The sequence below is a fragment of the Pinus tabuliformis genome, chromosome 1_2 (assembly GCF_031772625.1).
Source record: "Pinus tabuliformis cultivar Carrire ecotype Pingquan chromosome 1_2, CPIR1, whole genome shotgun sequence".
NCBI lineage: Eukaryota > Viridiplantae > Streptophyta > Pinopsida > Pinales > Pinaceae > Pinus > Pinus tabuliformis.
In genome coordinates, this window is record NC_142298.1 from 395,771,952 (window position 1) to 395,844,040 (window position 72,089).

The following is a 72,089-nucleotide window of genomic DNA, read 5'->3' on the forward strand; positions in this document are numbered from 1 at the left end:
CCACAAGCTAAAGAAGAAAGGAAATTGATTTTGTTACATATGTATTTTCATGGTATGATAGCTAAGAGTTCCATGGGTATTGCACTCGAGTTTTTGGGACTACTTTACTTGATGTTGACATGATATGCCATTAAACTTTAAGTTTGTGATTTGTTGTTAATTGATTGTTGAATATTCATGGCCATGTTATTTTTCATGTGGTTTTCCTTGATGATTGTGATTATGGATTTTATTTCCTTTTGCGATGTTGTCTTTTATTTTTCCTCTTACATTTCCTATGTATCTTATAATTTCCCTTTGATTTACATGCTTGGGGGCCTTGGAGTAAATTGGTTGGGTGGCAGGGACATGATAACAGGCATATGGAAAAGAAAAAGGTAAAGAGGAATTCTGGAAAAAAGAATTTCATTATCTACTGCATAATTAGGGGGTTATCTAGACCCTAGATTTATTTGATATAATTCAATATCTATTATGACCATGATTAACTGGAATGTGATATGATAGCCAAGTAGGTTAGTTGAGTCCATGGAAATGATGGATAGTAAAATGGTAAAAAGGATTTATCTTAACCCTCACTATATTTGTACATGTACTTATGTATTTTATACATCATTATGCCAAATATATATGTGTAGGAAAAATGTCATTATGTACGACAAGGTTATCATGGGTCATTTGAATGGAAGGATGACTGCTTATGGATGGGATGAAAAGAGGAATATATTGACACAAAGGAATTCCTACTAAACATGACTTTTACATTATGAACATAGAAAAACAGAAGAGGTAGTATGACCTCATTCACATGAATAAAGACGATGTGGTATTTGGACTCTATGTGAATGTATAATTTGTTGAGTCATGTGTAAATGTGTATACGTTGCACTGTGTCATATATACATGGTATTGTGCTATGTGTATGTGGCATTGTGTTATGTGTACATTGTATGGTGCCATGTGTATATGTGTAAGTGTTGTGTAATGTGTTAGGATGGGCAAGTATGGGATTGTCCAAGCATGTGTAAATGTATAGGATGGACAAGTATGGGACAATCTAGGCCTGTTTTTAGGACAAAAATATATGGGAATTTTTGGGCCTATGAGGTGTGGAATACACCTATTTCCTATCAACATAAGGCTACCTAGTTTGGTAGTGCACGTATTCGCGAGGTGTGAATGGGCTTATATATATCCCATGTGTCCACCACTTGTGGATGGTTGAAGATAAGAGAAGAGAAGGCATTGGGTTCTTGCTAAGTTAGGAAATTGACCCCATGTGTGTACAAGGTCGAAGAGAAGAGAAGGTACTAGGTGCTTTCCCATATAAGAAATTGACCCCATGTGTGTACGAGAAAAAGGAGAAAGCCATCAAAATCAAGATGATTACTAGTACTTCATTAATTTTTAAATTTTAATTATGAACAAGATTTAGTACTATGATTTATGATAGTTTGGGTTTTGAGCTAACCTACTGTGTTATTTTAAATTATGATGATTTTGTTTATGAACTAATTCAGTTTTGTTGTGATAGGAATTATGGTAAAATTGAAAGATTCACTGCAAGAATAAATTTCTAATAAGGTATGATTTAAAATTATTTCATTTTTTATGACGAGTCCCATAAAAGTTGTGTGTCTATGATCCAAGATTAGACATGAGACTACTCAGTTCAAATGAGAAAAGCTAACCACAAGGTAGAATAACAACAACGTACAAAAGAAAAATATTTTAGGAGCAAGATGGTTGTGGGACACTAGCACCAATGGTGCCAAAATATTTCCATAAAGAAAGTTGTGACTAGTATGATCATGTTTAGGTAGGGATATGCCTTGGTTTTGAGACCTTTTTTATGTGAGGAAACGTGCCAAGGAGTGGATCACTGAGGGATTAAGAAGCAGAGAAGGGGATGCCTCAACTTGGAACGTGAGTGACTGCATGAAAGGGGATGCCTAGATTTCCTGAGGCACTGGGAAGAAAAGAAGGAAGGCTGGAAAATAAATTGGTTTTAAAGGGTCATGAGCATGGTTGATTGGAATCAAAAACACATTGGGGGTGTTCTCGGAACCAATGAGTCGAGATATGCTCACTAAAGGAATAAGGAGCACAAGGATCACAATGTTGGACAATGGAGGCAGGAAACACGTAGAGGAAAAGGAATGAATACAAGTTGGATTGAGCACATTAAAGTGCCAAATACTGCAAAAAGGATCATTGGGAGATTGTTGAATTAATGATTAATGTTTACCGAGTGGGTGGATAAGCCTCTGTGCATATAAGATGTGTTGTAAACGTTTAAACGAGTTGCATATATTAAGATCCATATCAACTATGTTTTGTCTGTTAAGCATTGATTTTTATATTGTATATGGTCATTGAACATTGAGGATTGTGTTCCCCCAAGGGGGAGGGGTTACTTTTCCCATTTATTGTAAATTAAATTAATTAAACATGGGTTGAGTCTAGGGACACGAAATATAGAGCTCAGGAGGAGGAAAACTATTTGGTTGTTGACTTGTTTGGTGGCATCCAATGGAAAATGATAGGTTTGCAAGAAAGGGACATAGGGTTAGTTGGAACTATGGTGAATTCTATGCAAGATTCTGACAAGTAGACAAAAAAAAAATCAAGGATGACAAGAAAAATAAATAAAAAAACAGGGGACAAATTAGAGACATTTGGACCAACTCTTATGTGCCCATAAGATTCGAGCTAGACTATAAACAACCACCAGGGGAAGTGGAATTGAATTGCAGAAGAGAAGACTAATTTTCTAGACAAGGAATGAAAACACAACAAGGAGAAGGAAGATTGCAGGAAAAGAACAAAAGAGAAGGAAGAAGAATGAAAACATGGTGTGGAGCTCTCCAACATTACAATGGCACAAAAATTTAACTTCCATGAATTTCAAAAGGGTTTTAATTGGGGACAAAAATAACGAAGAAGAGGAATAGGCCTTGCATGAATTTAACAAAACCGAAGAAAAAAACCCAAGGAAAAGTTAAAGGGAAGTTGGAGGAAGCCCCGAGAGAAATATGTGAAGTCTTAGAAAAAAATGGTGAAGATGACAAGGAAGAAGCTTTAACTAAATTAAGCATTCAGATTTATTAAGGACTGATATAGATGGTATTGAATAAACATGTTCCCCAAGCTTGGCCCTAAGATTTTTTTCAATGGGCCAAATTACAACCAAGATACATGCATAACACTTTAACATATAACAAGTTGACCAATATTCTTGGTCACTCTAAGGAATTTGAACCCTACAAAACAGTTTGATAGAGACGTTACCTGCTCATCGCAATTATTCTGTGAAAATATTTTCCTTTACCACAACTTGGCATGATGATTCAGACATGCTGAATAATGTTAATTGAATGACTGATAAGCTAGAGTTTTCTCCCAAAAGATACACTTATGAAATTCTTATTGCATCTATTTGTGAAGAGAATCATGTCAATGCATATTTATTCATATTGGAAAAAAAAGGTAAGTGCTAATTGTGGCTTGAGAGTGGCCACCTCTAGTCCACTTATAATAGTGTTTTTTTTGTTTTTGTTTTTTTTTTCTTTTTCTTTTGTTGAATGACTAGATGGGTAAGGTACATGTTCTATTTGAGATGATGAAGACCATAGGTTGTCCTCTTGATTGAATGACCTATAGCTTTTTTTTTATTAAGCTTTGTCATAGAAAACGATTCGTAGAGGCACCCAAAGTACTTGAGAGCATGGTTGATAGTGGCTACTAGCCAAAAACGTTTACATAATATGATATAACTATTTTATCTTGCAAGATAAGGAAGCTTGGAGGCGCACTTCAGTTCTTGGATAGAATGAAAGAAGAAGGGATTAAGCCTCTGTATGGTACTTATGCCCATCTTCATAAGGGAGTGCTCTTAGCCAGGGGTTTTGAAGAAGCATATTAATTCTTGATTCATCACAGTGGAATGAATCCCAATTTGGAATCAATAAACTATGATTATTTGATTAGGGTTGTCACAAATCAGGCCTAGAGGAAAATAATGCCATCTTTGAAATAGATGAAAGCGAAGGGTTGGAACTTCAGGATGAAAAATTGTACATAGAGATTTCACATGAGAAAAATGAGTAAAAAACTAATATGAGAATAATTTAGTACAACCATTGATTTTCCATTCAATAAGGATATCCATAATTTCTATACCAAAATATTCAACTGAGTTTACTGTAGGAATTTCATATCATTTTAGGTATGCCCCAAAGCGCTGAAAGGGCTGGGAACATATGAGCCATCAACTTCATTGGTAGTTGTTAGTGGAATTGGTAAATTCTTAAAGGCCTCTGTGTAGAGTTGAGTGTTGTTTTTATCTAGTGGGTGAGGGTGAGTGAGACCCTATAGGCCCTATTTTAGTTAAGTAGCATCATTTTAATCCTTTAAGAACTTTCCCTCCACGCTCTGGAATCTGGCTTGGGATTGATTGAGCTGCAAGACAAACCAAATTTCTACCTAATATAAGGTTGGGTTGAAAATCAGAGTCCCAGATTAAGTTTCTAGTTCATACTTCCATATAAATATCTAGTCCATTTAGTATATGACATGAAAATTCAAGTCAGAAAGTGAAATGTTCTGATTACTGAGTGCTTGAGTGTGGTTTCCTCATGTTCATGTTAATTAAATTGATGTTCTATTAATGATATGCTTAGAACATGGTTTCTTTTATGTAGTTGACTTGATGCTAGGTTGACCAATCTCATGTTATTGATGAGATTATAATGGTTTCATTTGTAATGTTGAGTTACCTACCTACCTTGAAGGTCATAATATACAACCCTCTCTGAAGCATGAACTTGGTAGTGTAGAAATATAATATTTTAGCCGATATAATTCTATGAAATGCAATAAATATAAATGTTATATGGTTGCTTTAATATTGTAGTGTTGTATATTCTGTGTGTAATGAGGTTCAAGTCACATAATTGGTCTTAAAATAGAAACTCAACTTGTAAGTGTATCATTATCATAATTTGTCGAACCCCAACCTAAAATGCTAGGATGAAAATTTATGGTAATAAGTTCTCTGCCATGTTATCAATATGACCCTGCTCCCTTAGAAGAAAAATACATAAACCTAAGAGAAGAGACCCTCAACCTTGTGTCGGGCTATTGAGTTTGGATTTATTCCAGCAAAAGAAAAAAAACTATAGTCTTGGCACTTAGGATAATTTTTTGGGCCTACGTTACATAAATATGCATTGTGTAAGTTATACATACCATATTTCACCTACCAAATTTATGGTGTTCACAATCACATATTAGTTGTAGCTATGTGGGAACCTTAGGGATGTATTACAGTCCATGAGTGCCTAGCAGTTTTATGACTTGTTCTTCAATGTATGTGTGAAATTTAAACAAGGAAAGTGAATACTATATGAGAAACAATAATCCATCATGTATGTAGACCTGGAAGGTAATATTTACCGGGAAGAATGCCAGGTATTAAAGTAATCTCTAAAGCCCCTATAGACTTAAACATCTACTATGATAATGCACATAAATGCAAATGTACTCTAAGTTTCTTGCACATGTACAGTGGGTCAAGTAAGCCAATTGTGAGATAATTAAAATCAATTGAATGATCTAACCACTACAAGAAGCAAAGCTGGGCACATTCATCTTAAATTACCACGTAGGAAATCTTGCAGGAACATAGAGAGTTTATAGGCTTAAATGACAAGTTGTCAATAATTTCCTCTACACCACCAATTTTCCTAGCACGACCATGAAGGTCAATCATGTAGGCATAGTGGTCTGATTTCGATTGTATATAATGATCATGAATCATGGACCCAAAACATTGGTTCACTGCATCAATGAGGCCAACATGGCTGCATGTAGAGAGAACGCCAATAAATGTAATATAGTCCTTATTCATGGAAGCCTGCAACATTTGTTTAAAGAGCTAAATGGAATTCCAGTTTTGACTATTTGGCCATGGAACTGCTTACCATGTTCTAGAGTTATAATGTTACCACAAGCAATTAAAACATTTGAAAAGGTGAATAGAGTCACTTTGGTGCTTAGCTGTTACATTTGGTAAAATATATTTAGAGCTTTCTCACAATTATATTATCTACTTGTACAAGAGATGCATTAGGAACACCCTCATCTTAATTTTCACTTGTACCTTGTCTACAATTCTATTACCTATTTTTTGTTGCTCAAGTATATCCATAATTATTTCATTTCATCTAACTTGCTTTTGTAGTTATGGACAAGCTCACATTGCCTATGTTTTGAAGTGGCAAGATGTAAAAGTGTCTAATGAGGGTTTTGAGATATGCAACAAAAATGAGGTAGGGACAATCATTTATAATTTAGATGTGCTACCTGTGGCCATCCAATAGGGCTAATGTCTTAATGGGGAATGCTCATGCCATTGGACAACTTCTTGAAGAAAGAAGCAGGCCTATGATAAGAAGGTCTTAGTGCAGGAAAATCCCAAAGGAGAAAAAGGGGATGGGACTTTTCAAGCTTGGAAATGTGTGCGTAGGAGCTATGGTTTTTCCACTTCCATGTTAATTTCTATTTACTATTGACATTTATTACACACTTTTTGACTTATTGTCAATTTTAAACTCTTGTCATTCTACCCTTAGGACCATTTGGCCTTGTACATGTTAATGAAAGTTATTCTTTAGACATTTGAACTTGTGCATGCTAATGGAATTTATTCTTAAGTCATTTAGCTTTATGCATGTTAATTAAAATTCCATGTTCCAGTTTTGGTTAAATGACTCACAATAAAAGATAGCTATGTCCTTTCACAGGAGATAGCAGATCCAATGTTGATCTGTAGGAACTATGAACTTTAGTGATACTAACTGTAATACATGGTTTCAAGATTCAAACTCTTATTTTGACTAGCCAAATTTGATATATAGGTTTGGGGACTGATATTAAGCCCAATATCTAGAAAGCCCCTCAGTGAATACATTTACCTCATGGTTCATGGTTAATGAATAAAACTAGGAACCGATTAGAACATCGTAATACACAATCAAAACATAATCCATCTTAAATCAGAAAGCTTCTTCTAGAAAATAAAATATCCAATCACTAGATTATGTTATTAAAATATGATATATGATTTTAGAGATAAATACAATAGTAGATTTACTTCTAGATGAGATGCCATAATATTTGGGTGTAAGTTTAAATTTTTTTTTTATAGGAACGCTGCCTTATGTTGGAGTCTATTAAAATAATACTAAGTAAATTTTGTTTGTGAGCATGGCTTAAGGAAATAATATTATAAGAAAACTATACATCCCATTCCCAAGATGGTACATTAGGAACAGTTATTCACAGTAACCACCTCTCCTTATTAGGGTGATAGGGGGATGTGTTACAATTTGTTATTGAGAGATCATAGGCTTAATTCTCTCGGCATCTTTAGGGTTAAGTAAATGTTCAATTCACTTAACATTTAGCAACCAGTGGGAATTATGCTTTAATTAATTGACCCCACATAAAAGGCGTTGTGAAAGGGGCCAACATTGAAATTTTTTTAGTTCGTGCTTGTATGCACAGAAATTTGACATGGTTGTAGTAGATGCATGATTTGACAACGTGGGAGGGTTCCAAGACTCGAATATGACTCAACAAATAATTTGAAAAAATTACATGGGAGCTTCACTGGGGGAGATATACCATACCACGTGCATTCATATTTGAGGATATATATTGAGGAAAAAATGGCATAATATATTGAGCATATAATAGGGGGTAAAGAGTTTTGATATTCGCAGGTAAAAAATATGGAGCTCAAGGTTAATGAAAAAATATAAAGGGGTATAAAAAATGTTAATGAAAAAATGAATACCTACAATATCTAGTGAAAGTAGGGGTTTTTTAAATTGGGAAGGTTTATTGGGTTCATATTGGTAAGGGGTTAAATAACGTGATTTTTAGAGGTATTTTCCAATATATAGTCCAATTAAGGGCATTGCTTAGTATGCCACGAACTCACGTGATATGTCATAGGTTCATTGAGTGAAGCCCCCGTGCAAAATTATAACATAAATGTGAAGGAGATGAAATTATTTATTAATTTTTACTGTCCATATCATGGTATGTATTTATCCTCATCAAGGGTTAGCTTAATTGGTCAAGTACCCATGGTCGAAGCACCTTAATTTACTATTGATAGGTCACAGGTTCAATCCTCTCAATGTTCTCGGGGTTAGGTAAATGTTCAATTCACTTAACATTTAGAAATCAGGGAAAATTATTCTTTAATTAATTCACCCCAAACAAAGGGGGTTAGGAATGGGCCAATGTAGAATTCTTTTTCAGTTTGTGTTTGTATGCATTGAAATTTGACATGGTTATAGTAGATGCATATGTTGTGTTGGACATTAGATAAAACCTCGCTCCCTGTGTGTTTCGTGGCATGTGCTTAACCACCTCTCATGGATAAATTTGATGATGCGTCCATTATCTAACACCTGCAAGTTTTGGTGTAATGGAAATCATGACTCCAACAAGTGGTATCAAATCCAAAGGTCTTGAGTTCGAATCACACCCAGCTCGCGCTGGGGGGAGATTGTTGGACATTGGATAAACCAACGCTCCCCATGTGTTTCATGACATGTGCTTATCTGCCTCTTGTGGATTCGTTAACTTTGGTGATGTGTCCGTTTACTAACACCGACGAGTTTTGGTGTAGTGGTGACTCCAACACGTTGACGGTATGGGAGGGTTCCTAAACTCAAATATGACTTACATAAATAATTCAATAAAATTATAACATAAATATCAAGGAAATGAAATTATTATTATTTTTTATTGTCCTTATCATGGTATGTATTTATCTATGAGGATTAACTCAATTGCTCAAGTATCCAACTTCAGAGCACCTTAATTTTCTATTGAGAAGTCAATGGTTCAATTTTCTCGACGCTTTTGGGTTAGGAAAATGTTCAATTCACTTAACATTTAGCAATCAATGAAAAAACAACAATAAATGTGGCCATAGAAGTGTTTGAAGTTAAAAACTAAAACTGATCTCTAGTGTGAAAAAATATCCTCTAGTTACCCCTAGCCATGAGGGGGTAACAAGGTATACATAAAGGTATAACCCCACAATTTATAACCATAGCACCTAAGTAACTAAACTTACATCATGACTTAGAAAGTTGACTAACTTACATTATGACTTACAAAGTTGACTAATTTTGATTGTTTGGTTTAGTCGAAAAAGTCGACAAGCCCTTCCAAAATATGTTCAAATGTTTGTGGCAGAATGTTTAGTTTGCCAATAGAACAAAGTAGAAATAATTAAGATGCCAAGGCTTTTAGAACCATTGATCACACCAAGTTACAATTAGGAAGGGGTCCCAGTGGAATTTATCATAGGTTTTCCAAAGTTTGAAGGGAAAAATTCCAACATGGTGGTGGTGAATAAACATACACGGTATGTTCATTTATGTGCACTTTCTTACCATTTTAAAGAAATCATATAGCAACAACATTCATAGAAATAATTTAGAAGCTACATGGAACCTGAGAGATTATAGTGAGTGATAGATATGTGATTTTCACTTTGACAAGATTGTTCTCTTATGTGTGTACTCAACTGGTTCACAACTTCATTCATAATCACCATACGATGGGAAAATTGAGATTGTGAATAAATTTCTAAAAGGTAATCTCCATTTCTTTGCATTTGATAAATAGCCACAATGTGTCAAATGGTTGCATTTGGTAGTATGGTGGTATAACATTTCATTTCGTGTGTTATCTAGAATATCACTCTGGTTATCATCTTCCATTCATCACAACACCCTTCAAAGGGAAGCCTAAGGTTCAAGAAATGGAAGTTCACATCAAGCACCAAAAAGAGTTTCTCCAACTATTGAAGGAAAAATTGCATACAACACAAGACATGATGAAACAAAACAGAGATCAACATCACAATGAAAGACTCTTTGAATTTGGGGGTTGGGTTCTTTTGAGGTTGTAACCATTTAAATATATGTCCGTTAAGTAACAAAAAAAGGAAAATCAAGATGCAATTACTATAGCCTTTATATGGTGTTGCAAAGAATTGGCAGTATGGGCTATATATTCAAGTTACCTCAATATTCACATGTACATCTAGTCTTCCATGTTTCTTGTTTAAACAAGGTCATCTATGACAAAATCCCATTTCAAACTACTTCATTAAAGTTTGACTTACAAGAGACTAAAACAATCTTTGAAACATAGATTAGGAAATGACAAAGTAAGAAATTATTGAGTATCTCATCAGATGGAAGAACATACCAGTAGAATATGCCACTTGGGAAGATGATTTTTTCATATAAAAACATCCTCATATAGTCAGTAGTTAAGAAAACACTTATTTGAAGGCGAAATTCATGTTAAACTACTAAATTTTGGACCATTTCATTGTTATTGTTATATTATTATTGACATTATGGGTTGAATACGCTAGTCATTATTAGTCGTTGGCAAGGAAAAACTCTAGCAATCCTTTTTCTTGCTGGCCACTATTAGTTTAGCATTGACCAATGCAAATTACAATGTTGTTGAAAGCAATATTTTCCACACCTTTGATTGGGCTATAACTTAGCCTTTGCACAATAAAATGTCGTGTGGATAACTTCGTGAGATTTTTTTGCCATAATGTTTAGATGTAGTTGCAATATACATGCTATGATTTTTATATATTTGTGTAATTATTTTTCATTTTCAAGCTTCATAGAAAAACCACCTAAAATAAAAATCCTTGAAAATAGCTCATAGTCACGTAAATAATACATTTACCATGAATTATTTTCCATCATAATTTAGGCAAGTATTTGCATAAAAAATGGATAGGAACACAATGTAAATAAATATACTCCACATTTATTTATGTGTTCAAACTTTAACAAATAGGAGTAAAAATGTAAATCTATAGATTTAGATTTACTGGTGGTTACTATTCACCAAAATTTGCAGAAGTCCTTGCCCCTTAATAGGTAATTAATTTTCCCACTTCATATATCAATTTGCAATGAAAGCATAATTTCCAATTGCGTGGCAGGGACTATGTTGTCATGCAACACTTATTATACCTATTGCAAGCATGGTATTAAGTATTCGATTTTTCCTTTGAGATGAAAAACATTTGCAGCTTCTCCATAATTTAACATTATGCATTGAAATTTTTTATTTTTTATTAATACTTAAAATTATTTATCTGCAATATGATTGGTTTAGGTATTATTATGTAAGGATTGTTATTGTAACCTTTCCAAAACACAATGCCTTCATATTTTTCAGTTTCATACAATACCGAAATGAAATCTTATTAACCATTAATTAATTAAAATGTAACATAATTATTTATAATATTTTAAATTATTTTTATTATCAATATTATTAATTAACAAGTTCAAAATTAATAAATATAGTTAGTTAACTTTAAAAAAAGATCCCAAAAGAAAAATGGTAAATTTCATTAATAAAAATAAAAGTTGACATGTTGTGAACATTCAGATACATATCCATAAATATAAAATATATCAAAAGCATTTGTTGTGTCAAAAAATAAGTTGATAGAGACACTATCCGACGAGAAGCATATCAAAACTAATCACTAAATAACATATCTGACAACAACAAAAAATTGACTATTTAGATTACCCAAACTACTACCGAAAGGGGAATGCGCATTTAACCAATCTTTAAAATGTGTGTGGCTAGATATGAAACACCAATGCCATCAGTGGGGACAAAGCTTAGGATTTTGATTGTTGAGTGATTGTCAGGAGTTGGGAGGGTGGGGCGACTGGAACCCTAGCCGCCCTGACCCTTCGGTTCGTTTGTGTCTTCTATCGCTGCTAGAGGTTATTTGCTGGTGCACATTTGCTTTCTCTGGCAGGTGATTTTTCGGAGGGAGTTTCACAACTCTTGCCCGTTCTTCTGAAGGGAGTTTCACTGTGTGTTTTGGCATCTATTGACGAGTTCGTGCTTGGAGGGTGTTTCATTGTGTAATGGTGTTTGACGACAGGTTCATGCTAGTTTCTGCTTGTCGATTCCCAAATTCTTGTTGCTGCCAGCTTGGCGGCCTATTCTTCGTTGTTGTGCTCGCCATCTCTGGCTTCTAGGACTATTGCAGTCTCCTTCATGGTTCTCGTCCTAGTGTCAGTTGGGGGTTTTGTTTTCCATCGATTGGTTCGCTAGAGGTGGGCCGGGGTCCCGTGAATCCTCGGTTTCGCGGCTTGTTGCCTATCGCCCTTCCAGGCCTGTTTTATTTTTTCGCATACTTGGGTTTATCCCCTACCTCTAGGACGTCTGTGCCCCTTGAGGGATTTATTTTCTGTGGGCCTGGAGCCCTTTCCCCTATCCGTTAGGGTCAATGTTGACATGGTTGTATGCCCGTTCTTGGGCTTTATTCTGATATTCCTATTGGGGTTTTTGAGGGCCTATGTGCCTGGTTTATTTTGGTTTTTTTCCTACTAGTTTGGGTTTACATTCTGAAAGCTTGAGTCCCAGTGTTTTGATCAGTGATATATAATATGGGGTTTTCTCTGAAACATATGCAATATGCATGAATATGTAAACATATTTTTATGTAATAGAAATTTGTTTGTTTTTTTCTTCTGAAAAAAAAAACCACTACCGAAAGGGAAAAATATAAGATCATTTAAATTGACTGCTGAAAAGAGATCAAAGCCGCACTAAATCCGAAGGAAGTCCCTTTATAAAGGGGCGATGAAAGAAATTATAATGATCACCATCTAACTGCTCGTGAATTTGCCATGAGCCCCAAGCTTGTTGCGTGCCTTCCTTGAAAATGCCATCAGCACTGGAGTTGCGCTCCTTGTAAATATGATGATCAGAGATAAAATCAAAATTCCGCTTGATCAAAAGAACTTAGTCCAATATAGACCTAAGTGTGTGCATGTGACATACATATACTTCATTAAACCAGTTAATAATCACATGGGAGTCACCAAAAACTTGCAGCTGCCAACATCCTTTTTCAAAAGAAAAAAGGAGTTTTAAACTTAAAAGCTCAGCATAGTTGTTTGATCCATGGCCCAAACCATTCTCGAGGCTAAAGGAATGATTTTTAGACAAATAAAGAATAACACCCCCACCACAAGAACCATCCCTATAAGAGGAACCGTCGAAATATGCTCATGAATAAGACTTTTCAATTTGTTCTTCTCTGATGACATGAGGTCTAGAAGACTCAGGTTCCTCCAGAATCAACTCATGTATAGCAATAACCTGTCCAACTATATGAGCCACACATGGAATCTTATATTGAAATATGAGACCATTGTGACTATTCTGGATACCCCAATTTATCAAGAGGGGAAAATTACTCAATTTTGGCTTTGTGATCGATCTCCACCGGGAAAACTAGGCATCAAAGAAGGAGGGACCCTGTCATGAAAGGGAGATTGAGAGTATAGACTTCATCGACTACCATACTTGAGAGGTAAATGAATAGGACAAGAACAAGTGGTAAAATGTTTCTTCAACAGATCTACATAAAGAACATCACGAAGGCCCAGAGAAACTGCGCGTTTTCAAGTTATCCCTCATTGGAACTTTGTTTTCTAACCGTCACTAATGGAACAAGCAAGTCTTTGAGGGGCATTATAACTTCTAAAGAGGTTTCCACCACCATACCAAATCTCTTGGTTTTTTATCCGCACAACGGGTTTACAATTTTATTAGTTAAATTAAATAACTTTATTCATAAACAAAAACAATGGGATAAACTCATTAACAATTAAACGAAAATTGATTTCAACCTTAAATTTTATTTTATATATATTTAAAAAGTTAGAAATTTAAAACATTTAATGTTATCAAATAAATTAAATTAAAGTATGGAAAACTATATAATTTAACTTATTTTCAATAAGAAATCAATAATAAATTAAAATGGTTATCAATTAAAACAACAAATAATTAAGTAATTAAAAAAACTTCATTTTTAATATTTACATTTTTTTAAGGAATACATTCAACCTATTTTTCACAACTTTCTCAACAAAAACATTATTACTACAATAAAATATTATTATTTTGCATAGACACAATGTTAAATTACAATTAACAAAATACCTCAATTTACCAATAAGCAAATCTTAAATTGACTATATTCCAAACTTTAACACTAACTTGAATTTAGTATTTTTGCTTCAATTTAGCTATATTTAAATTAAGCGGCACTTACTTTCTTCTTCCTTTTTTTTTTAATCAGCACAAAATTCTATTAATAAAAAAATATTGGCAAAATATATATATGTGCTACTTTCTCTGCAAGTGCATAGCTTTGCTATTCATAACAATTGGTAATCCTTGAGAACAATTAAGCAGCATGTACTAACTACTATGTAACACTTATTTAAAATGTGCTTGAGAACAATTAAGCGGCATGTACTAACTACTATGTAACACTTATTTAAAATGTGTTTTTGAATGTATAAATAAACTCAACTTATGATGAACCATATTGAGTAATTCTTTGAAAAGCCTCTACCTTAAAATTTCTATGTGATTTATTCAAAATAGATTTGTTATAAATTCAACTTCAAAAAACCTTTGAAATATACAAATTCTTCTATGTAATTTATTGAAAAGAGATTTGTTATAAATTCAACTGTTTAAAACTTGTAAGTATACAAATTCTATAGATTAGGCCACTCAAATTTATAATTATAAAAAACTTTTACCAAATTTAAAATCAAATTCACTTTCAAACAATCAGGAAAAACACAGACGGTGACAAATGAGGGCGACCCGCACTTGCAATACAAATTCCCCCGCAGGAAAAACACAGACGGTGACAAATGAGGGCGACCCGCACTTGCAATACAAATTCCCCCGCTGCTTTACAGCTTTTACAGACGCGGGGGGTAAAGCATCTTCATCTTTTTCGTTTCTTTATGTTTATACGTGTTAAAATGTGGTTTGTTGAAATCTTTCGCGCTTGCTTCACCGAAAGATCTTCTCACATGTGTAATTATTCATCATGATTTTTTCGTTTCTTTATGTTTATACGTGTTAAAATTTGGTTGGATCTTTCTGGTTTGCTTCACCCAAAGATCTTATGATCATTCTTTGAATATGGACAGGAAAAGTGGGAGAAAATCATAGGAGATTTGTGTCTAAATCATAGACATGATTTTTGTTTGAATACGGAATTTAGACGTGGCAGAAAATCATTTTAATTTTATATTAAAAAGAATTTGAAAGTAAAGTAGGGAAAAATAAATGGGTGTTATCAAGGGGAATATATAAAGAACTTCGAAAAAATTGAAGGAGTCAATATTCTTTTGATTTTGAGAACAAAATTGATGAGACAATCTCAATTTTTTATTTGATATATGAAAGTGCGCGGTTGGTTGTACGTGTCAAAGTTGCAGAGGAGCGTACAGTATAATGCGTGTGGAGCCCCGAAACAAATTAACGCTCGTTTGATTTTGAGAAGAAATTTAGTACGAGTATCCAAAAGTATTGATGATGTTTATATAGATACGCTTGAATATTTTGGCCATTTTGAAACATCCTTAACTAAGGCCCTCCTTAGCAAATTTGTATCGATCTCATCAGTCCTCTGGAAACTCTTGAACTCAGGCCCTCCTTAGCGATTTGTATCGATCTCAGCGGCGGCTCCGTTTCTATTTTTCATACGACAATGGCTGCTTCCACCTCCGCTGCTGCTTCCACCTCCACCGCTGCTGATTCCAACAACAGTACCTGCTACGACGTCTTCATCAGCCACAGAGGGCCAGACTTGAAGAAGACATTCGCCAGTCATCTGTATCGCCGCCTCATTTCCTATGGACTGCGAGTTTTTCTGGACTACAAGGAACTCCAAGAGGGAGAAGACTTTCCTTGTCAAATAAAAGGCGCTATTAGTGCCGCGTCCCTCCACGTTGCAATTTTTTCTCCCACATATGCCGATTCACAATGGTGTCTGGACGAGCTGGTGCTCATGTTGGAGTCGGGGGCTCCAATTATTCCAGTGTTTCACCATGTAAAGCCCACTGAACTCCGGAGGACAGACGGCGAAGGAGTCTATGCTACATCTCTACGGAACCTAGAAAAGAAGAAGAGAAAGTCTGATTCTCAACCCCGTTACGACTCCAAAACTATTGAGAACTGGAGAAATGCTCTTTCACTGGTTGCAGACATAAGTGGGTTAGATCTCGAAGCGTTTAACGGGTGAGGACTTTGACTCTTCTCCCTCTTCCCATTTTATTTTGCATATAAAATCCACTATGAAAAAATGATACTTATGGTTTTATTAATTTTATAATTTAACTAATATATATGTGTGGGTGAATAACCAGCGATGAGGGTGAGCTCGTTGATAAGATCGTTGAAGTTGTCTTCAGAAAAGGTGTTAAAACACCGTTGACTGTGGCTAGATATCCCACTGGTTTGGCGGAGAAAGTACAAGATTTTGAAACGAAAGTATTGTTTCAGCAGCGGAGCGGAACCGTTCAGGCCGTCGGCATCACCGGGTCAGGTGGAGTGGGGAAGACAACCCTAGCTATTGAACTGTTCAACAGGAAGAGCTCAGAGTACGGTAAATCTTACTTTTTATTTGATGTAAGAGAAAATGCTAGAAAATCATTGCATTCCTTGCAGAGCCAACTTTTCAAGGGTTTGTTTCAACGGGAATTGCATGTAGACAACTGGCGTGCAGGTATTGAGGAACTCAAGAAGCGCCTATCGTCTTGTAGAGTTTTACTAGTCTTAGATGATGTAGATCACCAGGATCAAGTATCTGCACTTGTGCCCCGGCTGAAAGACCTACAACATGATAGCTTAATTTTGATCACATCCCGTGACAAGGATGTCCTTAGAAGGTCAGGAGTACAAGAGTCATCAATTTATAAGTTGACTGGCCTTAACACAGAACGCTCCAGAGAGCTCTTCTGCTCGCATGCTTTCTGCCAGCCCCATCCATTGCCGGGATTTGAATATCTGGTTAATCAATTTTTAAAGGCTTGCAATGGATTGCCTTTATCCTTAAAAGTCTTTGGGGGGCTTCTTTGTGGAAACACCGATAAATCTTACTGGAAAGATGAATTGGAGGAACTTAGAAAAACACTTCCCCATGAGATACAAAAGAGCCTTCAGATTAGTTACGATGCACTTAAAAGAGAAGAACAAGAGATTTTCCTTGACATTGCCTGCTTTTTCATAGGAGAAGACAGGGATACTGCCATAAGGGTATGGGATGGCTCAGGTTGGAATGGCAAGCGCGGGTTTCAAAGTCTAGTGAATAAATGCCTAATCGAAGTGTACATGGAGGACAATTATAAAAATCAGCATCGTATAATAATGCATGATCACCTCAGAGATATGGGGAGAGATCTTGCTAATAGATCAGGATTCCCTTGTCGTCTTTGGTGTGGGACAAAGCATATGGAGGATTTGTTGCAACAATCTTCTGTAAGTAGTCAATCTTTCAATCTTCTATATACCATTCAATAAAAATCTAGTCAATCTTTCAATATTCTATAGACCATTCAATAAAAATCCGGGTACAGTTTCTTACTTCGTCATTGATTTTGAAAAATGCACAGGAAGCAACCAGAGTGCGGGGAATTAGAATGTTTCATTGGGAACATTATGACGAGCGTTCAGACACAGATGAGGATGATGAGCGTGCATCCTTTTCACGCTACAAAATGAAAAACTTACAAATTCTTGATATTCAGGAGGAGGATGACTTACAATTTCTTCATATTCAGGAGGAGGAGGATGACTTACAAATTCTTGATATTCAGGAGGAGGAGGATGACTTACAAATTCTTGATATTCAGGAGGAGGAGGATGATGATCTCTTGAAATGCCTTTTGGAGAGGGTCGACTCACCAAAGCTATTATATCTTCGCTGGCGCAATTGTCCCTGCTCTTCCCTTCCTCCTTATATTCCAATGAAGAAGTTAAGGGTGTTAGATGTGGAGGGGTGTAAATTGAAAACATTGTGGAAAGAGGATTTGCAGGTAAATATAATTTTTTGTCAAGAATTAAAGGTTCGTATATTTGTTTGCCATTATTAATAGGGCGCCACAGAAATCAAATGAATCAGAAGAGTTATGTAGAGGACAACCATCTATTAGATTTATAATAATTGGAGCACATGAAGTATCTCCTTTAAACGGGATCATTTATGAAATTCAATTGTTAAATTTATACAAATTAATAAAATATTATAATATATATATATACTATTTAGATTCTTATTATATATATATAAACAACATTGAAGTCTATTTAAACGGGATCATTTATCAAATTCAATTGTTGGTGTAACAATCGACGAAATATCATATTGTTAGATTTTTGTACTTAATTATTTTGTTACACGCACAAATTTGTATATACTTATATTATAGATTCTTATTTTATTATATATATATAATATTGAACTCTATTTAAATGGATCATTTATGAAATTCAATTTTTGTACTTAATTATTTTGTTACACGTACAAATTTGTATTTTTTTTCAGCAGGAAAAATCAGAATATATTATATTGAGAAAATATAAGGGTCTTGGTTACATGAAGACACTTAGTCTTAATCTGAATATCAGAGTGGAAGGCGCATGGCCACAGCCAGAATCCGTAACTCACGTACAAATTTGTATATACTCATATTATAGATTCTTATTTTATTATATATATATAATATTGAACTCTATTTAAATGGATCATTTATGAAATTCAATTGTTGATCTAACAATTGATGAAATATTATATTGTTAGGTTTCCGACTCCTTCCGGAATTTATCGAGGCTAGAACACATCGACCTCTCTTATTGCCGTGCCTTGGAGAGGCTTCCCGACTCCTTCGGGAATTTATCGAGGCTACAACACATCGACCTCTCTGAATGCCGTGCCTTGGAGAGGCTTCCCGACTCCTTCGGGAATTTATCGAGCCTACAACACATCGACCTCTCTTATTGCCGTGCCTTGAAGAGGCTTCCCGACTCTTTCGGGAATTTATCGAGGCTACAACACATCGACCTCCATTATTGCAGTGCCTTGGAGAGGCTTCCCGACTCCTTCGGGAATTTATCGAGCCTAGAACACATCAACCTCTCTCAATGCAGTGCCTTGGAGAGGCTTCCCGACTCCTTCGGGAATTTATCGAGGCTAGAACACATCAACCTCTCTGAATGCAGTGCCTTGGAGAGGCTTCCCGACTCCTTCGGGAATTTATCGAGGCTAGAACACATCAACATCATCCTCTCTGGATGCAGTGCCTTGGAGAGGCTTCCCGACTCCTTCGGGAATTTATCGAGGCTAGAACACATCAACATCATCCTCTCTGGATGCAGTGCCTTGGAGAGGCTTCCCGACTCCTTCGGGAATTTATCGAGGCTACAACACATCAACCTCTGCTTTGCCTTGGAGAGGCTTCCCGACTCCTTCGGGAATTTATCGAGCCTAGAACACATCAACCTCTCTCAATGCAGTGCCTTGGAGAGGCTTCCCGACTCCTTCGGGAATTTATCGAGGCTAGAACACATCAACCTCTCTGAATGCAGTGCCTTGGAGAGGCTTCCCGACTCCTTCGGGAATTTATCGAGGCTACAACACATCAACCTCTCTCGATGCAGTGCCTTGGAGAGGCTTCCCGACTCCTTCGGGAATTTATCGAGGCTACAACACATCAACCTCTGCTTTGCCTTGAAGAGGCTTCCCGACTCCTTCGGGAATTTATCGAGGCTACAACACATCGACCTCCATTATTGCAGTGCCTTGGAGAGGCTTCCCGACTCCTTCGGGAATTTATCGAGCCTAGAACACATCAACCTCTCTCAATGCAGTGCCTTGGAGAGGCTTCCCGACTCCTTCGGGAATTTATCGAGGCTAGAACACATCAACCTCTCTGAATGCAGTGCCTTGGAGAGGCTTCCCGACTCCTTCGGGAATTTATCGAGGCTACAACACATCAACCTCTATTGTTGCAGTGCCTTGGAGAGACTTCCCGACTCCTTTGGGAATTTAATTAAGCTTGAATATCTTGACTTAAGCCGTTGCGATAAGTTAACCATCCCTGGTGGAACTTTTCGAGAGATTAACCCTGGAGACATGTATTATTTGCCCGAGTGTCGCATCGAAGTTTTTCCCCCGCAAATTGCTCATCAGCGGTCCCTACTGTTGTGGCTCATAAACTTAACAGAATGGCCAAGCGCCACTGGAGAGGCATGCCATTTGGAAGGATTGGTATTAAAAACGCCTTTCTTAGAAGCGTTGCCGCCTTCTTTCGGGAATAACCTAAAGAACTTGAAGTGTTTGAAGCTGCAAAGCTGCCGGCGTTTGAAACGTTTGCCGGATTCCTTTCTACTGTTGAATCAGTTGGTTGATTTTTGGGTCGAAGACTGTTCACCAGAATTGCATTTTAAAGCGGTTGAAGGGGAAAATGAAAACTTGACAGATTCGGGAGGAGAAAGAACATCGAGTAATTTGGAGAGGTTTTTGCCTCGGCTCCAACGTTTGACACTGCGCAACACACATATATCCGAGGTATCATTTCCTACTTGTGTTTTCCCCGACCTCCAATATCTTGACATCAGCAAATGTCCAGATCTGGTAGAGGTAACATTGCCAAATGGACTAAGATCACTGAATCTGTATGAATGTTCTGAATTGAGGAAAATAGGGGCACCATTTCCTACGGGTGCGTGTGCAAACCTCCAAGATCTTCACATCATGAAATGTAATGATCCAATGCCAAATGCATCATTCAATTATGCATCATTCCATTATGCATCATTTTATGATGCTCTAATGCAAAATGCATTATTCCATTATCCATCATTTAAAGCTCTGGCGCATGTCATGACACAGCGACATGGACTCGCAATAGAAGTGGAAATATCCAACTTTTCTAAATTGAGGAAAATAGGGGGATCGTTTTCTACTGGTGTTTGCCCCAATTTCCAGGATCTTAGCATCCATTATTGTGGAAATCTGGTGGAACTTGAAATATTGCCGACAGCAATCCAACATCTTAAAATCAGCAAATGTGAAAATCTGGTGGAACTTGAAATATTGCCGACAGTAATCCAACATCTTAAAATCAGGAAATGTGAGGAACTGGTGGAGTTTGATTGCCCCAACCTCCAACCTCTTGAGATCTGGCCGGTTGATTGGCAAGAACTGGTGGAGGTTGGAAAATTGCCAAATGCACTTCTAAAAATGCAATTGATCAATTGTCCTAAAATGAGGGAAATAGAACAGCTATGTGGTTTTACAAAACTTCGGACGCTGGACAAGTGCCTGCTTCGTCTCCAACACTTGGAACTGCACAACACAAATATCAGAGGTATCATTTCCTACGGGTGTTTGCCCCAACCTCCAACATCTTGACATCAGGGACTGTGAAGATCTGATTGAGGTTCGGACATTGCCAAATGCACTCATAAAACTGCAATTGGACAAGTGTCCTAAATTGAAGCTGATGAGCATAGCGGATTTGGCGCAGGTGATGCAGCTCCGAGAAATGCGCGTTCGTTTCTGCGATGGGTTAGAAGAAATGGTAGGCGTTGGATATTTGAAGTCCTTGGAGGTGATGCAGGTAACTGGCTGTATGAAGCTGAAAATCATACAGGGTTTGGAACAGCTGACACAGCTCCGAGAACTAGACTTTTCTTACTGCTTTGAATTAGAAGAGCTGCTAGGCGTTGGACATTTGAAGTCCTTGGAGGTGTTCAAGGCAACTATGTGTCAGAGGTTGAAGAGCATACGGGGTTTGGAGCAGCTGACACTGCTCCGTCTCCGAGAATTAGACGTTTCTTACTGCTCTGAGTTAGAAACTTTGAGTTAGAAGAGCTGCTAAGCGTTGGACATCTGAAGTCCTTGGAGGTGTTGTAGGTATCTGGATGTGGGAAACTGAAGAGCATGGTTTGGATTAACCGACTAAGCTCCGAAAACTAGACGTTTCTGAATGCTGAGTTAAAAGAGCTTCCAGACTTAAAACATTTGAAGTCCTTGAAGAAGTTGCAGACATTTAGCTGTAAGAAGTTGAAGCATTGAAGATCTTGGATGTGATGCGGGTGTCTGAATGTGTGAAGCTGAATATGTTATAGGGGTACTAGAAACCTTGTGATACCGATGAGAACCTTTTGGGTTCGATTCCAGGTTCTAGGAATGGCGAGAGCCCATGATACTTTTTATTTTATCCTCCGAAAACAACCTTCTGGCCATGGTTATCAGGAGAAGGTATAGTTTGCATTAATTTCAGTATTTGTTTTCAATGTAGGTTTTCAGGATTGTGTGCCGACTAACAAACTTTAAGCTTTATGCACCTTGCAGGCGAATGGAAGCTGCAGTTGGTCATTTGGACGGAGAAGAAGCATATTTTGGTAAAAGTTTTCTCTTTGGTCATGGCTCCATACATTTTATCTTGTTTTTATAATTTTTACCTTTCTATTTTCCAAGGTTATATGAATGTTTTATAAGGTTTTCTTGCCTTTATAATTTTTATTTTCCAAGGTTATATGAATATTTATAAATATCTGTTCGCTGGGGCACATGCTCATCATTCACTGATGGATGCTACTGTACTTAATTTAGTGCGTTTTTCTTTTATTCAACATTTTATTTATTTCATACATTAATTTCACTGATAAGTTTGTTAATTATGTTTATAAGCATTGAATTTTCAAAATTTCAATTTTATCACTAATTATTATGTTATTTAAATCAGTTTATATTGAATATATTAATTAAAGAAAATATCAATATTACACCTATGATATTGGTAAATTTGTTAATCATGTTTATAAGTATGTTTATGTGAGGCTTGAATTTTCAAAATTTTAATTTAATCACAAATTATTATGTTATTTAAATCAGTTTATATTAAATATATTAATTAAAGAAAATATTAATAATTATGTTATTTAAATCCGTTTATATTAAATATATTAATTAAAGAAAATATTAATATTACATATATGACATTGATAAGTTTGGTATGCACCATGATATATTATATTATATTAATATAATATATAATATAATATATTTAGCCTTGTAAACATTAAAATAATTTATTTTTTTCTATTATTTTATATAAGTTAAAATAATTTATTTATTTCTATTATTTTATATAAGTTAAAATAATTTCTTTCTTTCTATTATTTTATATAAGTTAAAATAATTTCTTTCTTTCTATTATTTTATATAAGTTTGGCATGCACCATGGTATATTATTTTAAGATTAATTTTTAAAATTTTCAATTTAATAATTTTTATTAGGATTAGGCTGATGGTATAGATTTAGTCTTTAAAAAATATGACAAAATATTTTTAATAATTACAAAATATTTTTTAATTAATAATTACAAAATATTTTTTAATAATCACATAGAGAAATAGTTAAAATTTATTTCTCATTTAAATTAATTTATCTCAAATTAATTAATTAAAGAAAATGTCTACAGACATATGATATTGATATTGATAAGCTTGATATGAACCATGGTATATTATATTATTTTATATAAGTTTGGCATCCACCATGGTATATTATTTTAAGATTGATTTTTCAAATTTTCAAAGGTTGATGTTATATTATATTATTTTATATAAGTTTGGCATCACCATAGTATATTATTTTAAGATTGATTTTTCAAATTTTCAATATAATAATTATTACTAGGTTGATGTTATAGATTTTGGTATATTAGGTTGATGGTATAGATTTTGGTATATTATTTTAAGATTGATTTTTTCAAATTTTCAATTTAATAATTATTATTAGGTTGATGGTATAGAATTAGTCTTTAAAAAATATGACAAAATATTTTTAATAATCACATGGACAAATAGTTATTTGTCATTTAAATCAAATTATCTTAAATTAATTAATTAAAGAAAATGTCCATATTAAATATATGATATTGATAATATTACACATATGATATTGATAAGCTTGATATAGACCACGGTATTGATAAGCTTAATATGTAACATGGTATTATAAGCTTGATATGGACCATGGTATCGATAAACTTGATATGTAACATGGTATTATAGCAAACACTATTTACAAGTTAAAAATCTTAAAAAATAAAATAAAATGTATACATTTAGTTAACTCATATGTTAAATTTTTCATATATAATACGAAAAATTAAAAAAAAAAATTATGCATTTGGTTAACTTTTATATATATATATATATATATATATATATATATATATATAATTAATTGTAATGATAATTTAAAATAAAATTATAATTTAGTTAGTTTTTATGAATTTTTTAATTTTGAAATTAAAAAAATGTATTATAATATAAGTGTTTTTAAATATTTATCAGTATTTACACTATTTGTATAATGTAATTTGTTTCTTATTAGTCCTTGCTTTTAGGCATGGACTATATTAATAGGAAGCCAAGAATATAGCATTATTTGAGCTGCTTTTATTCCCCCCTCATTAGCTACAAACAAAGTTTTGAGAGAGATGTTGATTTTTCATGTTATTTGGTTTTTCCCCAAAAAAAACGAAGCTAGAGGCCAAAAACCAAAGCTAATCCGAAGCGAGATGTTGATTTTTCATGTTATTTGGTTTTTCCCAAAAAAAAATGAAGCTAGAGGCCAAAAACCAAAGCTAATCCGAGACGAGATGTTGATTTTTCATGTTATTTGGTTTAGTCCCTGCAACCTAAACTAATGGCATTAAACTAATGTTAGCATTATATTAAACTAATGTTAGCATTATTGGAGGGCATTAAATGTCATCTCAGCATTTAGGAACACCCTAGTAGATACCAGCATTTAGGAACACCCTGGTATATACCAACATATTTAGGAACACCCTGTTATATACCAACATATTTAGGAACACCCTGTTATATACCAACATATAAGCATAGCAACACCCTGTTATATACCAACATATAAGCATAGCAGGGACCTGCTGCAACACGCGATTGCACCCCACATCTATATTGCATGCGAGTGCATGTTTGTCCAGTGGCAAAGGCAGGTTTCGGTGTGACGGTGAATCACAGGAAGGGCACACAGCCTGCAACAAAACACAGCTTGCAACAACCCTGAGGCACATTAAGGTCAGTTCACCGAATTGACATGGCGAATCGAGGTCAGTCACGGCTTTGTTGTTGTTGTTGGTGAGTTGCAAGTTTCTCTATTTGCAGCCTCCGTACAGCTTGCAACAACCCTGAGGCACATTAAGGTCAGTTCACCGAATTTACATGGCGAATCGACACAGTCACAGCGTTGTTGTTGGTGAGCTGTGAGTTTCCCTATTTGCAGCCTCCGTTGTAACTTCCGTCTGTCCAGGCAGAAGCGTAACTTGCATCTGTCCAGGCAGAAGAGGAGGTTTCTATCGCCTTTTGTACTGAAGACGTGTCTGGGAGCATGCTGAATTACATTTCAGAAGGCCACGGCTCCCCTTCCATATAGGCTTGGGTTTATTCAGTTAAGGATCACTTGATTTATGAGCTGCTTGATTTATGGTGCTGCCAGCCTTGCCATGCCTGCAACAATATTCCATAGGCAAACAATATTTCATAGGCGAATAAAGGAAGGAAATACTTACTAGCGCAGAAGGCCATGAGGTTGAACCGCCAGGCAAATCTTTAACGCTGCTCAATCCTTATGTCAAGGCGCAACTTCTTCCTCATTCATTGGGATTAGGCAGTATGCTCCTTTCGCTTCCTTGCTCTACTTATCCTCACTTTGCCTGGGTTTATTCAGTTAAGGATCACTTGATTTATGGAGCTGCTTGATTTATGGCGCTGCCAGCCTTGCCATGCCCGCAACAATATTCCATAGGCAACAATATTTCATAGCGAACAAAGAAAGGAAATACTTACTAGCGTAGAAGGCCATGAGGTTGAACCGCCAGGCAAATCTTTAAGGCTGCTCAATCCTTACAAGGCCATGAGGTTGAACCGCCAGGCAAATCTTTAAGGCTGCTCAATCCTTACGTCAAGGCGCAACTTCTTCCTCATTCATTGGGATTAGGCAGTATGCTCCTTTTGCTTCCTTGCTTTACTTATCCTCACTTTTCCTTTGTTCATCTGAGCGAAGCCTCACTTTGCCTTTGTTCATCTGAGCAAAGCGTGTATAGAGATCTTCTTTGTAGAGAGCATAATGGATTCAGGGTGGTATTTACTACTGTCTCCAATCCCTTCTGTCATTTTTTCACTTCTGTTTCTTGTCATGTAGCTTCGAACCTTAATGCATGTCTCTCTCTTTTCCCGTTAACTTGTTTCATTGAGGATCGATCCGAGCAGAAGCCCACCTCTGTTGCCTGACTAGCGTTCATAAGAGAACCTGGCGCATATATAATACGGTGTCTTCGTTCTACATCTTTCTATATTAGGCAAAATACATAAGCAAGGTTTGGTAGCATTCAGTAGCAAGGTCTGGTTCTCTCTATCACGTCTACTAGAGACGAGACGAATGACTGGTTCCTGGGATTCTGAAAACGAGACGAATGAATAGTTCCGGTCCCTGTATAACAAGATAACTCACAAGGGTGATCAGGTACCGACCTGCAAGCACATTCATGCCGTTCAAGGAAGCTCGGAGAAAAGTACCGCCCTCATCAGTTTTCTCATTATTTTCATGTTCAACAATACCAATAGCATGGTCTCCCCAGTACTCATTTTCTTCATATTCTTCTTGAGGATGTCTCTTCCTTTGAATGAGCAGGGGTTCCTTTAAACCTGTATTTGAATTCTCCATCCCATTCGCTTCAGGCAAGTGTTCGAATGAGCTAAACAAGCTTTCCTTTAAACCTGTATTTGAATTCTCCATCCCATTCGCTTCAGGCAAGTGTTCGAATGAGCTAAACAAGCTTTCTGTTGGCTGCAGGCTTCTTCCTGCCACCAGTCGATTATAATGTTGCAGCCATTGTTGTTGCTCATCAATGGAGACAAAGAGGGACCTTCCTGAAGCAAATCTCTGCACATCCCTGCCACAAAACAAAGCAAAAATAAGTGTGCATCCAGAATGTATGAAAGCAATTAAATCTAGCCATATTAGGCACATAATGATACATTACCTTGCAGTGGCTCCAACGTTCAGACCTACCGATGAAGCTACCAAACCAGAACCCAACTGCACACTATCAAAATCCTTAGCGTGCGCACAACTTTAACAGAACGTATCAATGTGCATAGAAATGGCTTATTCATGGTGGCTCCGTTGTTCGACAAATTCATAGTGGCTTGTTGTTCTGCCCCCGAGCGTAATGATTTGAATGCCCGCCCCTTCCTCAACTTGCCTGGCTTCCTGATTCTGATTGTGACATCAACATGTGTAATACATGCAGGTGGGTCCATAGTCGTTGGGTGCACGTGGGTCCTCCGAATGGTCGCCATGGGTGCCCAGTCATATTTATTTCTCTCTTGGGCGTGGTTTAAGCCCTGCATGCTACGTTATGGAGGAGGCGAGGCATGTGGCCCTCATGGGAGGGCCCACATGGTCCATGGACGTCTTTTTATTTTTATTTTTTTAAAGCACTTTACAGACCTTCCTCACGACACTGTAATAGTGTCGCTGGTTTGCATTTTCGTATCATCCTTTGCCTGGTCATGGGGACCACTGGGATGGCTGATTCCCAGCGAAACCTTTCCCCTGGAAACAAGGTCTGCTGGACAGAGTGTGACCGTCTGCGTGAATCTCCTGTTCACTTTTGTGATTGCACAGGCCTTCTTGTCAATGCTTTGCCATTTCAAATACGGGATCTTTTTGTTCTTTGCCAGCTGGGTGTTGGTTATGTCCGTATTTGTGTTGTTTCTCCTTCCGGAGACGAAGAATATCCCAATTGAAGAGATGATGGACAGAGTCTGGAAGAAACATTGGCTGTGGAAGAGATTTGTCACAGATGCCGACCTCATTGACGACGATGACGAAGATGTTTATTCCAAGAAAGAAAATGGTAAAGGCGATGCCAAAGCCTACGATAATTCCCAGTTGTGATCTTTCTCCATCCCATTTCATCAATTGTGATGTTTCTCCATCCCATTTCATCACAGCGAGAATCACAGATCCATCCACCCATACCACACAGTTAACCGTCAGGTCACCTCTGGCGCAGCATCATAGGCTGTTGGTGTACATGCACCTAGATTAGCTCCAGTTGTTGCAACTGCAGAATTAGCCCCCATGAGAATGGGAGGACCTGAGTATGCATGTAGAGAAGAAAAGGATTCCTTTGAAGAAGCCATATGATGTGAAGCTCCTGAATCGATGATCCATTCTTGTGGTGCAGAATGAAGAGCAATCAAAGCATGCCCGTTACCTCTTGGATCTGGTTCTTTTTCTCCAGACTTCTTCTTAGCATTCTCAGGAATGTGGTCTCTAAGATTGTGTTGTTGGAGTGTCTGCGCCATAAGATATATAGTCTTATTCATGCATGTAGATTCAGGATGAAAACCACGGTGGCAATAATTGCACATTGATTGCCCTTTCGTTCCTTTCCTTTCCTTTGAGCCAGATGATCCATCAGGGGGTTTGGGATGTCCTCCCTTTCTTGGATCAGGATCCTTCTTCCCTTTTCCTTTCTGATGGTCTTTGGAATTTGCCTTTCCTTTTGCATGCACAGTAAGTGCATGCGCTTTGGAATTTTTAAGTGTGCCCATTTTGATGAGCTTATCTTGCTCATGCATCAAAGACTGAATAAAAGAATCCAGTGAGGGCATCTTCCAATCTGCACCAGTTGCAGATCTGACTGTGTGGAATGTAGAGACGAATACTGCATACTCTGGACCAAGTTTTGATAAAATGGAAAGAATCAACTGATTTTCTTGCTTGGATTTGTCGATCCCGCATCCTTTCAGCTGAACCAACAAGGCTTTATACCTTGTGAAAAAATCTTGAATGTTCTCAAAGTTTCTCGGATCTAATGAGTTTAACTCATTTTCGAGAATGTGACCTTGCATTTCATCCTGTTTTCCAAACAATCCTTCCAATTTTTTCCATACTTCATTTGGAGTTGAACATGATTCAACATGAAATAGCAGTTCCGGAGAAATAGATAAACATAGGATGTCGAAGGCCTCGTCCATGCGATTGAAATATCTTGTTTTCTCCATTGTCGATGTTGGTTCAACTTCCGTTTCCATGGTTATTCGAAATAAGCCTCTACTTTTGAGGTGAAGTTGAATCTTTGGCTTCCATTCGAAATAATTATATGGAGTGAGAATTGCCGATTGTGGAAACTCCAATTTAGACTCCATTCTTTGTTGTTGCTTCAATCTTCTGAACCTGCAAATAAAATTGCTTGTGCACTGATTACAAATCCCTATGCTCTGATACCATGTAAGATTTTTGAGATATACAGATCTAGATCTGCAAAACAATGAACAAGCTTGCAAGAGAAGGAAGGAAGCGAGCAAGAATTGAGAAAAGAATGAAATTGATTCTACAATATTAGTTTTAGAATAAATACATAAAAGCAACTAAGTTAAGCTTAGTTGTACATGCAATAACTAAAGCTAACTAAAGCTAAGTGTGCTTTATCTTATGTTAATGTGTACATGTGCCACATGCAAGCAATAAGTTAACTGGAGCTAATCTAAGTTAACTGGAGCTAATCTAGGTGCATGTACACCAACACACTGGAGCTAATCTAGGTGCATGTACACCAACAACTGGAGCTAATCTAGGTGCATGTACACCAACATAGGCGCGTAACAAAATTTTAATTACCGATTATTACTCGCAAGATTAATGTAAAGCAAGTAGTTACAGTCTCACACTCCACGTATCACATGTATTGTATCTTTTTGATGATTTCATCTTTCTTTAAATTTTTCTTAAAATGTTAGGAGCAGTCGATACTTAGACTACTGCTGGACTTAAATTCCTACCAGTGAAGTTATAAAATCTGGACATAGTTTTTTCCTCTTTCCTGTTCCAATGGAAATTGTATGAAATGTTTTCTCTATTGGGTAATTAATGTATTGAAATGAACTCATTAGCGTTTTACAGAAGGGAATTTCACTAAACTCCCTAATTCATATACATTAATAAAAACTTAATGTATATGAATTAAAACGACGCAGAATCTTATTTTTCACAGTTGTCATATCTTGAAATGAAAATAACAGTCACACAGCAAGTTGTTCGAATCTCCAACTGCACGTGAGGGCCTTACTTGATCTGACTCCTTATTACATTTATTACACATCTTAATGACTTTATTACATGAGCCTTATTGCCCAGTTATGTGATCAATAAGTTAACAATGGTCATTACTATCTATCAGGACCAAATCCCATTGGAGCTTCTTGGACACTCTAGGAAGGTCCCTCTCTGTCTCCATTGATGAGCAACAACAACAGTTGCAACATTATAATCGACTGGTGGCAGGAAGAAGCCTGCAGCCATCTGCTGTCACTGTTTCTGCTGGTTTTCCAATTATTGGCTTACCCAATTCAAATGATTATGTAGTGCCAACCGCAGGAAATGGCACTGGAATGATGTGTGGACTTGGCAGAGGAATGGCATTGCCAAGGCCAGGATTTATAACTACAATTTCTGATGGGCACAATGTTGTTACCATTTAGCTGTAACTTAAGCAGATAATACCTTTAAAGTTAAAGTGGAATCTGTAAGTGCTGCTCTCTTTGATATCTCTAGAACTTGCCTTCCATTTCTGTAGGTTGAAGTTTAATATTGTAGGCAGACTTGTGATAATTCATAATTTTTTTTTGTGTATGCTTGGGTTTACAGACCAGTCAAGAGCAGCGGCAGATTCTTATGCAAGAGCTTCCACTTCAGGCCAGCCAGAATAATGGTCAGACTGCCTCTTCATTCAATGGCGTGAACACTGCCTACTCTAATCAGATGGTTTCTTCAACAAATCAGAGTTTTTCTGGTCAACATCATCTTCAGAAGCCTCAGCAGCAGCAAGGGCATAGTAACCAGCAGTATCCTCAACTTCAAAGTCAAAACCATAATCAAGCCTATGTGCATGTAGTTTGTCAACTGCATCAGCAGCACCACCAACAGTATCAACAGCAGCAACAGCAACAGAACCGGTATCTTCAATCACAACAGCAATTTCCTGCAAGCAGTTCTCAGTTATCTCCATTGACACAGTCACAGCCATATCCATTTTCAACTACGTATTAAGCACTGCTCCTCGAATATTTATCATGTTATAGATTATAATTAATGCCCCATCTTGCATATGTGAAGCTATCTGAAATGCATTTCTATTTGTTGCATGTATATGAATGGATCCCGGATATGAAGTACTGCAATCGACTGTAGTGCAGGGAATAGGCCACAAAGCCAAAATCAATATCTATCTACTACTACATAAACAACCTCTTGTACTCCAGTCAATGTTTGGCATTGACAAGGAAAGGCATGTACAAATTTATATAAACAAAGTCAAGGATTCACTGAATATCTTAGACATATTATAAGACTAGACCAAGGCAGGAGATATATTTGCCAAAATGAAGTCGGTGTGGAAGACAAGGATTCTATGGGTATTGATTAGCCGATAATAGAATAGAAGCTAAATTAGAACAAATCTTGGCTGTGTGAGAATAATGCAGAAATGGTTAGTTATGAGTGGTTGAACTGAATTAGTTTTAGGTGGTTAAACAGAATTAGTTATGAGTGGTTAGGAATTAGTTTGTGTTTTAACCTATATAAGTGTGATGTAATTGAGCAAAGTGATTAATGAAGTTTGTGTCGTATTTGTTTTAATTTGGTATCAGAGCTCAGGGTTTGAGCTGGGGTGAGAGCGCAGGTGAGAAAGGCCGAGTGGTGTGCTGCCAAGACCCCTGTCAAGAACTCGGGTAGCAGTTGTTGTTGTGCGTATCAAGAACCGTCGTGTGCAGATTCTTGCCATCCGAGAACTGTTGCAGCCATCTGTTGTGCTGTGCGTTTGCATGCTGCCAGAACGCAGAACCGTTGAGAAGCAAGGTGTCGTTGCTCGTGAGCCATCAAGAAAGGCTGCGTGGAGCCAGTTTTTATGGCCGTCTTGTTGAAATAAGACCCTTCTCCTTTGTTTCGGTGCATTTTTTGTTGAGTCGAGTTTTTTGTGGAGTCAAGTTTTGCTAAACTTGAAAGTCTGCGCATCTTGTTCATATTCTTACCGTGGTCATATTCTTTTTCAGTCGGCCCGGTTTTCTTTGTTTTGTTGCAAAAATCGTGTAAGTGGGTCTTGTTCAAGAGAGTGCTGTTAGTGAGCACCGTTTGTGACCGGTGATAAAGCTAATTGATATGTCTATTATTTTAGACAATGATCTTTTTAATGATCATTTTCTCATGAACCCATTTGGGATTAGCAGTGTTTTTGAGTCCATTGACAAAGAGTTACATGTTGTTGAAGATCATGTCCCTGAAGAAATCACTCATGTTGTTGAGGATCACGCTGTTGAAGAAATCACTGAGATTAAAACTTCCAAAGATGACTGCATTTTGGTGACTCCTTCGTTGGTTCCTCATGGAAAGTGGGGAGAACATGAATTAAATTACCTCGTTCGAGATCTTGCATTGCCTCTCAATCCAAAAGAGGTTGTTGACGTTAAGTATGTAAGCAAGGAGCAAAGGAATTTCATAAGGAAACCCAAAAAGGTGAAGATGAAACTGCACCAGCAATGGAAAAGGAACAAGCATGGACCTTTTAATAAGAAGGCAAAAATGAAATGTTTTGTTGTAAGCCTAGCTGAGACTTAGACCAGCAGGCAAGTTACAGTTTAAGTCGTCATGATTAAGAATATAGTTTCTTGTATATCGTGCTATAGTATATATTTGTTATATAGTTGGAATTAAGGGGGAGTGGTAGAAAGGTATTAATTCCAACTACCCTCTGTTAATGCAGTAGCTAGATCAATCTAGAGAATACAGCAGATGTTCAAAGTACTAGATCAATCTAGAGAATACAACAGATGTTCAAAGTACAAGTTCTAGAAGTCAGTTAGGTATGGTAGAAAATCCATTTCTCCATTAAGGGAGGATGTGAGAATAATGCAGAAATGGTTAGTTATGAGTGGTTGAACTGAATTAGTTTTAGGTGGTTAAACAGAATTAGTTATGAGTGGTTAGGAATTAGTTTGTGTTTTAACCTATATAAGTGTGATGTAATTGAGCAAAGTGATTAATAAAGTTGTGTGTGAGTTTTCTGTTCTAATTTTAAGTGGCTGCTGGTAATTTCCAAATAACTCAAAAGAGAAATATTTGTTTGATACCATAGAACTGCAGGCTTGAGATTCAAAAAAATTCAAAAATTTATGTGTTTTACACAAGTCAGGCTGTGATTATGTGGCGAAACATAACTGATTTGACCCAACTTCTACAACATTCAGTAGCCATATTTTATCAACGAGTTACTGAAATGCATAATTTCATGAATGGTCCAGTCTCTGTATTTAATGGGAATTAGGTTCCTATGTGGGTATTGAAAAAACACAGATGAAAATTATCTGAACTCTGACATCAGTCTGAAAACCATTCCAATCAAAATGCAGAATGCTACAACTGGAAGTTACCCTTCTAAGTCCAACAAAAGTTGGCAAATGTTTTCTTGCAAACAAAATATTAAACTGCAATGTAAAGAAAACTGTAAAGTTTAAACATTCTGCGATCCTTATTCAAAACCATTATTTTGTAAAGCAGATGCTATCTACCACATATGCTTTTGAACAGTGCTCCCATCCTAATACATATGCAGTAAGGAAATGCTTGTTCAGATCTACGCTGCAAGTGTAGTATACATTGCCCTTCTCTTTTAATCTCATTCAACTTTTTTTCACCCCTTACTTTTCCTGTTAACTTTAAAACTTACCTTCTAAACATTGGCTTTTTACTTCTTTTCATTTAATTTCTATTTGGTTACCCATCCACTTTATTTTCTTTTCTACTTTATTACTCAACCTCTTATTTTTAGGTTGCAAAAATAAGCCTTTCTTTTTCTGTAACTTGAACGTTTTTTTAAAACAGATTTCTAATCTTTAGCCGACCCTTTAACCCTCATATTCACACTTTTACCTATGAAACCCATAAATCTAAGCTGATATTTCCATTTATTTGATTGTACCTGTTCCTCTGCATATTTTGATATCTTTAACTGTACTGTATCGACACACAAGTTTATTCCTGTTTTTATGATGATGGATGATGGGTTACACCTGAAACATCAGTGTTCATGATTACACTGTTTCTTCCTTGAAATCTGTTCATGTTATACTGCATAGTATAGATGTGAAGTACACCTGATAAATATCAAATGTAGCCTATATTATTACAGGGATGGTGGATTAAATGTGGAGCAATACTCAGCTAATGTACCACATAACTGTCAAATACAACCTTTGTTATTAGAATGACTGTAGTTCAGATGGGAACTTGGACAGTAATTTTTGCACATTGCAGTCATCTCTCGATTTTTATAAGATCTTATTTCAAAAGTTCCATGGACACTTTCTTGTGCTGAGATATGTCTTTATATGAAGGTTTTTCATGTTAGCATTTCAAACCTCTGTAAGAAGGATTTTGGCTTTGGCGTATTGTTTTTTGATAAATATGGAGTCTCTTTATTCTTTGTAAGACTAATTTCTCCATATTTTAATATTGACTTTCCATTTTGTTTTCCAGTACTGGATTCTTCTTTGCAGTTAAGGAGGTTAAAACAGTGCATTTCTCAGCCGGAACAGGTAAGGCACAGCTATGTAATTGAACATAATAAAGGAAGCCAATATTGATATTAATTTCCTAATTGATTCAAGAGAGGAAGCTTCTTGTGATTATGTATGTCATGGCATCCTTTATTCATGTACGATGGCATACATTTCTAGTTTTGGCTTATCAATATCCACTTTTACATTATTTAGGCAACATGAGTTTTTTCTCAGTGGAAGTTTCCAATGGCAAGGCCATCTGAGTTGCAAATACTATATATTCTGGAGTCTGTCTATGCTTCATCATTATCGAAGTAGTTCCTAGGATTATCTGACAATGCTTTTTTGGGTTGTGCTTGATGATCTGCTTTGTCTATCTCAAAATTCAAGGTTTAAGATGCTTTAAATATTGCAGGCAGTGGGGATCTTTGATAAGTATTCACATGTACACTTCATTGTGTTTCATGCAGGAATCTGGTGTTACATTGATATTGTCCTTCGTTTTGGAGTTTGCATATCCTTTGCTGGGATAGGAGCATCTTTAGGGATACAGCCTATGTCAGCTGGACTTACTCTGTTGCAGGGGACGAACAGTGTGCAGTTGGGTTCTGGTTTGGTAGCTTCATCGGTAGGTCTGAACGTTGGAGCCACTGCAAGGTAATGTATCATTATGTGCCTAATATGGCTAGATTTAATTGCTTTCATACATTCTGGATGCACACTTATTTTTGCTTTGTTTTGTGGCAGGGATGTGCAGAGATTTGCTTCAGGAAGGTCCCTCTCTGTCTCCATTGATGAGCAACAACAACGGTTGCAACATTATAATCGACTGGTGGCAGGAAGAAGCCTGCAGCCATCTGCTGTCACTGTTTCTGCTGGTTTTCCAATTATTGGCTTACCCAATTCAAATGATTGTGCAGTGCCAACCGCAGGAAATGGCACTGGAATGATGTGTGGACTTGGCAGAGGAATGGCATTGCCAAGGCCAGGATTTCCAGGATTAGGATCAGCAGGAATTCCTGGGATGGTTTCTTCAGGAATTAGTAACATGCTTTCTTCTAATGGTCTTGGGTTGCCTGTCAGTGGTCCAGCTCCTTCTGGAACCATGCATGTTCCAGGAAGTATGATTCGGAGGCCAAGAGATGTGCAGATGTTGCAGGTAACCTCCTATATTTCACCAGTCTTTCCTTGACAAAAAAATCTTTATAATGTTTTCTCAGCCCTGTAACGTATTGTCTACCATCATGAGCATGCTGGAGGATAATGCTACTGTAATTTTAATGGAGACTAGGTACTTGAGTTCCTTGCTCAGCTGTTATGTGGTAATCTTTCTGTATTTCCCAGAAGAAACAAAATAATGATTATTGCAGTTCTGAACTTGAAGCCATGGAAAGATAAATAGAGAGGAAATTTAGACAAATGTAAGTTGAGACACTAGGAAGGAATTCCGTTTGAAACTTTGATGTTATAAAGGGTTAGAAACTTTTCTGTAGGCTTCCTTTATATTCTGTGATGTCTGACACGTATTGCTGCTTCCTGATGAAAAATCTGAGTAATGTACAATAAAAAGAGTGATGATATTTTCTTGGATAGTCATGGTAATCAACAGTTTGCAGGGATTTTTTTTGCCTAGGAATGAAAGCATTCCATCTATGATGCTTTATCCTTTTGCTTAGTGTTCCTTAAATCAGTTCCCACTACATAACTACAATTTCTGATGGGCACAATGTTGTTACCATTTAGCTGTAACTTAAGCAGATAATACCTTTAAAGTTAAAGTGGAATCTGTAAGTGCTGCTCTCTTTGATATCTCTAGAACTTGCCTTCCATTTCTGTAGGTTGAAGTTTAATATTGTAGGCAGACTTGTGATAATTCACAATTGTTTTTGTGTATGCTTGGGTTTACAGACCAGTCAAGAGCAGCGGCAGATGCTTATGCAAGAGCTTCCACTTCAGGCCAGCCAGAATAATGGTCAGACAGCCTCTTCATTCAATGGCGTGAACACTACCTACTCTAATCAGATGGTTTCTTCAACAAATCAGAGTTTTTCTGGTCAACATCATCTTCAGAAGCCTCAGCAGAAGCAAGGGCATAGTAACCAGCAGTATCCTCAACCTCAAAGTCAAAACCATAATCAAGCCTATGTGCATGTAGTTCGCCAACTGCATCAGCAGCACCACCAACAGCATCAACAGCAGCAACAGCAACAGAACCGGTATCTTCAATCACAACAGCAATTTGCTGCAAGCAGTTCTCAGTTATCTCCATTGACACAGTCACAGCCATATCCATTTTCAACTACGTATTAAGCATTGCTCCTCGAATATTTATCATGTTATAGATTATAATTTATGCCCCATCTTGCATATGTGAAGCTATCTTAAATGCATTTCTATTTGTTGCATGTATATGAATGGATCCCAGACCTGAAGTACTGCAATCGACTGTAGTGCAGGGAATAGGCCACAAAGCCAAAATCAATATCTATCTACTACTACATAAACAACCTCTTGTACTCCAGTCAATGTTTTGGCATTGACAAGGAAAGGCATGTACAAATTTATATAAACAAAGTCAAGGATTCACTGAATATCTTAGACATATTATAAGACTAGACCAAGGCAGGAGATATATTTGCCAAAATGAATTTGGTGTGGAAGACAAGGATTCTATGGGTATTGATTAGCCGATAATAGAATAGAAGCTAAATTAGAACAAATCTTGGCTGCTGGTAATTTCCAAACAACTCAAAAGAGAAATATTTGTTTGATACCATAGAACTGCAGGCTTGAGATTAAAAAAAATTCAAAAATTTATGTGTTTGACACAAGTCAGGCTGTGATTATGTGGCGAAACATAACTGATTTGACCCAACTTCTACAACATTCAGTAGCCATATTTTATCAATGAGTTACTGAAATGCATAATTTCATGAATGGTCCAGTCTCTGTATTTAATGGGAATTAGGTTCCTATGTGGGTATTGAAAAAACACAGATGAAAATTCTCTGAACTCTGACATCAGTCTTCAGACCATTCCAATCAAAATGCAGAATGCTACAACTGGAAGTTACCCTTCTAAGTCCAACAAAAGTTGGCAAATGTTTTCTTGCAAACAAAATATTAAACTGCAATGTAAAGAGAACTGTAAAGTTTAAACATTCTGCGATCCTTATTCAAAACCATTATTTTATTTCCGCTAATTCATTCCCAAAAAGAGATTCAATTTCAAACAAATCAACAAATTCTGAGATGGATCAAAACTTGGTAATTATAGTTCTAGCAAGAAACTCAAACAAGGTTTCTGTTTAGGCTGTGGCGTAGTGCCAAGTTGGAGTGTACCGAGGTTCAAAACTACATGTGCACATGTGCTAGCCATGTTCATAGAGAAGAAAACAATATGATAGCTGAACTAACACCAGATGCAAGTCCCACTACATTGACAGCCCATGGGTGCAGTGTAATCAATGGACAAAAACCATATAAATGTCATGGGTGATTTTGATAAATTAGATACCCATATCATCTATTTCATAAAAACGTAAAGTCTAAAAGAAAGTATATTTATCTATCTAAAGGTGAAGTTAATTTTCCTTTATTACCAAGACACAGTGTCATTACAATTTACAACAAAAGATATTGACCCTTAAGCATGCACAACAACCTAGCTTAGCCTGTATACAGCCAGCTGCAAGAACAGTGTTACTCAGTAGCATGCACAAGGACCTAGATTAGCTTATATATGGCCAGCAGGAAGAATGTTGCTGTCATTATTGAGGATGGAGCTCTAGAATTGTGTTATGCAAATTCTCCACTTTATTAGACCACAAGCCCATGCCTCCATCTATCTACAAAAGAATACTAGTGTATGCAAATTCTCCACTTTATTAGACCACTAAAACATGTAAGAATATAAATTGGCACTTCAGCAGTGTGGTGCTTCACCTGTAAATCCACCTTTTCAGCTGAGAAGATTCTTCTTGATCAACACTTAAATCCTCTTCTTTCAGATTGCGGTCTGCATAAACTTTTAGCGGATGACATAGTGTATTCAATCCTGAAATCTTCTGCAGGCATGGGATATTTGGCCTCAGAATACACCACAGTTGGTCGTCTTACAGAGGAAAGTGATGTGTATGCTTTTGGAATCATACTGCTACAGCTTCTCACTGGAGAAACAACGATAAACTCTTCTTCAATAAGGCCTCTTGTACATTCTGGGAGGCCGGATGAATTCATTGATATAACTCTCGGAAAGGAGTACTCAAAAGAAGAGGCTCTTAATTTAGCACGCATTGCATTGGATTGCACCACCCACCCCTACCCAGTGGTCTTGCTCAACCAGAGCTTGCCTTACTCTCATCACTTGGTAATATATACTGAGTAAGCTCTTGCTTGCCTTACTCTCATCACTTGGTAATATATACTGAGTAAGCTCTTGCACCTGTTTTAGCCACGTGGGTATCCCCAAAGCCTTAACTCCCAGGAGATTGACCGCACTGTGGCAAAAAAGATTGAGAAGTTTATGTTTTTAAAGATGGGGTTATATATTCTCGAAGTTTCCTTCACATGTCGTTACGACTGTACAATTCCTTTGAGATAACCTCTTGGGTAGCAAAACTTTGTCTTCAGTTGGAGATTTAAACTATGCAAAGTTCCAGGTTGATATGAAAATGTGTATAGATTATACAGCAAGTTTTCCCAAGATGTCCTCTGGCATGTTGCATATTCCTATCAAACTCTTCTGGATGCATATTAGCGGTTACTTCTGAGAGACTTGTAGATTATATTGGTGGCAGAAAGGGGGAGTATGGCATATTTTTCATAGGTTAATAGTTGCAGACATATTATTGCAGGGCAAGAGGATTACAACAGGCTCAGGCCCCTGAGTTACAGAGGTGCAGATGTCTTCCTCCTGGCTTTCTCCTTGATCAGCAAGGCCAGTTATGAAAACATTTTCAAAAAGGTAATTGCTTACCATAGCTTTGTGTTTCATCTTTTTTTTTTTTGAAGTAGATTATATTGGACATGGTTCTTGAAAGGAGAAATGTCTGCTTTAGGTTTGCATTTTTTTGAACTTTTGAAAATGATCCTCAAGATTTTTTCCTGTTTGCTTTGTGGTTCTTGTTTCTTATGTGTCAGTGGATTCCAGAATTGAGACACTATGCACCATCTGTGCCTATCATTTTGGTGGGGACAAAATTAGGTGGGGATAGGCTCATCCCCAATTAACTATCTTTAGTTGGACTGTTTTCTTAAATCGAGTTCTAATTTGTTTCCTGGTTTTCTCTGAAAATTCATTTTCTATGGCTACAGATTTACGAGAAGACAAACAGTTTTTTGCTGATCATCCTGGAGCAGCCCCAATCTCGACAGCTCAAGTGCTCCTAGATTTGCATGTATTCATTTAAAATACAACACACAAATTCAAAATATTAGCGAACTGAAAGCTTAAAAGGTAAGCTTTTACAACACAGAAATTCAAAATGTTAGCCAACTAATGCTTGTGTTCATTGACATTGTAAAATACATTTTACTGCTTTTATCTAAGCTTTCATAGTTTCTGTGAATTTTTTTTCATAGTTTTAAAATTATATATTATTAAAAAAAGGGATGGAAAGTGTTATCCTACAAGCTGATGGGGAAGATGACCAGGGAGCAAAAGAATAAGTCTAAATAAAAACTTGCTATAACCAGTCTCCTTGGTATAAAGACATAGCCCATTTGCTCATTGCAGGCCTTTGCCCACAAGGGCTTTACAAATCCCAGAGAATCTCTTTGAAGCTCCAGGCTGCTACTTATTGCGCTGTAGGGACTGAGCGCGCTGTAGGGACTGAGCTTCACTGGTATTGCCATGATGACTTTCCCATGTTGTATGCCATTAGACATCCAATTTTCCAGGCACCATATATTCCTGGAGAGCATCCGCGGGTGTGCAAGCTGTTATAATTCCTGGAGAGCATCCGTGGGTGTGCAAGCTGTTATAATTCCTGGAGAGCATCCGCGGGTGTGCAAGCTGTTATAATTTCATCCAGTACAAGTGCAATCTAGTGCCATGGGCTCTACCCAATACATTGAAGGTTTTATTTATACATGTTTTGCTTTGAGTCGCATTTAACTCCTTTGCATATATTTTGATTTGTTTTTACATAACTCCGGGTGAAAAGAAAGCTCTCTGTGCACTCCTACTGGCTCCGTCGTGCCAGGGCAGAAAAGAATCCTACCCCACTCAACGCAGGGACTTGCTGCCTCGCAGCTTCCCTTGTTTCTCTATCTTACACATTTGTCGGCCTACAAAATTTTTAGTTTGCTCGTCTCTCTATCTTACACATTTGTCGGCCTACAAAATTTTTAGTTTGCTCGTCTCTCTATGTTAGACATGTGGCCAACTCCAAGGTTAGTTTAATAAGTTGTTAAAAGTTTACATTTCAAGATTGTAATATTCAGAAGTTTCAGTCAATATTGAATTTGAATGTCGGAGTTCGATTTTTAATACGAAGTAGTCACATCTCAACTCAATTATTTTTGTCTTTTCATGCTATCACCATGTTCGTTCGATCATGCCATTAAACATAATTATAATAAGTGTGTAGGATTTTGTTCCTCTTTTATCTTCCACGCCCATAGTACTTGTAAAATTTTCCCATAATTGTAATTATAAAATTCTGAATCCCGAATGTTTCTCTGACAGATAAATCCTTGTGAATTTGTATTGCTACAGAAATGTGTTATTACTACATTTTATTTCATTGCAATGCTGGCCGTCCTATATATCAGATTCATTTTAATATTACCACTGGTACTGGCATTCGAGGGTATGGGGAATCTGGTTATTTTCTGGGTCCTCATATTCACCCCTCTACAATCCTATTACAAAATTTGGACTATAATTGGGCCTCTATCCCTTAGGTTCAGAATTATCTTGTTTATTATTAATTCCATAATCATCATATGCATCACTCTCTCTAAACCATTCTACCAGTCATAGTTCTCTTGCAGGAAGTGTTTGTTAATATGGTTTCCCGAATAACTCCTTATATTCTCTTGCAGGAAGTGTTTGTTAATATGGTTTCCCGAATAACTCCTTATATATATGCAGATTAGAACATTGTATCTTACAGTTTGCAGGAAGTGTTTGTTAATATGGTTTCCCGAATAACTCCTTATATATATGCACTTTAGAACATTTTATCTTATAGTTTACTATTCTTACAGGCATCAGGTCCTGGGCAAATGCTCTTGGCATACCTTATGGCTCCAGGATGTAAGGTATATGGTGGTCAATTCTGTCCAGCTTAATATCCTTCTTATGCAGCAGAAATAGGATTTTCACCATATCCTTCTTGTAGTTCGGCATTCCTTGTAGTTTCACCGCCATTCCCACTGAGATCTGCTCCACAGCCTTGCCTAATAAACTCTTCATTAGCGAATGCAAGTACAGAGTTTGCTTGAACTGAGTGATTCTTTCGCAGGGGTTTCCCGAATCTGGGACTAAGGTCCTCCAATAGTCCATCTCTTCCTCTGTCTCACTGCTTTGTTTCACATCTTCTTTCCATTCTTCTAGCAAATTCCGGATGCCCACATCCGTCCCCTCTCGATAAGCCTCAGTTGCCTCTGTTATGAGACGTTCTACCGATTTTCTGCCCTTGTGTGGCTCTGACGTGCTCGAACCCTTATCTTTCCTTGGAGTCGGGCCTCTCCTACCACGCCCATGGCCTCACGCAACTCGAACCATGACCTGTTGTCCTGAGCACTGATGATAGCTGCAGTCGGCTAGATTTAAATACAAAATTGAAATTATACACCACCTCGCCCATTCCTTATTGCTTGCAGTGAGGTTCCTCTTGCCTTGCTTCTCCTCTCTTCCATTTCTTCCCATGGTCATGTTGGGGTGGGTCGGAGCCCGCAACCCCCTATCGGAGAGGTCCTGTCCCCTGCCCCTTGGAGTTCCCATTACCCGTCTCTGTTTATTTCAGTCACATGCAAGTTTACCATCCCATGCCCATGTCGATCTCGCAGGTCCCCCTTGCGTTTTGTTAGGTTCCAGCGATGGTTCAGGTATCTTTCTCCCTTTGCCTCAGCCTTATAGATCTTGGCTCTCAGTTCCCCCCAACTAGGTTTCCATCTAGAGTTTCTGGCCTTGCCATCACTCGGGCTTGGGTTCCAGGTAGCCCATCGCTTACTTTGCGAGTCTCGGGTATAGCTGCATCTCAAGTCGCCTACCAGTTGCTTATCCCTGCCCCCTGCTATGCTCAATTGCACCTCCTGCTTTACCCTGCGACAGTCAAGCTCCCCCCCACCTTTGTTCCCATAGCGCGGAGCTTCCCATCCTAACAGAAAGCAATTGCCCCCCCAACTGTCATGGGTTTCACCCATTTGGCATAATGTAAAGACGCAAAACCAGGCCATGGCAAGAAGTTGCCTGCCCCATTGCCACCAACAATTTCCTATCCCCCAGATAGAACCCCTTGCACCCCAGCTAAACCCCAGCAAGATCATAATTACAGTTTTGAGGTGGAGTCAAATAACATACCCGGAGTCCATAGGAGTTCGTCGACGGCCCTGGTTCTTTGCATTTCGATGTTCTCCACCAGCTCTGAGACACCACTCTTCTCCACAAGCTATCACACTAAGACTACACGTCGAAATGCCTCTCCCTTCATTATACCCTTCCTTGCCTCTAATCTCGCCACCTTGCCCACCTCCCCAGCGTGCAATCATGCCAAAGGTCACCGCACCCCAGCGTTGAGCATGTGGGGGACGACAGTATTAAGTGCCTAGGTACCCTTCATTACTTCACCCTTGCTCTCCCAACGGTCAGCCCGCATCCCGATCAAGATAATTATGCTCTCTTTTTAATCTTAACTAGAAATTTTATTCATATAAAAATATTCAACTTTTAAATGTGATTTAAGACGATATACTTTTTTTATAATTTGGATTTTTTTTTTTAATTCTAAGTAGTTTGAATTTATATGACTAAAATCTGCATTTGGGCAAAGATCAAAATGGTAGGCTATTACAATTAGTTCTTGCCTTTTGTGATATGCTCAAAAACCCACTTTATAGTGATTTCTATCTTATAATATTTGGAACTAAAAATTTGTTAGAAAATATTTAAAATTTGGTAATATTACATGGGTGGAGATGTGAAGCAATATTATATGGGGAGATATGAATATGGTTTACACTTATAGGCCAAATGTGGCGATGAATTTTCAAAATTATACGTCTTTATAGAATTAAAGCTCTCAAAATTGATATAACTTTTGTGAAATTTAATTTGGAGTAAAAAGATAATTTGTGGAGAATTGTGTTGTTGTAATGACTTTTTTGCAAAAAAAACCAGTGTCGTGTAATTTGTCAATTTTCCATTAAATTAAATGTTTTCCCTTGCAAATTTTCGCACATCTTAACTGATATGTGGGTTCGATTATATCTATATATATATATATATATATATAGGACTAAATTATGCATATTGAAACTTTATTTTTTAAAGCAAAACTATATTTTTTTTATTATTTTTAGAAGGTGGTCAATTAATATTTGAATTGCATTTTTCAAACACATGTATTCATGCATGATTTTTTGCTACTATTTAAATAAATTCAAAAACCAAGAGTACCCTTTTGAAGAGAATTTGATAATGAAGATGATGCAATTTTTTGAAATTTTTTCGTGTTGTATATTTTATGTTAATGATATTTCATTCAACCCCTTCAACAGTGTCCAAAAAAAATTAAGCATAACATTGAAAAGAAATTAGACGAAATATATTATATGAATTCGAAAATGTCAAAATCATATGCCATTGGACAGAGGATTCCATCACAAATCCAAGGTGATCAACTCTGCCACTTAGGACAAACATTGCCTTGAGTTTCACCATGCTACAAGATAGTGTTGCAAAGAAATTTGTAGAAGGGGATTTAAAATTTTGTTTATCATGTCCTCAACAACTTGATCAAACACTTAAAAAGCTCGATCAAGCACTTTAGGTAAAATTTGAAATAACTCGATCGAGGGTTTAACACACCCTCGATAAATCCCTTCTAGTAATAAACCTCCTCACCAACACCAACTACCAAATATTAAGGATATTAATTGGCATTGTTACAGAGCTAGGAGCTTGATCAAGCTCCTTCTGCCACCAAAAAAAAAACACAACTGAATGTTCATTCATGGAAAATTAACACAGAACATTCGTCCATGGTGAAATAACACATGGAAATTACACATAGATTGACAACAAACATGAAAATATGGAGAATTCGTTCTTGAAAAGGGGCTTAAGTGCCAAACCAAGAAGAAGCCTGAGAAATGGCTAGATAAATTATGAGGAAATGATGACAAAGATTAAAAGAACAATAAGAACGAGAACATTATCCAATTCAAAAAATTCATGCAAGTATAGGTAATCTTTGTTTGAATTTTCATATTACATGCTTCATGTTGTATGCATTAGGAAATATGATTCAAGAAAATGAAACAATGGAGAATGGGACAATAGAACCAAGATAAAATTAGTAGTGATTTAACAATACCACAACCATTTTAGTACAATGAACCACAACCAAATCTATTTTAGTGGTGGGAATTTGTGCAACACAAAACATTCAAATGGATTGTGCATTGAGTCATGCCTTTACAACACCACGCCTTAAACTAGTTCATTAAAAAAGCCTTTAAGGTTAAAGTTCCTTAACATTGTGTAGATTTATGTAATCTTGTATTCCAAGGCTACTTGTGGAAGAACACATTTTGATTAAGAATTTTTTGTGTTCCTTAGAGAGATCAAAAACTTCAATAACAACACAAGGAACACCATTCCAAATTATCAAGACACTTGAGAGTGGAGAAGACAATCACAAATTTTCTTAACTCTTTTCTATTGGTTTAAAAGATGTGTAAATTATGGAAAAGTTCATGACAAGTTGTCCACTATATAACATATGAAGGATAACAATTTGGAAGATAGAAAAATATACTCCACTTCCAATATCAAGAAGATCGCAAGAGTTGAAATCAATAGATTTCCTCATAAGTTTAGGGACTTCAAGTGGGGCAATGTTTATGAAATGGTAGTTGTGGATCGCTTCCATGTAATTCTCATGATGGTACCTTTAAGGAAGATAGTATTAGGTTAAGAAGTTGCACAATTATTCTTTGAGCCATAATTATAGGTGTCCTTTTGCCTCCCATTATTTATCATCCCTAAATAGATCAACCATTCTTCGTTACTTTTGGAAAATTGTATGGGGATTGAAGTAGGAGAGTAAGCTAAAGAAGAGCATCGAATCCCTCTATGAAGAGGTGGAAGAATATAGGTAGTATGTCACAGCATATTTTAGTTCCATACATGAGATTCCATCTCATACATGCAAGGCTATGAGAATCAAGCAATGTATAACATAATGTAAGCACTTCACCTTTAAAAACATGACTTGAATTCACATTGAAGGTGATTCTTGGACACATTCTTGACGTAGCGATGGTGAAGAAAATAACTACACATGTTAAAGTTATGATTTTCATTGACTATGTCCATATATATGTGTGTGTGTGTGTGTGTGTGTGTGTGTGACTGTAAACTGGAATTTAAAAGCTATCCACATGAAAACTAATAAAAAATAATTGAAAGCTAGCATTCTATCCATCCTTCTCGAAAGAGGCCGAAGCGATTGGGGCCAGATCTTTAGCACTGGAGCCTGGTAGCTATTTGTGTGAGAATAGGCAAGGGAAGTGTCTCTCCATGCACGAAGGCGATCATCATGTTTCTGCAATCGAAATTATAGCTTCTGAAACTCTTGTTTGTAATTTGGGAAATCCTAGATGTCAGACATCCAGATTTTCTCCATGGCCTTTCCAAGGAGGCATTTCATCAGCCAATAAAGATGCAGGGTCTGTTTAAATTGAGTCGCTCTTCCTCTAGGTTTTCCCAAATTCGGAACCGAGGGCTTATAGTCTTCTAGATCAGCTTCATCCACACTCGCTTGTCGGTTTATGTCTTCCTCCCATTCTTCTATCAGTCACCTAATCTCCTCCTTGGTGCCTTCCTTGTATGCAATAGCCACTTCACTTATCAGGTTGGCCAATGGTTTTCTACCTCGGCGTTTACCCAAGGTGCTTGGTTCAGCCTTGGCCTCAATCTCCCATGGACTCTTTCCTTGACCCTTACCTTTCGTCATTCTGCCCATTGTCACCCTGTCACGATACCTGCCAGCTAAATCCTGAGGATGGATAGAAACTAGCCTTTGTGCTCTTCGTGTCCAAGAATGATTACCGTTCGATGGACCTGATATGGGAACAAGAAACCAGGATTGCCATAACATTATGTTTTGTATTTCTAACACCCGAAGGCTCTGCCTTTTTACAAAATCCACTGCCCTTGGTTCATTTGTATAACCCCGAAATACAGGATCCCCCATCCAGCATGACCATGACCCTCACCTTGGTAAATTTTCCCCAACAAATGCCCTGACATGCCCATTTATTTGCAACCGCTTCGGCCTCGGCCTTGGGAGCAAGGTGCAAACAGATGGAAAACTACATATCCTATAGCATGGTAGCCAAGCCTACGAGTTCCAAGTCTCGCACCTCCCTTACCCACCTTTGTATGACCAGAATGAATATTATTTTATTAAAATAGTTCTCTTTTAATATCAAAAAAATAAAATTGAAAGGCATCTATAGGATTTTTATGTATGTTTCCATCCTTTCCCACAGAAAAAAAAAAAAAAAAAAAAAAAAAAAAAAAAAAAAAAAAAAAAAAAAAAAAAACTCGTAACTTTTATTACTAAAATAAAAATTACACTTTGTAAACACAACAAGCCACGAATGAGCATCCTTTAATGATACAAAGCATCTATCACCAGAGGAGTAGAGAATGAATCGCTAAAAAACAAGAACCCTAGCCCTATGCAATAATAAACCAAGGCACGCAGACGATAAGCTACCAAAAACAAAGACAAAAAAGGTGTGTAGGCCCCCCAAGCCCTAGAAGGGTTCAAACAAGAAAATACAAATACGTTCATCCAATAAGTAACATGACCACAAAAAACAAAGGTAGGGCCCAAAACCCACACCAAAAACGTCGCAATAACCTCAAGGAGAAAGCCACGAACCTAGTTGAAGTCAGAGCAAATGCTATGTAGGAAGAGGCAAGATAAGGCACCAAAAGGGGCTAAAAAAACCCCATCCACTCAATTTATTATAGTAGGATGATGCAACAAACTATGTCCAAGACCCCGGTCCTAGTGGCAACATGCGAGCTCCACAAACCAGAAATCCCTACATTGAAAACCCATGTGGTGACAATAGAAGAAGAAAGTGCCATGAAGCCTAACAAAAAAACCCCAGAATCCTTGCAGATGCAACGAAGGCGCCCATAATAGATAAAATGGAAATGGGAAAAGATGAGATATAGACAAACCCACTAAAATTACCATTCCGTGTGTATGCGACCAAGCAAGGAGGAAGAGGAATGAAATAGAGCCCTTGAAGCTCCATCCCCTCATAAACTCCACCAAACCGAGTTTGGAGACATTGCAACAACAACATATCCAGCACATGCATATGCAGAGGAGGAAAAAACAATGGGGTAGAAGAAGCAGAATAATACAGGGGCGACGTATCTAGGGTTAGGCACGTGCCCCTAATCGCCCTCCCTATTTATGTATGTTTCCATCTATTTAAATGTTTTTCAAATTCAAAATCTAGTTGTAGAGTGTAGATATAATTTGAATAGTAAAATATTAATATTTACTTTATGATCAATGTTAGGATCTTATTTGTTATCTAGGATGGTTTGCTGATTTTCCTTTTTTCTTTTCAAATTAAGTTCCACATTCTTAGGTAACATTGTTTTAGGTTATTTGGCCTAATTATTGTTAAAGCTAGTCGTATATATTTTCGTAAAAGTTTCTCTTTCATAGGCTAATTTTTTAACAACTTTGGTTTAATGTCATTGGTCATAATTTGTAAGGATGTAAGTTGTAAGAAGTTACATTGTTACAAAAAGTGATAATTTTAGTCTAGCATATAATTGAAAAATGTTACATATTGATATTCATTCTTGATTCAAGAGAGTGGAACAAATACCAATTTGGAATTGGTACACTATGAGTATTTGATTAGTCACAAATCATGCCTAGAGGAAGAAGCATGCCATCTTTGATAGAGATGAAAGCTAAGGGTTGGAACTTCTAGATAAAAATTTGTGCACAGACATTTCACATGAGAACAATAAGTCAAAACTAATATGAGAGTAATTTAGAACAATCTCAGATTTTCCATTTAATAAGGATATCCATAATTTTTATACCAATAGATTCAGTTGGTATTACTGTAGGAATTCCATATCATTTTAGGTATGCACCAAAGGGTTGAAAGGGCTAGGCACATAGGGGCCATCAACATTGTTGGTAGTTATAGGTGGAATTGGTAAATTGTTAAAGGCCTATGTGCAGAGTTGATTGTTGTTTTTCGCTGGTGGGTGGAAGTGAGTGAACCTCTGGGGTCCCTATTTCATCTAAGTAACATCGGTTTAATCCTTTGAGAATTTTACCTCCACGCTCTGGAATCTTTCTCAGGGGTGATTGGGTTGTAAGAAAAACCATAATGTTTCCTAATCTAAGGTTCAGAGGAAAATCAAAGTCTTAGACTAAGTTTTTATTTCATACTTCTAGATACGTATCTAGTCCATTTAGTATACACCATGAAAATTCATGGTATAAAATATTTTTTTTGATTACTGGGTGCTTGAGTGTAGTTTCCTCATGTTCATGTTAATTAACTTGATGTTTTATTAATTATATGTTTAGAACATGGTTTGTTTTATGTAGTTGACTTGAAGGTAAGCTGACCAATCTTAGGTTATTGATGAGGTTATATTGGTTTCATTTGTCATGCTAAATTATTGGCCCACCTTGAAGGCCATAATATACAACCTTCTCTAAAGCATGCACTTGGTAGTGTAGAAATATAATATTTTAGTGGATATAGTGCTATGGAATGTAAGAATTATGAATGTTTATATGGCCACTTTAATATTGCAATGTTGTATACCATGTGTGTAATGAGGTTCATGTCGCATAATCAGTCTTAAAACTTATACTCAACCTATAAGTGTATCATTACCATAATTTTTGGGACCCTAATCTGAAATGATGGGATGGAAATTTTTGATGATACGTTGTATGCTTGATAATCAATATGACTCCCCTCCATTAAAAATACACAACATAAACCTGAGAGAAGAGACCTTGAACCTTGTGTGGGCTATTGAGTCTAGAGTAATTCCAACAAAAGAAACAAAAGTATAGTCTTGGCACTTAGGATAATTGCTTGGGCCTACATTACATATATATGAATTATGTAAGTTATACATGCCATGTTTACCCTAGCAAAGGTATGGTGTTCATAATCACATATTAGTTGTAAATATGTGGGACCCTCAGGGGTGTATTATAATCCTTGAGTAGTTGGTGGCTTTATGACTTGTTCTTGAATGTATGTGTGAAATCTAAACAAGACAAGTGAATACTATATGAAGGACAATAATCCATCATGTATGTAGACATGGAAAGCTAATATTTATTGGGCATAATGTTGGGTATTACAACAATCTTTGAAGCCCCTACTGACTTACACAAGCAAATCTCTAAAGCCCCTACTTACACAATCTTTGAAGCCCCTAGAAATGAAAACCTACTCTAAGTCCCTTGCACATGTACAATGGGTCTAGTAATCCAACTATTTAATCATTAATATCAATGGAAGCATTTAACCACTGCAAGAAGCAAGGTTGAGCAAATTCATCTTAAATTACCAAGAAGGAAATCATGCAGACACATAGACAGTTTATAAGCTTAAATGAGAAGTTGCAAATAATTTCCTTTGCATCACCAAGTTTCCCAACATGACCAAGAAGGTCAATCATGCATACATAGTGGTCTATTTTTTGTTGATACACTGATCATGAATCATGGACCCAATATAATGGTGGCCTGCATCAATGAGGCCAACATCGCTGGATGTAGAGAGAACACTAATAAATGTAATATATTTCAACTTCACTGAAGCCTACAACATTTGCTCAAAGAGTTGAAGGGCATTCCAGTTTTGACTATCTGGCCATGGACCTTCTTACCATGTCCAAGAGCTAGTAAGTTACTACAAGTAATTCAAACATTTGAAAAGGTGAATTGAATCGATCTGGTGCTTAACTGTTGCATTTGGAAAAATATATTCATAACTTTCTCACAATTATATTATCCTCTTATACTAAAGATGCATTAGGCACCCCCTCATCTTAATTTGCACATGTACCTTGTTTACATTTATATTGCTTATTTCTTGTTGCTCAGGGATATTAGTAATTATTTCATTTCATTCGACCTGCTTGTGCAGTGATGGACAAGCTCACAATGCCTATGTTTTGAAGCGGAAAGATGTAAAAGGGTCTAATGAGGATTTTGAAATATTCAGCTCAAATGAGGTAGCAATAGTATTTTATAATTTAGATGTGTTTCTTGTGGCCATCTAAGAGGGTATAATTTCTTAATGGGGCATGCTCATTGCAATTGGACAACTTCTTGAAGAAAAAAGCAGTCCTATGATAAGAATTTTTTGGTGCGGGAAAATCCCTAAGGAGAAAAAGGGGATAGGAATTTTCAAGTTTGGAAATGTGTGCATAGGAGATGTGTTTTTTCCACTTCCATGTTAATTTCTAATCACTATTGACATTTGTTAGACAATGCTTGACTTATTTTCAAGTTTAAACTCTTTTCATTATACCCTTAGGACCATTTGGCCTTGTGCATGTTAATGAAAAATATTATTTAAACATTTGGCCTTGCGAATGCTAATGAAATTTAGTCTTAGGGCATTTGGATTTGTGCATGTTAACGAAAATTCTACGTTCAATTTCTAGTTAAATCACAAATAATAAAAGATAGCTATGTCCTTTCACAAGAGATAGTAGATCCAATGTTGATCTGTAGGATCTATGAACTTTAGTGATACTACCTGTAATACATGGTTTCAAGATTCAAACTTTTGTTTTGACTGACCAAATTTGATATACAAGTTTGGAGTCTAATATTAAATCCAATATCTAGATGAATGAAACTGGGAACATATTAGAACGCCATAATACACAATTAAACCATAATCCTTCTAAAATTAGAAAGAATCTTCCACAAAATAGAATATGCAATAGCTAGATTTTATTATTGAATTATGAGAAATGATTATAGAGATGAATACAATAGTATATTTACTTATAGATGAGATTTAATAAGATTTGGGGTGTAAGTTTAAAAAATAAAATTGCAAGAACGCTACCTTATGTTGGACTCTATTAAAAGAATACTAAGAAAATTTTGTTTGTCAACATGGCTTAAGGAAATAATATTAATGAAACCTTTAGATCCCATTCCCAAGGTGATACATTGGGAATTGATTATTCATAATAAACACCTCTCCTTATTAGGGTGATAAAGGGGGTGTGTTACAAAGTGGTATCCGAGCTCCTAGGTTCAACACTTGGACCTAATGCGATCTATCATGAAAGGAATGAAGACTAAAGGTTTAACCCTATAATCTTGAGAATCAAGGTAATTCTCTATCACATAATTAATTGAGCAGGAGGTTAAAGTATGAACCATCAGAAAGGAGTGGAACTATAGTTCCTAAGTATTATAGCCAATTATTAATATGAGTAACTAAAATATTGATTATGGAATTAAATATGGACCACAAGAATTCTTTGCATGATGTAAAATTAGTCACTGGAAGAATTTTTTGCATGATTTTGTGCATAACTTGCCAGTGTATTAGCATTATTTAACAAGTAGTGTACTCTTACACACTTGGAATAGGTATGCATATGAATATCTACATAGTATGAGGGATTGTGTAAATTCCTACATCTCTTAGGTTGCATATTGTCATGTTGATTGTATAGAGATATTTATGTATATGTGGGTGTATGCATTGGATGGATCTCGTGATTTGTATGACTACAAGTACAAATTTGTTGGGAATATAGTAGATAACAAATAATTATTGGTAGGTATTGGTTATAGCACTATGATCATGGATTGTATGCAGATTATTTACAGGTGAAATTGAATGCCAATGGAAGTAGACATGAAAGGATCATGGTTTAATCAAATATTGTCTGCAGGTATTATGATGCATTCTCTATATGAATGTGAAAATTTGAGATTGATGCATGTTGACTCTATGGGGTTGTAGGCGCCATGACTGTTGGCCTTAATAATAAGTTTGAATCCTTCTAAAGTGATTAATTTTTTTTATCTAAATGATTGATAATTATGACTATTATGCAATCTGTGTGTGTGTGTGTGTGTTCCTGAAATTGAAAGCAAACTTATGCAAATGCTATTTTGGTTGCACTATATACCTCATGACAATCCTATGATATGTGAATGGCTACACAGAAGAATGTTTGAGTTCACTTGGTAAGATTACCTCTGGTATATGTATTTTTTTTCATTATGAACTAATAGTTGAGTGTGTGTGGAAACAGATGGGAAGAATCATTGGAAAAGACAGGGAAAACATGTCCAATGGTACATAACATGAATCTAAGAGGGGAAGATCCTCTTGAAGAGTAGAAGACTTGAAATCTCATCTCAAGGATTTGGAAGCTAAGCTTAGGATCTGCAAGGCGAAGATAAATAAACTTGTTAGTCAACAATAAGAGCTAATCGAATGTAACTATGAATTTAAACAACACATGTGGGAATTGACATACCAGGCTCAACCCTTAGTAAAGGGAAGTGATGATGGCAAAGGCCCCATGAGATTGAGACGGGAAGGAAACCCATCTTCTGTTGGTCTTGTGGGGAGGAGCACTTAAAACGAGACTGCACCCACAAGCTAGAAAAGAAAGGAAACTGATTTTGTTTCACATGTATATGCATGGAATGATGGCCAATTATTAATATGAGTAACTATAATATTGATTATGGAATTAAATATGGACCACAAGAATTCTTTGCATGATGTAAAATTAGTCACTGGAAGATTTTTTTGCATGATTTTGTGCATAACTTGCCAGTGTATTAGCATTATTTAACAAGTAGTGTACTCTTACACACTTGGAATAGGTATGCATATGAATATCTACATAGTATGAGGGATTGTGTAAATTCCTACATCTCTTATGTTGCATATTGTCATGTTGATTGTATAGAGATATTTATGTATATGTGGGTGTATGCATTGGATGGATCTCGTGATTTGTATGACTACAAGTACAAATTTGTTGGGAATATAGTAGATAACAAATAATTATTGGTAGGTATTGGTTATAGCACTATGATCATGGATTGTATGCAGATTATTTACAGGTGAAATTGAATGTCAATGGAAGTAGACATGAAAGGATCATGGTTTAATCAAATATTGTCTGCAGGTCTTATTATGCATTCTCTATATGAATGTGAAAATTTAAGATTGATGCATGTTGACTCTATGGGGTTGTAGGCGCCATGATCGTTGGCCTTAATAATAAGTTTGAATCCTTCTAAAGTGATTAATTTTTTTATCTAAATGGTTGATAATTATGACTATTATGCAATCTCTCTGTGTGTGTGTGTGTTCCTGAAATTGAAAGAAAACTTATGCAAATGCTATTTTGGTTGCACTATATACCTCATGACAATCCTATGATATGTGAATGACTACACAGAAGAATGTTTGAGTTCACTTGGTAAGATTACCTCTGGTATATGTATTTTTTTTCATTATGAACTAATAGTTGAGTGTGTGTGGAAACTGTTGAAAAGTGTGCAACAAGAAATGCTTGTTGAGAGTGCAACAAGATGATGGAGCTTAGTGAAAAGAGTCGCCTTCACTAAGTGGGCCCGCAGGCTATTTTTGGCGCAAGTCTATTTTTAGACTATGTCTATTTTTAGACATATGGATCATGTCTATGGATGATTGATCAAGTTGGAAAAAATAGATGGACTTCTATTTTTGATGAAAGTGTGAGTGATCACAGTGTGAGTGATTACAGTGTGAGTGATCACAGTGTGAGTGATCAAAGTCAAAAATAGAAAAGTCAAATATTATTATCTCACAATAATATTTGGACTATAAACTTAATCTTATTCTCTTGGAGCACTTCAGTTTGAGCTACGGAAGTGGCACATGCAGCTGTCAGAAGGAAATTCGTTTTTCTTATGAGTCAGTTGAGTTGTTGCATGCATGACTTCAGTTAGAACTCAAGTGAGTTGAGTTTAGTGGACTGGAGGTACAGTTGATGGAGTTGTGTTCAGTTTAGCTTTGTTAAACTGGTTGTATTTAGTCTAACTGATCAATAGACTAAAGATGAGTTGGGTGAATTAGTTATTAATTAATTCACTACTTATTAACTCATAATGCAACTATAGAATACATCAGTTAACTCAGTTGCATGTCAGTGCATGTTCAGTTCAGCAGGGACAGGTGTTAGAGGATCAGATCGCTATCAGTTGTGACTATAGCTGTGCATGATGATTTGCACAATCAAAGGATTGAGTATGCCAATGAGTTTGCTCACGTATCTTCATGATATTATAGCTGTTGCTCACATCCAACATAGTGTGGGTGACTATTTTGCAGTGTAAAATCGAGTTTGGGAAGCTATTCTCATCAGTTCTCGAGCAGGTTTGAGCAGTGGAGGCAGGCAAGCAGCGGGAGAGATTTGGAGATCAAATCTGAGCTGTATTGTGTGTAACAGGTGGAGATACTTGTGAGAAGTATTATGCTTTGTATTGTTACATGATTCAATCAATATAATATACAGATAGTGTGGGGTTTTTAGCGAGATGCTTTCCCCGGGATACATACTGTGTTTATGAGTTTGATTGATGCTTCTATGTGTGCCTGTGGATGTTTCTGCTTCTATAATTTGATGATCAACGTAGAGGAGATTATGTATTATACATGTTCCTCTTAAATTGTATGATCAGGATAATCTCTGTTGAATATGTGTCAAATTATTCAAAATTTCTACAGAAACAGATGAGAAGAATCATTGGAAAAGACAGGGAAAACATGACCAATGGTACACAGCATGAATTAAAGAGGGGAAGCTCCTCTTGAAGAGTAGAAGACTTGAAATCTCATCTCAAGGATTTGGAAGCTAAGCTTAGGATCTGCAAGGCAAAGATAAATAAACTTGTTAGTCAACAATAAGAGCTAATCGAATGTAACTATGAATTTAAACAACACATGTGGGAATTGACATATCAGGTTCAACCCTTAGAAATGGGAAGTGATGATGGCAGGAAAAAGACCCCATGAAATTGAGATGGGAAGAAAACCCATCTTGTGTTGGTCTTGTTGGGAAGAGCACTTAAAACGAGACTTCCCCCACAAGCTGAAGAATAAAGTAAATTGATTTTGTTACATATGTATATGCATGGAATGATGGCCAATTATTAATATGAGTAACTATAATATTGATTATGGAATTAAATATGGACCACAAGAATTCTTTGCATGATGTAAAATTAGTCACTGGAAGAATGTTTTGCATGATTTTGTGCATAACTTGCCAGTGTATTAGCATTATTTAACAAGTAGTGTACTCTTACACACTTGGAATAGGTATGCATATGAATATCTACATAGTATGAGGGATTGTGTAAATTCCTACATCTCTTATGTTGCATATTGTCATGTTGATTGTATAGAGATATTTATGTATATGTGGGTATATGCATTGGATGGATCTCGTGATTTGTATGACTACAAGTACAAGTACAAATTTGTTGGGAATATAGTAGATAACAAATAATTATTGGTAGGTATTGGTTATAGCACTATGATCATGGATTGTATGCAGATTATTTACAGGTGAAATTGAATGCCAATGGAAGTAGACATGAAAGGATCATGGTTTAATAAAATATTGTCTGCAGGTCTTATGATGCATTCTCTATATGAATGTGAAAATTTAAGATTGATGCATGTTGACTTTATGGGGTTGTAGGCGCCATGACTGTTGGCCTTAATAATAAGTTTGAATCCTTCTAAAGTGATTAATTTTTTTATCTAAATGGTTGATAATTATGACTATTATGCAATCTGTGTGTGCGTGTGTGTGTTCCTGAAATTGAAAGCAAACTTATGCAAATGCTATTTTGGTTGCACTATATACCTCATGACAATCCTATGATATGTGAATGGCTACACAGAAGAATGTTTGAGTTCACTTGGTAAGATTACCTCTGGTATATGTATTTTTTTTCATTATGAACTAATAGTTGAGTGTGTGTGGAAACAGATGGGAAGAATCATTGGAAAAGACAGGGAAAACATGACCAATGGTACACAACATGAATTAAAGAGGGGAAGCTCCTCTTGAAGAGTAGAAGACTTGAAATCTCATCTCAAGGATTTGGAAGCTAAGCTTAGGATCTGCAAGGCGAAGATAAATAAACTTGTTAGTCAACAATAAGAGCTAATCGAATGTAACTATGAATTTAAACAACACATGTGGGAATTGACATATCAGGTTCAACCCTTAGAAATGGGAAGTGATGATGGCAGGAAAAAGACCCCATGAAATTGAGATGGGAAGAAAACCCATCTTGTGTTGGTCTTGTTGGGAAGAGCACTTAAAACGAGACTACCCCCACAAGCTGAAGAAGAAAGTAAATTGATTTTGTTACATATGTATATGCATGGAATGATGGCCAATTATTAATATGAGTAACTATAATATTGATTATGGAATTAAATATGGACCACAAGAATTCTTTGCATGATGTAAAATTAGTCACTGGAAGATTTTTTTGCATGATTTTGTGCATAACTTGCCAGTGTATTAGCATTATTTAACAAGTAGTGTACTCTTACACACTTGGAATAGGTATGCATATGAATATCTACATAGTATGAGGGATTGTGTAAATTCCTACATCTCTTATGTTGCATATTGTCATGTTGATTGTATAGAGATATTTATGTATATGTGGGTGTATGCATTGGATGGATCTCGTGATTTGTATGACTACAAGTACAAATTTGTTGGGAATATAGTAGATAACAAATAATTATTGGTAGGTATTGGTTATAGCACTATGATCATGGATTGTATGCAGATTATTTACAGGTGAAATTGAATGCTAATGGAAGTAGACATGAAAGGATCATGGTTTAATCAAATATTGTCTGCAGGGCTTATTATGCATTCTCTATATGAATGTGAAAATTTAAGATTGATGCATGTTGACTCTATGGGGTTGTAGGCGCCATGACTGTTGGCCTTAATAATAAGTTTGAATCCTTCTAAAGTGATTAATTTTTTATCTAAATGGTTGATAATTATGACTATTATGCAATCTATGTGTGTGTGTGTGTGTGTTCCTGAAATTGAAAGCAAACTTCTGCAAATGCTATTTTAGTTGCACTATATACCTCATGACAATCCTATGATATGTGAATGGCTACATAGAAGAATGTTTGAGTTCACTTGGTAAGATTACCTCTGGTATATGTATTTTTTTTCATTATGAACTAATAGTTGAGTGTGTGTGGAAACAGATGGGAAGAATCATTGGAAAAGATAGGAAAAGCATGACCAATGGTACACAACATGAATTAAAGAGGGGAAGCTCCTCTTGAAGAGTAGAAGACTTGAAATCTCATCTCAAGGATTTGGAAGCTAAGCTTAGGATCTGCAAGGCAAAGATAAATAAACTTGTTAGTCAACAATAAGAGCTAATCGAATGTAACTATGAATTTAAACAACACATGTGGAAATTGACATATCAGGTTCAACCCTTAGAAATGGGAAGTGATGATGGCAGTAAAAAGACCCCATGAAATTGAGATGGGAAGAAAAGCCATCTTGTGTTGGTCTTGTTGGGAAGAGCACTTAAAACGAGACTGCCCCCACAAGCTGAAGAAGAAAGTAAATTGATTTTGTTACATATGTATATGCATGGAATGATGGCCAATTATTAATATGAGTAACTATAATATTGATTATGGAATTAAATATGGACCACAAGAATTCTTTGCATGATGTAAAATTAGTCACTGGAAGAATTTTTTGCATGATTTTGTGCATAACTTGCCAGTGTATTAGCATTATTTAACAAGTAGTGTACTCTTACACACTTGGAATAGGTATGCATATGAATATCTACATAGTATGAGGGATTGTGTAAATTCCTACATCTCTTATGTTGCATATTGTCATGTTGATTGTATAGAGATATTTATGTATATGTGGGTGTATGCATTGGATGGATCTCGTGATTTGTATGACTACAAGTACAAATTTGTTGGGAATATAGTAGATAACAAATAATTATTGGTAGGTATTGGTTATAGCACTATGATCATGGATTGTATGCAGATTATTTACAGGTGAAATTGAATGCCAATGGAAGTAGACTTGAAAGGATCATGGTTTAATCAAATATTGTCTGCAGGTCTTATGATGCATTCTCTATATGAATGTGAAAATTTAAGATTGATGCATGTTGACTCTATGGGGTTGTAGGCGCCATGACTGCTGGCCTTAATAATAAGTTTGAATCCTTCTAAAGTGATTAATTTTTTTATCTAAATGGTTGATAATTATGACTATTATGCAATCTGTGTGTGTGTGTGTGTGTTCCTGAAATTGAAAGCAAACTTATGCAAATGCTATTTTGGTTGCACTATATACCTCATGACAATCCTATGATATGTGAATGGCTACACAGAAGGATGTTTGAGTTCACTTGGTAAGATTACCTCTGGTATATGTATTTTTTTTCATTATGAACTAATAGTTGAGTGTGTGTGGAAACAGATGGGAAGAATCATTGGAAAAGACAGGGAAAACATGACCAATGGTACACAACATGAATTAAAGAGGGGAAGCTCCTCTTGAAGAGTAGAAGACTTGAAATCTCATCTCAAGGATTTGGAAGCTAAGCTTAGGATCTGCAAGGCGAAGATAAATAAACTTGTTATTCAACAATAAGAGCTAATCGAATGTAACTATGAATTTAAACAACACATGTGGGAATTGACATATCAGGTTCAACCCTTAGAAATTGGAAGTGATGATGGCAGGAAAAAGACCCCATGAAATTGAGATGGGAAGAAAACCCATCTTGTGTTGGTCTTGTTGGGAAGAGCACTTAAAACGAGACTGCCCCCACAAGCTGAAGAAGAAAGTAAATTGATTTTGTTACATATGTATATGCATGGTATGATGGCTAAGAGATCCATGGGTATTGGACTCGGGTTTTTGGGACTACTTTACATGATGTTGACATGCTATTCCTTTAAACTTTTAAGTTTGTGAGTTGTTGTTAATTGATTGTTAAATATGCATGGTCGTGTTATTTTGCATGTGGTTTTCCTTGATGATTGTGATTATGGATTTTATTTCCTTTATGATGTTTCCTTTTATTTTGCCTCTTGCATTTCCGATTTATCTTATAATTTCCCTTTGATTTACATGCTTGGGGGCCTTGGAGTAAATTGGTTGGGTGGCAGGGACATGGTAACATGCATATGGAAAAGATAAAGGTAAAGAGGAAATATGGAAAAAGGAATTTCATTATCTACTACATAATTAGGGGGTTTTCTAGACCCTAGATTTATTTGATATAAGTCAATATCTATTATGACCATGATTAACTGGAATGTGATATGATAGCTAAGTAGGCTGGTTGAGTCCATGGAAATGATGGATAATAAAATGGTAAAAGGTATTTATCTTAACCGCGACTATATTTGTACACGTACTTATGTATTTTATACATCATTATGCCAAATATATATATATATATATATATATATATATTAAAAATACATCATTGTGCCAAATATATATATATATATATATATATATAATGTCATTATGTACGACAAGGTTATCATGGGTCATTTGAATGGAAATATCATTGCTTATGGATGGGATGAAAAGAGAAATATATTGACAAAAAGGAACTCCTACTAAACATGGTTTTTACATTATGAACATAGAAAAAAAAAAGAGGTAGTATGGCCTCGGTCACATGAATAGAGACAATGTGGTCTTTGTACTCTATGCGATAATGTATAATTTGTTGAGTTATGTGTAAATGTGTATACGATGTGTTGTGTTGTGGTATTGTGCTATGTGTATGTGGCATTGTGTTATGTGTACATTGTATGGTCCCATGCATTTATGTGTAAGTGTTATGTAATGTGTTAGGATGGGAAAGTATGAGACTGTCAGAGCATGTGTAAATATCTAGGATGGACAAGTATGGGACTGTCTAGGCTTGCTTTTACGAAAAAAATATAAGGGAATTTTTTTCTTATGAGGTGTGGAATACACTTGTTTCCTGTCAACATAAGACTACCTAGTTTGGTAGTGCACGTATTTGTGAGGTGTGAATGGGCTTATATATATCCCATGTGTCCACCACTTGTGGATTGTTGAAGAGAAGAGAAGAAAAGGCATTAGGTTATTTCCAAGTTAGGCAATTGACCCCATGTGTGTACAAGGTCGAAGAGAAGAGAAGGTACTAGGTGCTTGCCAATATAAGCAACCCCATGTGTGTATGAGAAAAAGGAGAAAGCCATCAAAATCAAGATAAGTACTAGTACTCTGATTTAGTACTCTGATTTAGTACTCTGATTTATGATAGTTTGGGTTTTGAGCTAACCTGATGTGATATTTTAAATTATGATGATTTGGTTTATGAACAAACTTGGTTTTGTTTTGATAGGAATTATGGGAAAATTGCAAGATTCACTGTAGGAATAAGTTGCTAATATGGTATGATTTAAAATTATTTCATTTTTTATGATGAGTCCCATAAAAGTTGTGTGTCTATGATGCAGGACAAGACATGAGACTGCTCAGTTCAAATGAACAAATCTAACCACAAGGTAGAATAACAACAATGTACAAAAGCAAAATATTTTAGGAACAAGGTCGTTGTGGGACACTAGCACCAATGGTGCCAAATGATTGCCATAAAGAAAGTTGTGACTTGTATGTTAGTGTTTAGGCAAGGATATGCCTTGCTTTTGAGACCTTTTTATGTGAGGAAATCTGGCCAAGGAGTGGATTACTGAGGGATTAAGAAGCAGAGAAGGGGATGCCTAAACTTGGAATGTGAGTGACTGCATGAAAGGGGGTGACTATATCTCCCGAGGGACTGGGAAGTAAATAAGGGAGGGCTAGAAAATAGATTTGTTTTAAAGGGCCATGAACATGGTTGATTGGAATCAAAAGCACATTGGGGTGTGCTTGGAAACAATGAGCCGATATATGCTCACTAAAGGAATAAGGATCACAAAGATAACAATGTTGGACATTGGAGGCAGGAAAATTTTCGGGGAAAAGGAACGAATACAAGTTTGATTGAGCACATTAATTTCCAAATATTGAAAAAAGGATCATTGGGAGATTGCGGAATGAATGATTAATTTTTACCGAGAAGCTAGGCAAGCCACTGTGCATATAATATGTGTTGTAAAAGTTGAACGAGTTGCATATATTAAGATCCATATCAACTATGTTTGGTCTTTAAAGCATTGATTTTTATATTGTATATGGTCATTGAACACTGAGGACTATGTTCCCCTAAGGGGGAGTGGTTACTTTTCCCATTTATTTTAAATTAATTTAATTAAACATGGGTTGAGTCTAGGGACATGAATTATAGAGCTCAGGAGGGCGAAAAATGTTTCGGTTGTTGACTTGTTTGGTGGTATCCATGGAGGTTGATAGGTATGTAAGAAAGGGGAATAGGGTTAAGTGGAACTATGGTGAATTCCATGCAATACTCTGAGAATCATACACAAAAAAAATTAAGGATGACGAGGAAAATAAATAAAAAAATTAGGGGACAAAGAAACATGTGGATCAACTCTTATGTGCCCAAACAATTCAAGCCATACTAGAAAACAACCACCAGGGGAAACGGAATCGAATTGCATCAGAGAAGACTAATTTTTTGGACAAGGCAACAGAATGAAAACATGGGGTGGAGCTCTCCAATATTACAATGGCACAAAAATATATCTTCATGACTTTCAAAAGGGCTTCAATTGGGGAGAAAAATAACGAAGAAGAGGAATAGACCTTGCATGAATTTAACAAAACTGGAGAAAAAAAACCAAGGAAAAGAGAAATGGAAGCTAGAGGAAGCCCCAAGTGAAATATGTGAAGTCTTAGAAAAAAATGGTGAAGAAGACGAAGAAGTTTTAAGTGAATTGGGCATTCATATTTATCAAGGAATGATATAGATGGTATTGAATAAACATGTTCCTCAAGCTTGGCCCTGAGCTTTTCTCCAATGGTCCAAACTACAACTAAGATACATGCATAACACTTTAACATATAACAAGTTTACCAATCTTCTTGGTCGCTCTAAGGACTTTGAACCCTACAAAAGAGTTTGACAAAGTTGTTACCTATTCATCACAATTATTCTGTGAAAATATTTTCCTTTACCACAACTTGACATGATGATTCAAATATGCTGAATCAAGTCAATTGAATGAATGATAAGATAGAGTTTTCTCCCAAAAGATACACTTATGAAATGCTTATTGCATCTATTTGTGAAGAGAATCATGCCAATGCATATTTATTCGTATTGGAAAAAAAAGGTAAGTGCTAATTGTGGCTTGAGAGTGGTCACCTTTAATCCACTTATAATAGTGTTTTTTTTTAATGGCCTAATGGGTAAGGTACATGTTCTATTTGAGATGATGAAGACCACAGGCTCTCCTCCTGATTGAATGACCTATAGCCTCATTTTTATTAAGCTTTTTCATTGAAAACGATTTGTAGAGGTACCCAAAGTACTTGAGAGCATGGTTAATAGTGGCTACTAGCCAAAATCATTTACATATTATGATATAACTATTAATTTAGCTTGCAAGACAAGAAATCTTAGAGGTGCACTTCTGCTCTTGGATAGAATGAAAGGAGAAGGGATTAAGCCTTTATATGGTACTTATGCGCATCTTAGTAAGGGAATGCTCTTAGCCAGGGGCTTTGAAGAAGCATATTAATTCTTGATTCAACAAAGTGAAACGAATCCCAATTTGGAATCAATAAACTATGAGTATTTGATTAGGGTCGCCACAAATCAGGCCTAGAGTAAAAGTCATGCCATCTTTGACAGAGATGAAAATGAAGGGTTGGAACTTCAGGATGCAAAATTGTACATAGAGATTTCACATGAGAAAAATGAGTAATTTAGTACAACCATTGATTTTCCATTTAATAAGGATATCCATCATTTCTATACCAACATATTCAACTGAGTTTACTGTAAGAGTTTCATATAATTTTTGGTATGCACCAAAGTGTTGAAAGGGTTGGGCACATATGAGCCATCAACTTCATTGGTATTTGTTAGTGGAATTGGTAAATTCTTAAAGGCCCTTGTGTAGAGTTGAGCGTTGTTTTTATCTAGTGGGTGAGGGTGAATAAGACCCTAGAGTACCTATTTTAGCTAAGAAACATCGATTTAATCCTTTAAGCACTTTCCCTCCATGCTTTGGAATCTGACTTAGGATTGATTGGGCTACAAGACAAACCAAAGTTCTACCTAATACAAGGTTGGGTGGAAAATCAGAGTCCCAAGCTAGTATCTAGTCCATTTAGTATATGACATGAAAATTCATGTTAGAAAGTCTAATGTTCTGATTACTGAGTGCTTGAGTGTGGTTTCCTCATGTTCATGTTAATTAAATTGATGTTCTATTAATGATATGCTTAGAACATGGTTTATTTTATGTATTTGACTTGATGAGATTATAATGGTTTCATCTGTAAGGTTGAGTTACCAACCTACCTTGAAGGTCATAATATACAACCCTCTCTGAAGCATGCACTTGGTAGTCTAGAAATATAATATCTTAGCTGATCTAATGCTATGGAATGCAATAAATATGAATTTTTATATGGTTTCTTTAATATTGCAGAGTTGTATACTCTGTGTGTAATGAGGTTCATGTCACAAAATTGGTCTTAAAATAGAAACTCAGCTTGCAAGTGTATCATTATCATAATTTGTTGGACCCCAACCTAAAATGCTAGGATGGAAGTTTCCAGTAATAAGTTTTCTCCCATGTTATCAATATGACCCTACTCCATTAGAAACAAAATACATAAACCTAAGAGAAGAGACCCTCAACCTTGTGTTGGGCTATTGAGTTTGGATTAATTCTAGAAAAAGAAGAAAAACTATAGGCTTGGCACTTAGGATAATTATTTGGGCCCATGTTACATAAATATGCATTGTGTAAGTTATACATACCATGTTTCACCTACCAAATTTATGGTGTTGACAATCACATATTAGTTGAAGCTATGTGGGAGCCTTAGGGATGTATTACAGTCCTTGAGTGGCTAGCAATTTTATGACTTGTTCTCTGTTGGCTTGTAGGGGACTGATCTAGGTTTAGAGGTGATTTAGCCAAAAAAATCCTGGTACTACTAGCCCTTTCGACAATAGTCCGTGGAGCGCGGACTGAGGTCTCACCCATATGGGAGGGTGCTAGAACCAGGTTTCTGCACCCTGGAGATGTCTGATGATTTTAGTACATCACTACGCGCACCTATCTGTACCTTGCAGCTTATGGTGTTGTCTTCACACAGCCTTGCCCGGGGCCCAAACAATGTTATTACCCAAATCCTTGTTATTAACCACATCTTAGTGCTCAATTTAGCTTTTCTATATGTGTCTAGCTATACTTAACAGTGTTCAACATTCATATAAGTGCGTGTGATAAATAAAATAGTATAATTGCATATAGTATCAAAAAGGAAATAACCCAAGAACAAATACATAAGATTTGGAATCAAACTTCTCTTTATTATTCTTCTTCCTTGGTTACAAACCCGACTTCGCCATGCACACTCAGCTGAAAGGGTCTGCGCACTCAGCTGCGGACTCTACTAGGCCTTTGCACACTCAGTTGCAAAGCCTCTTCCTACTACTACGACCCAAAAGCACTTAGACTCTTACTCTATGATCGCTATCTTCTAGACTTCATTTGTTAGCTACTTTCTTCTTCGCTACTTTACAACTTAGAGCCTTGCTCTATTTATACAATCCCATGGTCCGCGGACAATGGGTAGGCCAACCCTACATTCAAAACTTAAGGCAAATAACCCTATGACTCTGACATACAATTTGCGCTCTGCGCCTGCACTTCACGGATCTTTACAATAATATTATTCAAAACTTGGGCTTTCAGCCTCAAACCATGCTATGGGGGGATTCCATGCCCAACAAGTGCCCAACACAAAATCGTGACTCGTCCTCGAGTCACTCTGTCGGTGCAGCGATCTTGGCGCGGAGTCCCTCTAGCTGGTTCCAAACGGTCTAGATGTCAGCAACGCACTAATCTTCGCGCGTAGCATCTGTTCTGCTACTGTCATGCCTGTTGCGACTTGGCTAGACAATGTACCTTCCTACGGGGGCCGCACCTGTAAATCCTGCAGCTGCGCCCTTAGGGCCCCCAACACATCCTGCTGCTCCGTCATAAATTCTTGGAGCGCTTCACCGGTGACATCGCGAACCATCTCGCCAATGTCGTGGAGATCACCTTCAGTTAAGGTGATCAAGTCGATGGCTAGTTTCGAGGCCTTGGCCTTCTTTCATTGACCCGATCTTTCTACGATGCACAACCGTTTGAGCTGTGTAGAGGCAGTCCTTAGGTCCACACTCTCTTCTGCAAGTTCAGTGTCCTCTGCCCCTATCTTGTGGATATTGCTTGGCCCTCTTCTACCTGCACTGTGGCGGCCTCTATTGTCTGCGCTATTGTTGTTCCTTCTGCGGCTTTCTTCTGCTCCGCGGCTCCCAGTGCTGCTTTTCAGACTGCCCTTACCTCAGCTACCAATTTTTCATTCCACCTTCTCTCGGCCAGTTGGGTGACATGCAGCTTGGCCTCATCCTTCCTTTTATATGTTGTCGTCTTCTCTAACTCTGCCAAATTCGGGGCACACCACTCGAGAGGCCATGTTTCTAACACTGTAAAGATTGTGTTGTCAGTGGCTATGAATGGGAGCTTTGTCCACTACTGCACCGGATCCTTTTGCACCCTGAGGTAGATATTGTGCATGTCTGCCTTGAAGTCTGCAAAACTCTGCAGATTGTTGTGCACCGAGGGGGACAGGTGCGGCCTCCTATTTATCCACATTGGGATGCTCACCTCCATGAGCACCTAGAAAATCTTGGTATCGTGAATCCGTTTTGCGTCCTTGGTTGTCCAGAGCGAAGCATACTTCGCGACCTCTAGTAAGTCTCGGTCAATGCTTGGGAACTGACTATCCTTCGGCAGTTCCCCTGCTACTAGCAAGATGGATAAGAGTAACCATGCATAGTGGAAGGTCTTACCCTGCTCCTGGGCCTCACGACAATTGAGCAAAAACTCATTGCAGAGGAACTCAGCCTAGTTGAACTGGACCCCCTCCGCACACTATTCGGTCGACACAACCACTGGCATTAGTACTTCATCGACGTGACATTTTCTCATTACTTTACCAACCAGGTGTTGGGTGGCTATGTGCGCCCCTTTGTCCTTGATACTAGTGATAGCGTAACCCCTCTTTTTCTTTTCTAGCTTATACTTTTCCTTCATGGCCTCTGCGAGAGCCAAATCGCTGGCTTTCCCGACTATCGTCGCGGGGTCCTTCCTCTTATAGGGAAGCCAAGAAATTCTATGGATGAGATCTTTCGTGATGGGAATAGGCTCCTCTAGCCATAAGTACCCATCATGCACCTAACAGAGCAACTGCCTGATGACAAAAATGGTGATGGGTGCACAGTGGACGTGTGGTATCCATAGCAGATGAAGCAACCCAGCCTTTTCTACATCGCGCAACCTTTTTCGTGGCTCTAATGTTATCATCGGTCCCTCCGTATTTTGTTTCATCAGGTTCGTCATTCCTAAGTGTGGGAACTTCTCATTTTCCGCGAGGTCCTAGTCCTCAAATTTCATGGTGGACACGTGGCCTAGGTGCGAGCCCTCAAAGACAATTCCATCGGGGAGGAGCGGGGTCTGGAGTGCGCTCTTCGTGGCATCCAGATCCTGTGGTATTTTGGTTTTCCCCTTCCGTGGAGGGACATACGCGGGCAATTTTGCTGTGGAGTGCAACGTTTGGATGTCTTCCTCCATGTCTTTTTCTTCTTCTGCAATGGTAATTAGGGCCTGCAGGTCTTCCTCCTCCTCGTCCATCTCAATTGTAACTGCCTTCCCTTTTTCCTCCATTGATAACTTGTTGTGCCGTGGATTCCTCAGGGACATGCGTACTGGTCCCATTGTTTGCTTATCCTTCTTCGGTCGTGGTGTCCGTGCTGATTTGGGGATCTCTGTGACCATCACAGTGCCCTCAAGAACATCTTGCACCATGGGGGTCTACGTGGCTTCACCAGCAGTTCCTTCCTCAATGCCCAACCCATCCTTAGTGGTCGTCGTTATTTCTACACTGTTTGCTATCTTCTGTGAACTTAGGGGCTCTATTCTCGCTCGGTTCTCAACACTCTGTGCTCCGCTCAACCGCTCAATTCTCAAATGACCAAGTGTTGTCCACAGGTTAGCCCTTGGAGTTTTATAGTGACTTTTGAATTCAAATTAGACTGTTCCCCCCAATTCCGGGCCATCAATGCTCTCTTGGTGGTAGATTTATCCAAATCTTGCCCATAAATCGCATCTTAAATGCCCATCGTCTGCTTCATTTGGCCTCAAATCAGACATCCCGTCATGAACAGTGACACCAAAGGTCATTTCCCAGCTAACCCGTGCGGCAGCACAACCCTTCATGTGCGGTCACAAACCCTGTGACATTCTATTCCTACACGCACTTCCCAGAGCGCGCAGCTCCCCGGCAGAATAATTTATAGTCCTGCGCTCCTTTTCAACTGCTTAGAGTGCTAAGACTGTGCTTCCTATGGCTAGTCAGGTGGTCGCACCACCTGTGCGGGCTTCCATCTCGTTCTCCAGCATAGTACATGGAAAATCCTCATCTGGAACTGTGCGCTCTACTATTTTCCATGCGCTACCTTGGTTGCTGCATTTGGTGATATATGGTCCTATCCATGGCAACAAACTAACTAATTCCCGACGATAGTCCTCTAATTCGTTAGAATGATGGTACGCACCTTGCCTTGCTATCCTTGGTCCGTTGACAAGAAATGCACCCTTTATTTTGTTTTCCAACCTCTTAACCTCTGTGTCCATTAAAACACCTTTCTTCCTTAGTCATACTCGGTCCTTTTCAAGCTTGCGAAGTATAAAGTTTCCCTGTCGAATTGCTTCCTGAAGTTTTCTTTTTGCTTTGCGTAAATGTGTGATTTTTCCATCCCAGGCTTCACGCACTGTCAGATCTATGGGTTTTGTTACGTGTGGATTTGTCTTCGCATGCTCCTTAGAGATTGTAGTCCCTGCTTCATATCGCAGCTTTGGGATTGCTCTCATGGTTCGGATTTTGGTCCTATAGGCCCATCGAACCACTGGTACACGCAGGTCCCGGTCAGTGCATTTCACATGATGGACCCTGTTCGACACCTCGCACACCTTGTCAAAGGTTTCCCCACTGATAATCCTTGGTGTCCTTCGTCTTTGCTGCTTCTGCGTTGTGCTCCTGTTTCCTATTAGGAGAGAGGTGTGCGTTGGTGCGGGCTGCGTACCATACGCCTGTATCCATCTGGAAAGGTGGGCGTGAAAGCTATTCCGCCCCTCAAAACTGGCTCTCATCTGTAGTTGAGGTCTTCCAAATTGTGTAAGCATCACTTTTTTGCAGCTGCGCCAATCCCCGAAACTCTGCTGGGGTGTACCCCACCACCTTGCAGGCGTAGCACATAGTGCCCATTTCAGAGCATTAAACCGTTGTTGTTTTGGAACTTCGCTTTCAAATTTGTTCAGGAATTCATCCACCGATGTCAATTCGTCATACATGGGCAGATCCCTTGCTTATGTCGCTATGCAGCGTAATGAACTTATCATCATATTGCAATTTAGCATGGTTACCTAGTGTAACCGGTTCTGCCATTATTTTACTACCTCATCCGAATCCGAAGTGCAAGAGTTGTCACACTCCCATGAATTTCTACTCTTTTCTATCGGATTTACCTAGTCCTGATCTCGCGCAGTTATCTTATAAATACAATCGAGATCATCATCACTATCGTTTTCATGCATAGGTTTTGTATATCACACTCCTTCGGTAGGATCTAGTGGTAATACTACGCGTAGTGACTTTTTTCTCAAAAATAATTTTGTGTTTTTTCAGGTTTATGACTCCGTTCATATCAGTGGCCCAATCTATGCCTAGTAGCGCAGGATAGAGATTGCTATCATTGACAATCTCTATCACTTCGAAATTCGCCAACGCGCTCGTGCCTTCAATATCGACCGTGACTCCTTGTAGTCTCCCCATGGGTAAGATCTTCTGTTGGTTCACCATTCGTAATTGAATAGGAGGCCACTACAACGCGGGCCTTCCCATGTGCTCCCATGTTTTTTTTGGCAGTACATTCGCGTCTGATCTTAGACCCAGAGTTACTTTATCCATTTCATATTCTCCGATTTGCGTAGTCAACCTCATTTCCCTTCTTGTCCGTGAAGTATGTTTTCTGAGATTTCATACTACGCGTGGCTCTCTTGACCCAACGCACCTGGTGATAAGTTCCTGTAGTCCTTTCACAGCCCTGCTGTTGCGCAATAACTTCATACATGTCTCCAGAAAGGTAGTGAGCATTGAATGATCCATCTCTAGTAATAGTTGATCCTTACTACCTGAAGTGGAGGCTTCCGTGAAGCTCTTCTTAGATTCCATGAATGTCTCCTTCATGTGCTCCAAATCAAATTTGGGTTCCTTTGTAGGAGCCTTGCGTACCCACGCACTTTCTTCAGGTTGCTTACCTTTGTCGTCTCCCATTGTGATACCACTCTGAAGCACAATGTTCACATTTGGATCCTCTTTATGTGGCTCAGCCCTCATCATTTGTAGATTCTAAGTTGGGGGAGGTTGGAGTACCCCCTTTTCACGCAGCCTCTCTATCAATGTAGGGCAATCCTCTGCCTCATGATCAAACTGAGCATAGTACAAACATGATGTTCTCGTCGGATTCATACAATCGTACGCATAATGCCCTGACCCTCTACAATTGTAAAAAATTAGTTGTCTGTGACCCTTCCTGGTCCCATTCCACCTCGACCTCTATCGCGCCCCTGAAATCTAACACGTGCCATTCCTGCGTTTTGATCAAGGGCTTGTATTTCAGTCTGCACCCTATAGGTAGGGGTTCGATCCATCATTAGCTCATAACTTCTACAGGTGCACTCATCATGGCCTATCGACCGGTAGAAATTACAGAACAATTGTTGGGACGTTTGTGTATACTTCTGCAATAGGTGACAATTGTCTGTAGCATGTTTTCCTCCTATCTGACAAATCGCGCACCGTAATGCAGGCGCTGCACTCGGTCCTGCTTGTGCCTTTGGTCTTAATGGCATCAGCCCTCCTGCCGCCAAATAGTTCATGAAGACTGGATAGTGATCTTTGTCATGTCCCTATCCCTTGCATTTAATACACCATACCTCCTCGCGCATCTCGGGGTGAGCTGTCCTGTCCTGTTTTAGACTTTGCATTTCCAGCATAAATTTTTTAGTTGCACATGGATTTGTTGAACTTCCATACCAAGATCTTGTATAGGAGTCTCATGCAATCTCATTGCAATCTCCAATGCTTCGGCCTGGGTGGATAACTTCTGCTACGAGAGCGTCATTCTTCGCTGCGGCATTAGGGACACTACAAACCATGCACAGTGTTGTGCATCCGTTAAGGTCATGTTGGCTTCGCGAATCATTCTCTTTAGCCTCTGATCCAGTTCCCATGGGGTCTCGCCCAACATCATTGCGATCTCCTTAAACCCAATAATCGACTGTGTCTCCGACTTTGGCCTGCTAAACTCCCTGTTCAGCGCGACTTGGATTTCTGCGATTCCTGCATTTGGATTTCCATTAGAATGATTAATGTACCACGTTAGTGCGCGGTCTTGCAACACACTTACTAGTGTTGCCTTCTTTATGTTGTCATCTATAACCCCTTGCGCTTCCCATACTACCTTTACTACGAACCAAAATTGATCCGGGTCTTCATTCCCTACTCCTTTGAATACTGGTAATTTTATTGCACTCGCTATACTGAACTATGTTGATGGTGGAGGTGGTGTGGGCAGGGATGGAGGTGATGACGGTGAGATGGGTGGTGATGTAGGTGTGGGCGGTATGGACGGAATTCGCTGCCTTATCCGACTGATCGTGCTTCTCGGAGAAACTTTCACGAGCTCCTCCTTGCTCTCTCGCGAGGGCAAAATCAAAGGACTAGTCTCTAATTCTTCGCTACCTTTGTAGATCTTACCACTTCACGTAGTCCCAGACA

General features: G+C 37.3%; 2 protein-coding genes, 1 long non-coding RNA gene and 1 pseudogene across 7 annotated transcripts; 3 read left to right on the top strand and 1 right to left on the bottom strand.

Annotated features, from left to right (window-relative positions):
• The first annotated feature begins 14,890 nt into the window (after positions 1-14,890).
• LOC149206024 (disease resistance protein Roq1-like) lies at positions 14,891-17,517 on the top strand. 2 transcript variants are annotated; one of them, XM_089395262.1, is made up of 3 exons: positions 14,891-15,497; positions 15,584-16,221; positions 16,350-17,517. In XM_089395262.1, exons 1-3 carry the CDS (start codon positions 15,381-15,383, stop codon positions 17,500-17,502), a joined length of 1,908 nt encoding a protein of 635 aa, XP_089251388.1. In that variant the 5' UTR covers positions 14,891-15,380; the 3' UTR covers positions 17,503-17,517. The 2 variants fall into 2 exon arrangements, with proteins under 2 accessions (XP_089251388.1, XP_089251389.1); XM_089395263.1 differs by having other exon boundaries at positions 14,891-16,221.
• A 3,876-nt stretch (positions 17,518-21,393) lies between these two features.
• On the top strand, positions 21,394-40,741 carry LOC149206025 (uncharacterized). Of its 4 annotated transcripts, none has more exons than XM_089395264.1 (10): positions 21,394-22,246; positions 22,340-22,389; positions 34,629-34,687; positions 35,122-35,308; positions 35,399-35,810; positions 36,560-36,954; positions 39,508-39,617; positions 39,794-39,857; positions 39,968-40,109; positions 40,389-40,741. In XM_089395264.1, the coding sequence occupies exons 1-7, from the start codon at positions 22,139-22,141 to the stop codon at positions 39,599-39,601; spliced, it is 1,305 nt and encodes a 434-aa protein (XP_089251390.1). In that variant the 5' UTR covers positions 21,394-22,138; the 3' UTR covers positions 39,602-39,617; positions 39,794-39,857; positions 39,968-40,109; positions 40,389-40,741. The 4 variants fall into 4 exon arrangements, with proteins under 4 accessions (XP_089251390.1, XP_089251392.1, XP_089251391.1 ...); XM_089395266.1 differs by having other exon boundaries at positions 36,560-36,867; XM_089395265.1 differs by lacking the exon at positions 39,794-39,857.
• On the bottom strand, positions 38,592-39,514 carry LOC149206026 (uncharacterized). The gene is made up of 2 exons (XR_016252520.1): positions 39,051-39,514; positions 38,592-39,003 (listed from the first exon to the last, which is right to left on the bottom strand). It is a non-coding gene; the product is annotated as an uncharacterized LOC149206026 (long non-coding RNA).
• A 21,947-nt stretch (positions 40,742-62,688) lies between the features above and the next one.
• On the top strand, positions 62,689-63,466 carry LOC149206027 (uncharacterized; annotated as a pseudogene).
• The last annotated feature ends 8,623 nt before the right edge of the window (positions 63,467-72,089 follow it).

Coding starts and splice junctions, on each gene's coding strand:
- LOC149206024 (XM_089395262.1), top strand. CDS start 15,381: ATGAAAGTGCGCGGTTGGTTGTACGTGTCAAAGTTGCAGAGGAGCGTA. Junction 15,498..15,583: donor TGAGAAGAAATTTAGTACGA/GTATCCAAAAGT, acceptor GGCCCTCCTTAG/CAAATTTGTATCGATCTCAT. Junction 16,222..16,349: donor GATCTCGAAGCGTTTAACGG/GTGAGGACTTTG, acceptor GTGAATAACCAG/CGATGAGGGTGAGCTCGTTG.
- LOC149206025 (XM_089395264.1), top strand. CDS start 22,139: ATGAGAACCTTTTGGGTTCGATTCCAGGTTCTAGGAATGGCGAGAGCC. Junction 22,390..34,628: donor CGGAGAAGAAGCATATTTTG/GTAAAAGTTTTC, acceptor TTTGTTTTCCAG/TACTGGATTCTTCTTTGCAG. Junction 36,955..39,507: donor CCATATCCATTTTCAACTAC/GTATTAAGCATT, acceptor ATATTATTGCAG/GGCAAGAGGATTACAACAGG.